Source organism: Anomaloglossus baeobatrachus, chromosome 2 (assembly GCF_048569485.1).
Source record: "Anomaloglossus baeobatrachus isolate aAnoBae1 chromosome 2, aAnoBae1.hap1, whole genome shotgun sequence".
NCBI lineage: Eukaryota > Metazoa > Chordata > Amphibia > Anura > Aromobatidae > Anomaloglossus > Anomaloglossus baeobatrachus.
The window spans coordinates 299836062-299908150 of NC_134354.1; the positions used below are offsets into that span (position 1 = coordinate 299836062).

Below are 72089 nucleotides of genomic sequence, written 5' to 3' on the forward strand. Positions count from 1 at the left end.
TCAGTAACAGAAGAAATGGACTGATACTGTAAATTTATCACTGGACTTTGAAATTTCCTCAAATGATTATGAATAGTTTGTGAAATTAGATCCTGCAGACATTTCTTTTAAGCAGTTTTATACCTTCTTGGGCTTTTCAGAGCTTATGACTGGAGCAATGGCCGCTCATGTGCAGAACCGCTCCATTAATTCACTACGGGAGTGCCAGAGATAGCCGAGTGCAGCTATTACAAGTGCATCTCAATAAATTAGAATATCATCAAAAAGTTAATTTATTTCAGTAATTCAATACAAAAAGGGAAACACATATATTATATAGAGTCATTACATACAGAGTGATCTATTTGAAGTGTTTATTTCAGTTAATGGTGATGATTATGGCTTACAGCCAATGAAAACCCAAAAGTCATTATCTCAGAAAATTACAATAATTACTACAAAACACCTGCAAAGGCTCCCTAACCGTTTTAAATGGTCCCTTAGTCTGGTTCAGTAGGCTACACAATCATGGGGAAAATTGCTGACTTGACAGATGCTTAGAAGGAAGTCATTGACACACTCCACAAGGAGGGTAAGACACAAAAGGTAATTGATAAAGAAGCAGGCTGTTCACAGAGTGCTGTATCCAAGCATATTAATGGAAAGTTGAGTGGAAGGAAAAAGTGTGGTAAGAAAATGTGCACAAGCAATCGGGATAACCGCAGCCTTGATATCATTGTTAAGAAAAGGCCATTCAAAAATTTGGGGGAGATTCACAAGGAGTGGACTGCTGCTGGAGTCAGTGCTTCAAGAGTCACCACACACAGACGGATCCAGGACATGGGCTACAATTGTCACATTCCTTGTGTTAAGCCACTCATGACCAAATGACAACACCAGAAGCATCTTACCTGGGCCAAGGAGAAAAAGAAATGGACTGTTGCTCAGTGGTCCAAGGTGTTGTTTGAAAATTAAAGTAAATTCAGAATTTCATTTGGAAATCAAGGTCCCAGAGTCTGGAGGAAGAGTGGAGAGGCCACAATCCAAGCTGCTTGAGGTCTAGTGTGAAGTCTCCACAATAAGTGCTGGTTTGGGGAGCTATATCATCTGCTGGTGTAGGGCCACTCTGTTTTATTAAGACCAAAGTCAGCGCAGGCATCTACCAGGAAATTTTAGAGCGCTTCATGCTTCGCTCTGCTAACAAGCTTTTTGGAGATAGAAATTTCATTCTCCAGCAGAACTTGGCACCTGTCTACACTGCCAAAAGTACCAATACCTGCTTTAGTAATGACAGTATCATTATGCTTGATTGGTCAGCAAAGTCGCCTGACCTAAACGCCATAGAGAATCTATGGGATATTGCCAAGAGGAAGATGAGAGACAACAGACCTAACAATGCAGATGAGCTGAAGGCTGCTATCAAAGCAAGCTGGGCTTCCATAACACATCAGCAGTGCCTCTGGCTGATCACCTCCATGCCACGCTGCATTGGTGCAGTAATTCATGCAAAATGAACCTTGACCAAGTATTGAGTGCATTTACTGCACATACTCTTCAGTAGGCGCCAACATTTCTGAGTTTAAAATAATTTTTTCAGTTGGTCTTATATAATATTCTAATTTTCTGAGATAATGACTTTTGGGTTTTCATAGGCTGTAAGCCATAATCATCAAAATCAACAGAAATAAACACTTGAAATAGATCACTCTGTATGTAATGACTCTATATAATACGTGTTTCCCTTTTTGAATTAAATTATTGAAATCAATTAACTTTTTGATGATATTCTAATTTATTGAGATGCACCTGTTATAAACACATGCTATATAAACATTATGTTATATTATAGTGTGGTACTATTGAATATAAAAAGACCAATGCAATCCCAAGCCCCACATTGGGAAAATTAATATTAATTGCAGTGGTTGCCACACAGTCATTTTTCTTTCACATTACATAAAATAATTCACAAGAAATTATGGGTAAACAAATTCTTAAAATAAATTGAAGATATCCCATGAGGGATTGTGTCAAATTCATCCTAGTGTATAATGAAAGTAATGGGATGCAATTATTTTGAGTTTTCACACAAGCTCATGTTTAATCATGACCTTAATTTTATTTATTATAATTATCATCATATTGGTATTTCAGAAAAAAAATGAATAATGTGCCATCTGTATCTGCAGGTGTGCAGTAACCAAGAGTTGGAACCCCTGTCTTTGGTTAGTTCTCTATGGCGCCTTCACTTTATGGCTGATGCGTGTAATATGACTCAGATCAGAAAGTGGAATGAGAACAAATGAAAAAAAATGTAGATGTGATACATTCATTTTGAATACACACATTATTATATTAATGTGCCCAATTTAGGAAAGAGAACCTGCACCCATTTACTATAGAACCCAAAGTGCTATGACTTCATCAAGCGCTCTAGTAAAATGATCATGACAGATTGAAATCTCCAGTATAAATCTCGATGCCTGTCCTTCTTATTCCCAGGGGCTAATGCTTGCATCATTATGACTTTCCACAGCAGATTTTTACTCCATAGCAGTACCAAATATTCATGCGGCATATTTTAGATATCTCTGAATGGGTTTGCACACTGATGGACACATACAGAAAAGGGCCCCTGTGCAAGAACAAAATATGGGCCCTTTGCAACCTAAAAGCTCATGAAAATGCACAATTCCTCCTGCACAGGTCCATCAATGATATGTCCACCCCTGGGTTTGCAGGAACCCCATTCACACGCATGGGATGAAGATTTTGCATGGATTTATTTACAGAATCTGCACTGCAATTTTAGTCGAGAAATTGTGAAAACATACATCTACACGTCAAACAGGTTCAGCCAATAATACTAAGGAGGTAGTTACCAATTGCATCAAATTAGAATTAAAAATCCCATACTGACTACAAAGCACGGTAATTATTATAAATCCTTGGATCAACAATCTCCAGTAATCTTGTTCCTATAAATAGATTAAATATATATTTCAAGAAAGTCATCCAGACTCCTCTATGTGCCCGATGAATAGAGCATCACAGCATGATGTGGAACAGACATGGATTGTGTCATGGCTCAATACATGATTCTCTGTACTATCCGCTCTTATGTAGTATGTGGATAACATCATTAGATTGCCTGCATTATCATAGTTGTTCTCCTCTGCACAAACTCCTTTTTGTAATTGGTCGCCACCAGCTAGTTTAAGGGGATGTGCAGATATTTGCTCATCATAAGCATATCTCTTGGCAGGAAAACACACTGAATAAAAAAACATGCATTTTTGGAGTATTTGTTATGAGGTTTTTTTTCCCATTCATTAGAATGGGTGTACAACACTGCAAAACCGCTGAAAGAATTGATTTGAAACTGATTTATATATTCAAGGAAAAATTAAGCAACATGTGTATGAGACTGCAGGAATCTCATTTTAAAATGCGCTGAAAAATGCGGTAAAAATGGAACCTGTGCACATACGCCAAGACGATATTGGTTAGGGAGGTCTGACTTTATCACAGCCAGCTTCTCCCCTGCACAGTAGTAAAACTGCATGTGTCTATGAAGTCACAGTGACTATCACGCCAACAGAGTTCGGACTTGTCATAGTTGCAAGTGATAAAGTTTTTATCCATGCCAGTTTGGGTCCCAAGATGACCAATATTGTAAAAGAAAAATGTCTAAGTGATCAGCTGTTCATTCATTGTAAGAATTTATGGAAAATTCATAAAATGACTATTATTTTTATAATTTTCTGATGTGTGTCACCTCACTATTTTGTAATCTAAGAAAAAGACTGATAGCACATCCTACCTTTCTAATGTGAACTGGTGCAAACTGAATATGAAACATAGTAACAAAAAGGAGACAGCTGCACTCTGCAGTGCTAAGATATGTGGAACAATGAATATGGGAATATAGACATGCATTACTGCTATGAAAAACAACTTGAGATACTTAGTACACAAAATTGGCCAGTTTTATGTGAGCCCAACAGCCAACGGCAAGGCGACCTCATTTTTGTTGATTCCCTTTCAAATTAATGCCTCTCTTTGGGTTAAAAAAAAACTCCTACAATTTATAGGCCGACAGGACCCTGCAAATGAAGAATTAAAATTGCCTGAGGCTGTTTTTTCATAGCAGTAATGCATGCCTATATTCCCATATTCATTATTCCACCTATCTTAGTACTACAGAGTGCAGCTGTCTCCTTTTTGTTACCTCACTATTTTTAATATCTCTGTTAGTTTCCGTAAATATGAACCCCATTGTCTGGATTTAGACTGAGTACTGTTCTCATGTTAGAAGTGGATAAAGTTGTAAGTGGTGTAGATGACTGATCACAGGCAGGGCTATAGAAGGATACATTATAGCAACCTGTCAGAGCGATTTGTGCCATTGCAACTGATGGAATTAGCTAACAGAGCTGTGCATGATCTGGATACAACAGTATATATTCATAGGGTTGTGCATCACTAAAGCAACGATTCATCACATAGGGTTTTTTAAAATCACTTTCCTTTCTTGTGTTGTTGTATTCGATGCTGTTTTTGGCTCCAAATTAATGAAAATGGCGCGTGTGATTCAAGAATTTGGCACAAAGTCAAAAAAGGTATTTCTGTCTTGAACAGTTGAGAATCTGTGGCAAAACTTGAAAATTGCTGATCACAGACGCCTCCATCCAATCTCACTCAGCTAGAGATAGTTTGTAAAGAAGAATGGGCAAAAATTTCACCCACTAGATGTAAATCTAATTCTAGTCATACATCTTTACACACTCCCGTTTTATGCACGACATCCACAGCTACCAGGACATGATCTCAGAGTATTACTTTAATCTTACCATGGTCGCTGGTGCCCAAGTGTTCCTGGACCTGTAGATCTGATATTGTATCTGTCTATTTGACAGGACCAGATCCAGCAAACTCCTCTGATTAGTTCATTAACCTACGAAGAGAGGTAATTGTCTTAAATTGTGGATAAGAACTTGTATCTTTTAGCACAACCAGAAGATTCTATGTCCTACTGTATGTCTGGATAGTTGAAATCCCCCATAATAAGCACCCAATTATTATTGTTAGCTGCCTTTTCCATTTGTCAGGAGGCTTATAGCAAACTCTAATGAGCAGCTTTCCATTATTCCCCTCCCCATGTACATTTACCCATACTGACTCCACATTGTCACAGCTCCTCACATGTCGTCACTGAGCACAGATCTAAGGTTAGATTTAACAAAACTACACTCCTCACTCCTCCTCGTCTTTTTTTGTCTATCCTGTCCTTTCTAAATTTTATAACCCTCTACATTTGTCACCCAGTCATGGCCCTCATCCGGGCAGGTTTCCGTAATGCCAACCACATGTAATCTGTGACATAAGAGTTTCCAACTCATTCATTTTGTTACAAGACTTCTTGCATCCGCCAGCAGACATTTAATACTATTAGCACATTTACTTTTCCTAGTCACCTCCCAACTTTCCTTGCTGATTCCATCTCCCTCTAAATCCGCATTAACCCCTACTTTATCCCACTTTCTGTCGGCCCTTTTTGGCACTGACAGAATATCTGAAATCACCATCTTGCAGGTCTTGGCCTTCAGATTTTCTCCTTGTTCCCTGTAATTATTTGTAATGACCTTCCATATGTTATTCACTTAATCAAAAGGATATTTTCACACTGTTTGAACCTCACTATCACATAAAGGTGGACCTCTCAGTGGGTCCCTGACCTTACAGATGTGGCACTATAAATTATAAGAATGAGGGCAAGATGTGACATCATATCAAACATTATGTAAAGACTACACCCTGACAACATTTATGCATACTGGGAGAACCAAGGGGAAACGTAGTCATGGTCACAAACCAGACCAATGGGTCAAGAATTGAATCAGCACAACTTCTTTGCAAAAATATAACAAAGTGTTTATTTAAATAGGTCATGAAGCAAAAAAGTGACATATAGTATATAATAACAACAATACATAGAACAGAGATCAGGCTCATAAGGGTGTCACAGATGAAAAACACATGGGTCCACATCCCATACGGGGAGTATGATCAAAATAACTAATGCCATGACCCAGGAAAATCCCAGTAAAAAGAGTCAGTAGTCACCAAGAAACCGCATCACATGGTACATCACCAATTAGATTATATAACAAATATTATCATATAAGCCACAGATACGTATGGGACATAATATATCTGGGGGTAGGTCATGGACTACAGTGGTAGTTCAGCGCAAAGGGGTAAATGTAAGATACATCATAACATAATTATTTACAACCCGTCATGAGCTTACCCATAATGGTCAGTGGAGCCCGAGAAAAACGTGCCCCGACGCGCACGTTTCATTGTCTTCTTCGGGGTGCCGTGGTGTGATGTATGGAACACTATACCATGTTTAACTAGCCCGCTTATGCGACCAGCTTGCCAGCCATTGGTCGCGTGCAGGGCGGGGCTCACAACAGAGGTCCGCATCATCGGGCACTCCCGGAAATGACACGAGCACTTCCTGTGTCGTCACACAGGATGCGCGCGTCATGCCATGTGGAGGCCGGCCGACGCGAACATGAATGGAGTGCCACCGCGCACGCGCACCGCGCACGCGGCCCTTTTGGAGATGGGCAAGAGGAAGGGCAAAGTGTAAAGGTAAAAGGACAGCACATGTATCCATAAGGTATATAGGCGCAACTATATATAGAGATCCATAGTCGGCATGTGGATGTAGTGAAAAAGCACCCATCGTATTTGTTAGTAGATAGAGTGCATAGGCAACGGAGGGTGCACCAAAAACCACGCCCCCTGCATTCATATGGATAAACTCCAGTCACATAAAGCATAAAAAACCGAACAGATGCTCATTGAAAATGGAGAGGTGTTGTCTGAAATGACTCACAAACAGGAGGTAAACAATGCAGAGGCATCCACCACAGGAACCACCTATAGCGGAGGATGCGACTGCACATGCATAGCCGATAAGGATATATTCCCCCCTTCCTAATGTGCGCCAATATATCGCCCAGGTATAGAAACATGTAGCATCGGATTACATAGGTGTATACATATAAACATGTGAAGTCCTTTCCTCCATATCCTCTCCCATTATTCCTTCCTCAGTATGTCTAGGGGCATTACAGGTCCAGGTTCGTACTTCATATATCCAAGAACTGGCATCTCCAAAAGTCCCAAAAGGAGATATAACCCCATCAGGTGATAATCCAAAAGACGAAAGATATATGGACGTGGTAAGATGAACCTGTAAAGTTAAAGCAGACAAAAACAAAGAGAAAAACACATACACACCAACATTAGTAAAAATGTTTAAAAATGACAACGAGGCAATGAAATGAGTCCAAGAAAGCTACATTATAACCTAAAACTAGGTTCGGAGGAAGTCATAGGAAAGGAGAGAAGGATAACTTCTCATTAAGACCGCCGGGTGACATAGTACCCAAAGTGACAATCCATCTGCACTCAAGACGTGCCAGCGCCTGCTGGTAGTTGCCACCCCTTGAGCACAGATGGAGTTTGTTGATGGCCGGCACCCTGAAAGATGCAGGGTTACTGTTGTGGTGCATCCTGTAATGTCGGGGGATAGTTCTAAGGGAGTCCAGATCATCCAGCTCTCTTGCTGCTAGGATGTCCCTAACGTGCTCGCGTGTACGGACACGTAGTTGTCAAGTTGTCAAGCCGACATATGACAGGTTACATCCACGTTTAGCCAGATAGATAACATGATCTGTGCTGCAAGAGATATACTGTCTGATCATGAACTCCCTAACCCCATCTGCCGACGTAAAGGAGAAAGCTCTCTCGATATTCTTACAGGCTACGCATGAGCCACAGGGGAAACAACCCCACCTTGGTTTCCCGATGTTAAAGGGTAGTGTATCCCGGTGGACGTAGTGGCTACGCACCAAAATATCTCGCAAGTTCTTCCCCCTCCTCGCTGTCATGAGGGGATGATCCGAAAGGGCGTTCGCCAGTGTGGGTTCGGTTTTTAATACAGACCAATGCTTATCAAGAATGCGTCTGATCTCCCCCCACTGGTTATTGTAGGTGGATATGAACCTAATTGGTGCAATATTAGTCTCCCTTTTACTCGGTATAGACAAAAGTTGGTTTCTGGAGGTGGCTCTGGCCCTGGAGAAGCCCTGCTCAATACTGAGTGAACTATACCCTCTGCTCCTGAATCGCTGGGAAAGGTCTTTAGCCTGTGCATCAAAAAATTGGTCAGAGGAGCATATCCTTTTAATCCTCAGAAACTGTGCCACAGGGACAGTCTTGATGGTTGAGGGTAAATGAGAGGATGATGCATGTAACAGGCTGTTCACTCACGTCTCCTTACGAAAGACATCGGTGTGAACAGACCTGTCAGGTTGGACAAGGATCTTAATGTCCAAAAAGTCCATAGTTGCTATATTACTCCTGAAGGTCATCCTGATATTATGGTCATTAGAGTTCAAAATGGAAAAGAAAGACTGAAGTTCAAGGTCGGTTCCCCCCCCAGATCAAAAGTACATCATCAATATAACGTAACCAGCACTGCAAATTTGAAGCGGCGCAGGCGCCATCGCCGAAAATCTCCCTCTCCCAGTAGCCCAGGAAGAGATTTGCGTACGATGGCGCGCACGCCACGCCCATTGCAGTGCCGCGCTTCTGGAGGAAGAACCGATCCTTGAAAAGAAAAAAATTCCGAGTCAGGATGAACTCCAGGAGTTCAAGGACTAGGTCCTGCATAGGAATTTCCCAGCTGCTCATACGCAGAAAAAACTTGGCTGCCACAAGGATATCCATATGCTGGATGCAGGAATAGAGGGCCTCCACATCTGCTGCTACCAAAATCGAACCATGATCCAAATATAATCCGTCAATCCGCCTCAGAACGTCTGAGGTGTCTCTGACATAGGAGGGGAGCGTCTCAACTAGTGGATGTAAATAGTATTCTATAAATTTACAGATTGGATCGCAAAGCCCTCCTATGCCAGAGACAATGGGATGCCCCGGGGGACAATGGGGGTTCTTATGTATTTTGGGCAGCAGATAAAACGTAGGAGTTACCGGAAACTTGGTGTGGAGACCCTTATAGACCTTTTTTGTGATGATCCCCAGGGAAAGAGCCCTGTCCAGAATACCAACCAGTTCAGCTGTAAATTTACCTGTGCGGTTATATGGCAATGGGGTGTAAGCCTACTGGACTCTAAGTTGTTTAAAGGCTTCACGTTCGTACATCTGGACAGGCGAGATGACCACGCTCCCACCCTTGTCCGCAGGTTTGATCTCGATCCCCTCCATTGTTTTCAACTCACTCAGAGCATTTCTCTGCCTGACTGAGAGGTTGTGATGATGACTGGATCTATGAAGTTTTTTTAGATCGTCCATCACTAATTTATTAAAGATTTCCACCTGCGGACAGAGGGCAATGGGGGGGAACGTGGTTGACTTGGGAAACACCTTAGGTGGAAATTTACCTGTAGGGGTGCCCATAGACTCTTCTTCCAGCTCCTTTAAAATTACAATAGCCTCCAATTCGTTAGATGAAAAATACTGGGAGTCAGTGTTTCCCCGAGAGTGCAGCTTGTGGAGAACTAGTTTCCTTGAGAACAGATGAAGATCCTTGATCACTGTGAAGGAATCAAAGTTAGAATCGGGAGAGAAAGTAAGCCCCACTTTAAGAACCTCCACCTTATCTTTACTCAAAGTAATATTAGACAAATTAATCACGTCAAAATCGTTTTTACTTTTCTTGTCTAGTGACTGTGGAGGAGTCAATTTCCGTTTCTGATTGGGGCCTTTTCCCCCCCGATTGTTCTCGCTGGTAGATGGAATCTCCCCAGAAATTTGTTGGCTTTGTTTCCCACAAACTGCACATCCTCTGTTGAGGAAATTGAAGAAAAGGAGCTGGAACAAGAGCGTGTGCCTTGTTTCTTAGGGAGCCAGTTCTGCCTCCACCTGTACACATAACCATTGCTGTAATCAGACGCATCCCTCTGGTATTTTTTTGTCTTAACACCAATTATCTCTTTTTCCCACCTGGCGAAGTCCCTCTCTAGATCTGCGTTAAGCGATGACAGTCCCTCGCTAGATAAGAGAGTAGTGAGTTTTTCTTGTGTTAGACTGACCTTACAGGTGTGGCACTATGTGCTAACCACAGCCACAGCAATAGTGCCCCTGCAGGGTGAGCAACCTGGTGTACCACAGCTCCCATGCCGCAAGGCTGAGCCCTCATGATTCCAAGCCACATCAATCTGTGATCGATGTGTTTGTTACATGTGTCTAATCTGTGAGTGATATATGTGGAACGTATTTGATGCGTGAGTGATATGTATGGCACACAGCTATTCTGAATATAATTTATGAGTGGGATGTGAATAGTGAACATTGAAATGTGAATATGGATTACTGCCCAGAAAACATGAATCATTTTTTCTAAAAAATAAGTTACTTTGCAAATAAAAATTTGAGTGTATTGTTATTTGCATAATATATGTTTTGTCCAGTTTGCACCAGTTGAAACAATAGGTTTAGGAAGTGGCGGCGATTCTTCTATTTCTATAATTTATGAGTACATAAGCAAGGATGGTTGACCTTAGGGAGATCAACATCCAGCACCACGGAGACACCATCACGTGTTTCTCAACGCAGTGATTCTAGAGCAATGCCCCCTGGGAAATATTCAAAACAAGAAAGCCTGCAGAGACACCATCACATGTTTCTCAACACTGGCAGGAAACTAGCCAGGTCTTTCACCGGGAAGGAACAACCACGGGAAGGGCAGTATCCAGTCAAGGAGACCACCTATGCCAAACATAGTATCCATCCACAGACAGCTGTTTCGGGGTATTTGCCCCTCATCAGTGTGGAGTAGGAAACTGGCTAGTGGGAGCAATGCCTAGTAGAAGACTACATAAGCAAGGATGGTTGACCTTAGGGAGATCAACATCCAACACCGCGGAGACACCATCACGTGTTTCTCAACTCAGTGATTCTAGAGCAATGCCCCCTGGGAAATATTCAAAACAAGAAAGCCTGCGGAGACTTTCACTTTTGCCAGCGTTGAGAAACATGTGATGGTGTCTCCGCAGGTTTTCTTGTTTTGTATAATTTATGAGTGACAGATGTGCATGTATCTAAGGTTTGAATGACATGTGTGTTGCATGTACCTAATCTGTGAGTGACATACAGTATGTGGTGTGTATCTGAGGTGGGAGTGGCATCTGTGTGGCATGTTTCTAATCTGTGAGTGACACATGTAGCATGTCCTATATATCACAAAAGTGAGTACACCCCTCACATTTTTTTAAAAATATGTTATATATTTTCATGGGACCATATTGATGATATGACTCTTTGGTACAATCCAAAGCATTCAGTGTACAGCTTGTATAACAGTGTAAATTTGGTGTGTCCTCTAAATAACTCAACACACAGCTATTAATGTAAAACAAAAAGCTAGCAACAAAGGTCAGTACACCCCTAAGTGAAAATTACCAAATTACGGTATGCCCAAAGTGTAAAAATTTTGTGTGGCCACTATTATTTTCAATACTGTCTTAACTACCTTGGGCATGGAGCTCACTAAAGTTTCACAGGAGCCACTGGAATCCTCTTCCATGATGATGGTGGATGTTATAGACCTTGCACTCCTCCACCTTCGGTTTTAAGATGCCCCACAGATGCTCAATACGGTTTAGATCTGGTGACATGCTTGGCCAGTCTAGCAACTTTACCTTCAATTTCTTTAGCAAGTGGTTATTTTGGAGGTGTGTTTACAACATTGGAATACTGCCTTTGGCACAGTTTTCGAAGGGAGGGGATCATTTTCCGCTTCAGTATGCAACAGTATATGTTAGCATTAATGATTCCCTCAATGAACTGTAATTCCATGACCCACCACCATACTTGACTGTAGGCAAGACAGGTTTGTCTTTGTTCTCCTAATCTTGTTGCTGCGATACATGCTTGACATCGTCTGAGCCAAATAAGTTTTTCTTGGTCTCATCAGACCACAGGGCATGGTTCCAGTACGGTAATCCATGTCCTTATTCTGCTTGTCTTTAGAAAAATGTTTCCGTGCTTTCTTTTGCATCATATTTAGAATCGGCTTCCTTCTGGGATGGCATCCATGCAGTACCAATTTGATGCAATGTTCGTAGTAAGGTCTGAGTACTGACAGATTGACCCATACCCCTTTAACCCCTGCAGCAAAGCTTTACACTGAGCACGTGCACTCAACTTCTTTGGTCGACCATAGCGAGACCTGTTCTGAACCTGTTTTGTTAAACCCTTGTATGCTCTTGGCCACCATGCTGCAGCTAAGTTTCAGGGTGTTGGTAATCTTCTTATAGCCTAGCACTCACTAGAAGTCCCAGAAATTTCGAGCTCCCCCCTGAAGTCCTGAAAGAGGGTCAAATGACTGATGATAAACTGAATAGAACTAACTAGAAACTAAATGGCTAAACTCAATGGAAAACAACAACCTCCTGTGGTGCGACAGTAATGGCCTTAATTACAGAACAAAAGACGGTGATTATAGGATGTTAGCTAAAATTCTTCAGGTCATTCGACCCGTCTCTGGGTTACAAAGGTAGAAATGTTAAATGACCCCTCTCTGGGACTTCTAGTGTTAAGCCAACTGTATGTAGAGCGGCAACTCTTTTTTTCAGATACTCAGAGAATTCTTTGCCATGAGGTGCCATGATGAACTTCCAGTGACCCATAGGAGACATTGTGAAAGTGATAACTCCAAAGTAAACACCTGCCCCCCATTCACACCTTAATCTTTGTAACATTAATGAGTCACATGACACCAATGAGGGAAAATGGCTAATTAGACACAATCTGGCCATTTTTTACTCAGGGGTGTACTCACTTTTGTTGCCAGCAAATTGATGGCTGTGTGTTGAGTTTTTAGTGAGCACACCAAATTTACACTGTTATACAAGCTGTACACTGACTATTTTACATTGTGTAAAAGTGTCATGTCTTCAGAGTTACTATAAATGCATACAGTCCCACACTGAAAAAGCCAAAAATGTACAAGGGAAAATATGGCACTGCATTACTGCAAAAGAGAGATATTTAGTTTATGTATTGGCCAATGCATGTAAGCCCGGAGACCAACGGCAAGGTATATCTCTGTAATCCGGGAACCTAACTTAAAATGCCACTATCTAGGTTAAAAACATCCTTATCTGGGCAAAATGCCACTATTTGGACTACAAACCTCCATGTATGGGCAGCTAGGCTCCTGCTATAATGGTTATGAACACAGCCAGGTCTTAGGGCGGACTGCTCAGTCAGAAAAAGACTCACTAGAAATATCAAAAAACTGACCCGCACATCCAACAAATGTGAACAGGTGCTAACTGAAAAAACATAGTAACTATAAATGCATACAGTCGCACACTGAAAAAGCCAAAAATGTACAAGGGAAAATATGGCACTGCATTACTGCAAAAGAGAGATATTTAGTTTATGTATTGGCCAATGCATGTAAGCCCGGAGACCAACGGCAAGGTATATCTCTGTAATCCGGGAATCTTCAGAGGTGTCCTGTGAAAAAATATAATAAAATATTTACAAAAATGTGAAGTTTATGCTCACTTTTGTTATATAGTGTGTCTCAGGTGTGAGTGACAGGTGTTTTGCATGTATCTAATTGACAATAACATACAAAATATATATTCCATGTGTGAGTCATGTGTGGCATGTATATGATGTTTGCGTGATGTTTTTGAAGCATGTGTCCAGTGTTTGATTAATGCGTGTGATGTGTTTGGGAGGCTAAAGCGTATTTTGACGCAGATTTTGACGCAGATTTCAGAAATCTGCAGCAAAATCTGCATGTCCATTGTGAAGCCAGCAAAGTCTATGAGAATTAGAAGTGCAGTGCCCACATTGAGTATTTTTCCCTTGTGTATTTGGTGCATTTCTTTTTTTCTGCATCAAATCTGCACCAAATACGCAAGGGAAAAATAAGCAACGTGGGCACAGCACTTCTGAATTCTTATAGACTTATAGACAGCCCTGACTAATCAAAAACTGCACAGAGGAGGGTAGAAACAAATGGTAAATGGGTGTGACTAAGGGTATAGCTAGGGGCGTGGTCAAAAATTGCCATGCCATGTGCCGCGCATGGCATGATTTGTCCCTCTTTCTGTTCTTCAAAGTTGAGAGGTATGCTGCTAGTCTGAAAGCAGAACCCACCTATAAAATACAGATTTCTGAACTGTCTCAAAACGTCTGGTAGGCACCCAGAAAAAGGGGAGACTTCTTGAACAAGTTAGTAACACTCATTGGTGTTGCCTCATTTCTTCTGTGTGATGCTGGCATCCAGCTGGCAGGGGAGAGGCATAAAGAGAAAGTGTGCTCCACAGGTGTATGACAGATTGTTAATGTTTTAAGATATGATTAAATAGAGTCAGCCATTCAACTACCCTTAATCGTCCGTTAGCAGTTTACACTCCTCAGCTATAGATAGGTTAGAGGTAAAGAAATTAACCAGTTCAGGACAGGCCATTTCCCCCATTTCCTGACCAGACACATTTTTGGAATTTTTTATACATGTGGAGATATAAAAATAATTCTTGTACAGATTTAGAAATAATTTTTGTATCAAAATGTGTCTGTTTTTCAAAAACACTAAAATCACTAAATACATTTTAAATCCCGTTTCTATAACAACTTTTTATATATCCAACTCATTTTTTTTTCGAGAGTGTGGGGCTGTCATATTCCAGAACTGCAATCTCCCTGGAGTGCCAGAAGTAAAAGATGTTCATTGCTCACAGACAAGGCCGTGGTGAGGAAGGCTCAGACCCGAACACTGAACAAGACACATAAGATGAAACATCGAGACTGGGCCAAGAAATATCTGAAGACAGATTTTTCAAAGGTTTTATAGTCTGATAAGATGGGAGTGAATCTTGATGGTCCAAATGAATGGGCTCATGGATAGATCAGTTTCATGCACAGACCACCACTTCAACTCAGATGCCAGGAAGATGGAGGTGGGGTACTGCTATGGGCTGGTATTATTAACAATGAGCTAGTTGGACCCTCTTGGACTGAAGATGGACTTAAAATCAACTCCCAAACCTACTCACAGACTCCATGGATAGAAGGCTCATTGTTATTATAAAGGACAGTGGCTATATTGGTCACTGATATTTTTGATCAGGAGAAGCGATCACAGTGTGGCATCAAAAAGTCTCCTAGGCAAATTAATAAAATCAATAAAGAAAAAAAAAAAGTTTAAACAATACGAAAAAAATAAAAAACCTAAAAGTTCAAATCACCCCCCTTTTGCCTCATTGAAAATAAAACAATGAAAAAAAATAAATATACAAATATTTGGTATCGCCGAGTTCAGAAATGCCCGTTCTATCAAAATATAAAATCAATTAATCTGATAGGTACACGACATAGTGATAAAAAATTTAAATTGTCAAAATTACATTCTTAAATGCAATAACAGGCATCTACACAAAAATGGTATAATTAAAAACGCCACCTCAAGATGCAAAAAATAAGCAGTCACTTAGCCCCAGATCCCAAAAATTGAGAATGCTACGGGTCTCAAAAAATGGTCACAAAAGCGCAATTCTTTTTTTGGACAAACTTCTGAATTATTTTTTTTACCCCTTAGATAAAACTAAAAGTATACGGACTTGTACGATGATCATACTGACATTTCAGTTTTACCATATACAGAGTGACTAAAAAGACCCCAAAATCACCTGTGCAAGTGCACTATTTTTGCAATTTCACCGCAATTGGATTTTTTCCCATTTTCCAGCACCCAATTTGGTAAAACTAATAATTTCATTCAAAAGTACAACTCGTCCCATCAAAAAACAAGTCATCAAATGGCAAGATTGATGGAAAAATAAAAAGTTATGACTTTCGGAAGAAGGGAAGGAAAAAAGTAAAACCAAAAAATAAAAACCACTGCGGAATGAAGGGGTTAAGAAAATCGCTAGATGCTTTTCTCACAACAAATTGAATTGTCATTTATAAATAATCTATCAACAAGAAATGTATAACCTGCGGAAAATGGTTAAACTTTATGGAACTATAACTTTTTTTTTCAACCTATATAACCAAGTAACACCTGTCTAAAAATATACAATAAAAAGCAATCAAAATATTGCATGTAGCCTAAATTTTTATTAATATATAGTTTTTATAATTAACTCACCTAAAGACTTCACTTGGAGAATGATGTTTACAGTTCATTTTTTACCATGAAATGAATACTGTAAAATAAAACTACAATAAAACAATGGGAGAATTATTTTTCTCTATTTTATCCTGCTTTTATTTTTTTTCCCCCATTTTTCAGTATGGTAAAATGAATGGCATCATTCAAAACTTCCAACTTGTTCCACAAAAAAGCTGTCATTCAGCTATCCATGAAAGAAACAATAAAAAAAGTGAAGACTTTTCGAAAAAGGGGCGTAAAAATGAAAATGCAAAATAACGAAAATTGGTTAGTCCTTAACTTTTTTGCAAAATACTTATTTTTCGATTTTGCATTTCAATTTTTTTATTTCTTTCTTCCAAAAGCCACAACTTTTTTGTCAACATAACCGTATAGGGACTTGTTTTTTTTCAGGATGAGTTGTACTTCTAAATTACACCATCCATGTCCTCATGTGATTTGCTGGAAAGCAGGAAAAAAAGCCAAGTGAAAAAAGTGCAATTTTGTTTTTTTTTTTAGAATTTGTACAGTATAAGTCTAAAAAAAAAGCCCCATTAGTCAGTGTGAAAATGTCAAATTACTCAGTTGTTTGTTTGTTTTTTTAATTAAGATCTTACTATAAAAATAAATATTTTAAAATACATGTAGCTCCAATGGCCACCACAATATATAGAAGCGTACCTAGTGTCTAGATCTACAGCAATGGAAAGGAACGTGTGGTTCACACTTGTACTGTGGGCACCAAACAAGAGAATGACAGCACAAAACTTTCTAAAGGAAAAGTGGTATAGCAACCAATCACAGCAGAGCCTTCATTTCCAAAATTTAAAACTGCACTGTGATTGGTAGTTATGGCCAACAAAGGCAGTGTTTATAATTCTACCCTAATCCTCGTCTTTACATAAAACTGTGGGCTGCTAAAATATTTTGCCTCAACAGTCCCTACATTTTCTTTTACTTTAACCTAAAAGAAGAAAAAAAGGCAGGGTGCTCTATGGTGCCTAAATGCTTAACCCTTCATCACCCAGCGATTTTCCGTTTTTCATTTTATTTTCCTCCACATCTTCCAAGAGCCACACTTTTTGTTATTTCTGTCAACATAGCCATATGAGGACTTGTTTTTGGCAGGCCATGTTGTACTTTTGAATGAAACCACTAATTTTATCACCATACCAGAAAATGGGAAAAAAATTCACTTTGCAGTGAAATTGCAAAAAAGTTCAATTCCAAAATAGTTCACTATATAGTAAAAGAGACCCAGCAGTATGATTCCACAGGTCACTACGAGTACGTAGATACAAAATGTGTATAGTTTTTCTTTTATTTAATTGGTGAAAACAAATTCAGACGTTTATCCAAAAAATAATTGCTTTTGGCGCCATTTTTCGAGAGCCGTAATGTTTTAATTTTTCGAGATCTGGGGCTGTTTATAGGCTTATTTTTTGTGTCGTAAGCTGAGGTTTTTACTGATACCATTTTAGGTACATTCAATAACACACTATGAAGAAAAAGATATGGATCGCACATCACAAAAAATACAATGATCTAAAGCCGCTAGGCAAAAAATTAAATAGAAGCTGAGGTTCTTTGTTACCATTCTGATCAGATTGTATTAAGCCCACTGCCATGTCACAGCGAACCTCTTGAGTGGGTCCCTATTCTAAACTTGTAGTGCGACACTGTGCACTAACCACTGCTGCAGCGACAAAGCACCAGCAGGGCAGGTGACCTGGTGCCTCAGAGCACCCATGCTGCAAGGCGAAGCACCCAAGGCTCCAGGCCGCACCGCCACACTGACACAGCACCACCACAACAGCGGCCACCACACAGTACCAGCACACAGTGAGAGGAGCTGCGCACTCACCTCCCACTTTGTCGCTGCAGCAGTTGTTAGTGCACAGTGCCACACTACAAGGTTTAGAATAGGGACCCACTCAAGAGGTTTGCCGTGACGTGGCAGTGGGCTTAATACAATCTGATCAGAGTGGTAACAAAGAACCTCATGTTCTATTTAATTGTTTGCCTAGCAGCTTTATATCACTGTATTTTTTGGGATGTGCGATCCATGTCTTTTTCTTCATAGTGTGTTATAGAACATTCTACCCCCTCTGCTTTTTGCTTGGATCTGCACTCCCCCCCATTTGGCACAGGTGATTTTAATCAGCAGGAGACTGCAAGAGGGTTCAGCCCTTTTTTTGATTCCAGTTCACAATTGGGAGCCAGTGGAAGGTGAGTGCGCAGCTCCTCTCACTGTGTGCTGGTACTCTGTGGTGGCCGCTGTTGTGGTGGTGTTGCGTTGGTGGGGCGGTGCGGCTTGGAGCCTTGGGGGCTTCGCCTTGCAGCATGGGTGCTGTGAGGCACCAGGTCACCTGCCCTGCTGGTGCTTTGTTGCTGCAGCAGTGGTTAGTGCACAGTGCCGCACTACAAGGTTTAGAATAGGGACCGACTCAGGAGGTTCGCCATGAAGTGGCAGTGGGCTTAATACAATCTGATCAGAATGGTAACAGAGAACCTCATGTTCTATTTAATTTTTGCCTAGCGGCTTTAGATCATTATATTTTTTGGGATGTGAGATCCATGTCTTTTCTTCATAGTGTGTTAGGTACATTCAATGTTTAGAATTATTATTATCTTATTGAATGAATAACACAGGCCTAATTTCATCTTTATGGATGACCAATGCTAAAGTTCATCGATATTGCATCATTAGGTAACGGCTGCTGGAGACTGGGGTACCTCAAATGGCTAGGCCTGCACTTTCTCCAGACCTGAATCCCATAGAAAATCTATGGGATCAGCTGAGTCACCGTGTAGAGGCTCGTGAACCCTGTACCCTAGAATGTCAATGACCTGAGGGCCGCCCTTCAAGAAGAGTGGGATGCCATGCCTTGGGAGACAATAATTCACCTTGTGAACAGCAAGTGATGTTGTCATCAAGCTGTAATCTAATCGATGCTCAAGGCCACATGACAAGTTATTGAGACACTGATATTTTTTGGCTGGATATACCCACCACTGTTGGCTTTTATTTCAATAAATTGTTTGAGGTGAGGAAATCACCATTTTATACTTGTACTTAAATGCCTTACATTCATGATAAAATATCACTATAGAGTGCATGTTTTAATTTTTACATAAATTTCACTCAAAAGCTAAATATCCCTAACTTTCTGTGAGTAGTGTAGTAATATAAACATTGAATGTTAAAATGAGAGCATTTAAAGGTTACACACTGACATTATAGGGTCGAAGGAAACACGCCGATTTCTCATTAACTTCTCTTCTTTTTCAGAGTTGACTTGGGACAAGAACATTCGCAATGTTAGTGACCTTCTGTATTTAACCTTAGGCCTTATAGGAACTGAATCCTTCAGTAAGGATCAATTTGCAAAATCTTTGGCTTGTTTCCATCCCTAAAGGGTTCATTCAAATGTGCTGCTAAACTTTGTGAGTGCTGCAGTAACATGGGACACAGGGTAAAAGCTTTTGTGTAAACATGCACTGGTGAAAAGCTCTCCATCAAGACATTTCTGTACTGTAGCTCAGATGATATCATATACTTGATTAGTTCCCCTGCTCTCTCCGGTATATTGGTTGTACAGTTATGGCAACAAATTAACAAGCACTGTTTCAATGTTACAAGCAAGTTCCTCGAGCATAGTGTATCTCAGCACTTTGCCTCCGACCAGGAGTCAGATTTCTATAAAATTACCATCATACCCTTAGAACAATTACCTGTAGATGCTCCAATATGTTATGTAAGCTTAAACAATGAAAGGCTTTCAGGATTTACAAGCGCTCATGTTTACACCGCAATGGTTTTATACCTTTCATGATATTTACGTACCTACAGTATATGTCATGGTCAGGAAGGGGTTCCCAACACATGATGTACAGATACGTCATGGTTATTATGTGGGCACGTAGGCTGTGCCCACACAATCACTGCCTGGAGCTCGGACAAAGTGATAGCTGAGCTCCGGCTGTCATAGGCAGGGCCTGTGCCCGCACCACCTCTGGCTGTTTAACCCACTAAATGACGCTATCAATAGCAATCACAGCATTTAGGAGGCTGGGAGAGGGAGGGCACTCACTCTCCCACCTGATCGCCACCCCATGTAATCGTGGGCCGACGATTGTTGTGCAATTTCTCCTGAGTACACTACTACACTTTATATCAGGGGTGGGAAACCTTTTTTCTGCCGGGGGCCATTTGGAAATTTTTACCAACCTTCGGGGGCCGCACAAAATTATCAACTTGAAAATTACCCTAATATATTTGGTCAAACAATTAACTCACTGTGGCGGCTGGAGCTTGTACTCTTTGGTGCAGCTGTAATATTAGGCGATATTGATCTTTTTGCTTTTCACAACTGCTTTTCCAGGTTTGAGTTGGCTGGGACTGCTGTATATACATCACAGGGGAGGGTTGGGAGGAATATACATCACTGGGGAGGCTGGGGGCATAGACATCATTGGGGGGGTACATACATCACTGGGGGATACATACATCATTGATGGGGAGCACAAACATAGCTGGGGGCATAAACATTGCTGGGGAGGGCTGGGAGGAATATACATCACTAGGGAAGCAGCAGGGCATAGACGTCACTGGGGGTACATACATCACTGGGCGGCACAGACTTCACTGAGGGTATATACACATCATTGGGTTACACAGACATACCTGGGGGGCACAAACATTGCTGGGGTTATCTAAATAGCCGGGGGTAAACAGCCCTGGGGGATGCCGGAGGGACACAGAGAGCCCTGGGGGAACAGAGAATGATGGGAGAGGCTGGAGGCACAGACAAATCAGGGGGATGCTGGGGACACAGATGGCACAGAGAAGAATGGGAGAGGCTGAAGGCACAGACAGAACTGGGAGAGGCTTGGGGCACAGAGATCACTGGGGAGACTGATGGGGGCACAGATCACTGGGGAGATTTGGGGGGGCACAGATCACTGGGGAGACTGGGGGGGGCACAGATCACTGGGGAGACTGGGGGGGGGGCACAGATCACTGGGGAGACTGGGGGGGGCACAGATCACTGGGGAGACTGGGGGGGGCACAGATCACTGGGGAGACTAGGGGGGCACAGATCACTGGGGAGACTAGGGGGGCACAGATCACTGGGGAGACAGGGGCACAGATCACTAGGGGTGCATAGATCACTAGGGAGACTGGGGGGGGGCACAGAACACTGGGGGGGCACAGATCACTGGGGAGACTGGGGGGCACAGATCACTGGGGAGACTGGGGGGGGCACAGATCACTGGGGAGACTGGGGGGGGGCACAGATCACTGGGGAGACTGGGGGGCACAGATCACTAGGGAGACTAGGGGGGCACAGATCACTGGGGAGACGGGGGCACAGATCACTAGGGGTGCATAGATCAACTAGGGAGACTGGGGGGGGCACAAAACACTGGGGGGGCACAGATCACTGGGGAGACTGGGGGGCACAGGTCACTGGGGAGACTGGGGGGAGGCACAGAACATATTGGGGGGCACAGATCACTGGGGAGACTGGGGGGGCACAGAACACTGGGGGGGCACAGATCACTGGGGAGACTGGGGGGCACAGATCACTGGGGAGACTGGGGGGCACAGATCACTGGGGAGACTGGGGGGACACAGAGCACTGGGGAGACTGGGGGGCACAGAATGAGGGGGGCACTAGGATGAGCTTGGAGGTAGTTAGAGAACTGGGGGAGGCTGGGATCACAGAGCGCTGGAGGTGGTTGCGGGCACAGAGAGCTCTGCCGCCGGGCACAGAGGAGCAGCCGCCGCCGAGCACAGAGAGGAGCAGCCACCGGGCATGGAGCCGCCGGGCACAGGGAGCCGCCGCCGCAACCGCCGGGCACAGGGAGCCGCCGGGCACAGAGAGGAGCAGCCGCCGCCGGGAACAGGTAGCCGCCGGGCACAGGGAGCCGCCGCCGCAACCGCCGGGAACAGGGAGCCGCCGCCGCAACCTCCGGGCTCAGGGAGCCACCGGGCACAGAGAGGAGCAGCCGCCGCCGGGCACAGGGAGCCACCGCCGGGCACAGGGAGCCGCCTCCGCAACCGCCGGGCACAGGGAGCCGCCGCCGCTACCGTCGGGCACAGGGAGCCGCCGCCGCAACTGCCGGGCACAGGGAGCCTCCGCCGCTGGGCACAGAGCACTGCCGGCACAGTAAGACCTGGGGGATGATTGACAGTCAATCCTCTCCTTTTGATTTTAGCTCCCCTCACGCCGACCCCACCTACAAAGTACGTCCTCACGTAAGCAGTGCCAGCATGGGGACGTAGTCTTTCAGGTATAGGAAATGCAGCACTCAGCATTGAACGTGCTGTGTGGGGTTTTAAAGGGCCAGCAGTCAGTAAGATGCGGCTGCCGCCCCAGCACTACAGTTCCCGGGAATCAGCCCGGGGGCCGCTGAAAAAGTCGTCGGGGGGCCGGAGGTTCCCCACCCTTGCTTTATATGGTGGAAAACTAATGCTTGAGCGCACGGCAGGGCTCAGGAGGAATCAGCACCATTTGACTTTTGGAGTGCAAAATTGGCTGGAATAGATAGCAGATGCCATGTCGTGTTTGCAGAGCCCTAATGTGCAAAAATGTATATTATTGTATTTTTTAACAAGGGCTTATTTTTGCAGGGCTAGCCGGTGATTTTATTCATACTATTTTAGGACAGATGCAACATTTTGATGGCTTCTTGCTGTATTTTTTTTTTGCAACATTGTGGCAATCAATGACAGAAATGTACATGTACTGTGGATGTCTGGAAATGACTGATTTAATTGGATAGTACATCACAAAAGGGAGCACACCCCTTATATTTTTGTAACTATTTTAGATCTTTTCATGGAATAACATTGCATTTTTGACACTTTGATACAATGTAAAGTAGTCAGAGTACAGGTTATATAACAGTGTAAATTTGGTGTGTCCTCTAAATAACACACAGCCATTAATGTCTAAACCACTCCTAGCAAAAGTGAGTACCCCCCTAAGTGAAAATGGCTGAATTAGCCATTTTCCCTCCCTGGTGTCATGTGACTCATTAGTGTTACAAGATCTCAGGTGTGAATGGGGAGCAGATGTGTTAAATTTGGTGTTATCACTTGCACACTTTCTCATACTGGTCACTGGAAGTTCAACATGGCACCTCATGGCACAGAATTCTCTGAGAATCTGAGAAAAAGAATTGTTGCTCCACATAAAGATGACGTAAGGTACAATATTACCAAAACCCCAAATATGAGCTGCAGCATGGTTTCCAAGACAATACAGTGGTTTAATAAGACAGGCTTCCCTCACAAAAGACTTCTCCATGGTCGACCAAAAAAGTTGAGTGCACGTGCTCAGCTACATATCCAGAGGTTGTCTTTTCAAAATAGACGTCTGAGTGCTGCCAGCATTACTGCAGAAGTTAAAGGGGTGGGGATCTGCCTGTCAGTGCTGAAATCATACACCGCACACTGCATCAAACCGGTCTGCAAAATTAAGGTCTTTGTTCCTGTGTGCATTTGCAAACATTAATCTGGCTTTCTATGTTTCTTTTGAAGTAATGGCTTCTTCCTGGCAGAGTGGCCTTTCAGCCCATGTTGATACAGTACTCGCTTCTGCCAGCATCTTCACAAGGTGTTTTGCTTTTGTTATTGGATTGATATGCACATGTCAGACCAATGCACGTTCATCTCTGGTACACAGAACCCATTTCCTCCCTGAGCAGTATGATGGCTGGATATTCTCATCCTGAATTTACTTGCGTATAATTGTTTGTAAAGATGAACGAGGCACCTTCTGATATCTGGAATTTGCACCCAAAGATGATCCAGACTTGTGCAAGTCCACTATTCTCTTCCTGACATCTCGGCTGATTTCTTTTGATTTTCCCATGATTCTACATGAAGAATCAGTGTGTTTCAGGTGTGCACTAAAATACATCCACAGGTGTGTGTCTAACTCAGAATTTACAAATAAACCTATCAAAAGCTTCCAAAGACATGACATCATCATATGGGCTGTCCCATATTATTTAAAGGCATAGTACACTTAGTTTATGTAAACTTTTAACTTTGCAGAAAGTAATAAAAATGCCTTAAAACATTCTCTCTCGGTATTCTGGCATTTGGCAAATATAAATAATTTTGGTTCCTAATTAACCTAAAAACGGGAAAGGTTTATTCTGATTTCATTTCAGATCATCACATCTGCATGTTTTTCTCACTTTTTAGATAGTGTATGTAAACTTCTGGTTTCAACTGTAAACCCTATTGAGAATATGTGGGGCATCCTCAAACAGAAGGAGGAGGAGTGCAAACTCTCTAACATCCACCAGCTCTGTAATGTTGTCATTGAGTAGTGGAAGAGGATTACAGCGACTCCTGTGAAGTTCTACTGTAGTGAACTTCATACCCGAGAGAATTAAGGCAGTGCTTAATGATAATGGTGACCACACAAAATATTGAAACTTTGGGAACCATATTAACTTAGGGGTGTACTCAATTTTTTTGCCAGCAGTTTAGACATTAATATTATATAGTGTTGAGTTTAGAGCACACACCAAATTTACACTGTTATACAAGCTGTACACTGACTACTTTACATTGTATCAAAGTGTCAAATCTTCAGTGTTGTCCCATGAAAAGATATAAAATATTTACAAATGTGAGGAGTGTACTCACTTTTGCGATATACTGGTACATTACCGATGCTACAGAACAAAGCCCATTGACCACTGCGGGGCCACATTCACATGTTCAGAATTTTACCGCATTACTTGTAAACCAAAACCAGGAGTGGGTGAAAAATGTTTTTATTATACTTTTCTATGTTGGAGAATAAAACGAAGGAAAGGTTCCAGCAGAAAAAAAAAAAAAAAAAAAAAAAAAAAAAAAAAAAAAAAATCAGGGATAAAATCTTCATGCTTTATTAGAAGACATTAAAAATATAACCGTGGCACTGGCACCCACAAGACCCCTCAGGGATCCCCTTCATGGATAAGACCTTACCTGTGTTGAAACAAGTCGGCTATACCCTCTGAGGGGTCTTGTGGGGGCCAGTGCTGCTGTCCTGGAGAATGAAAGCATCAGCCATTGGAAAGCCAATGCCCAGATTCATATCTTTCCAAATCTGTCATGGAGACTTCTCAACTCTCCGTCTAACAGATAAGAGGAGAGAAGGATACAGCAACCTGGATTTCCAACAGTTGATTGTATTGGAAGTATACCCTGCCACGAGGAGGGAGTCAGGGAGTTGGCTGGCAAACAATCGCTCATCTAGCAGCTATCTGAGGGTGGGGGTAGGGGGTGAAGGGAAGGAGGCTATTTTAGGCTATGTTCACACAGGACATTTTTGCAGTTTTTTTTTTCCTGATCAAAACCTAATCTTGTGGCAGGATATCTCCTGGGAGCCATCTGCGGTTTTGGTGCAGTTTTTGTGGCATTTTTACAGCGTTTTTTTATGTGATGTCAAGACCAGCAAGGGTTCAACAGTACCAGAGTGCTGGGCCGGGCTGAGATTGACCTGATCTGGCACTCAGGCAGTATATAAAAAAAAAAAAAGTAATGCATGCTATACTTACCAGTTTCCGGTAGGTGCTAGAGTGTATGGGCTCCTTCTAGGTATGACGTCATTCAACAGGCCCCTATCACATGGGGGGCAGGAGGGCGAAACATGATTGTAGTGGAAGGGAGAAAACATCTCCAAACTCACTAGCCACGCCCACTAACCTGGAAGGAGCCCATAAATTCTAGGCTCATCTGTACCTGCTCCCTCGGCCGCTCATACTTCCGATGCCGCTCATTAGCTTCATGCATATTCACTACTTCCCCCTCCCTCCACTGGAGTTTGTGGGTCTATCATACAGTAAATAAAATAAAAATGACGTAGGGTCCCCCCCATATTTTGATACCCAGCACAGAAAGCCTACAGCTACAGGCTGCAGCCCCCAGCTGTGGGCTTTATCTTTTCACTAGGGTAAAAAAACTGTACAAAAAGCGCAGAAAAGAATTGACATGTTCATTCTTTTCAGAACGCAGCAAAACCGGAGGTGGTTCACAAAACCGTTAGGAAAAATCCTAGAGATGTTTTGTGTGTGTGCATGAGATTTCAGACATCTCATAACATTGCAGGGACTGTAAAAAGTAACATTTTATTAGCATGGATTTGCATAAAATCAAGGCAAATCTGCAGCTAAAAAAAAAAACCGCTGCAAAAACGCCCAGTGTGAACATAGCCTCAGTGGCCTCTCCCTGTACGCAATGGTGATTCTGCCCTATTAGCAAGTGATTTTCTAGATAAGTGCTTGTCTGTTTCGGACACAGAATTGGAAACATAAGTATTTCTAGATATTGTAATGTGCAATCAATGGAATGTTAATGTGTTGGGGGTTTTATGTAAGCTGTAGCAGATGACGTCAAACTGGTCCTGACAAATCATTTGGAACATGTTCTACTCCTATCTTGTGAAACAAACCTGCTTCTACAAACACAAGCTTGTATAGCACAATCACATTATAGAACAGCAGGAATATAAACTCAAAGTCCTTGTAATACAAAAGTGCATAAAGTAAACTGGGCACAATATTGGCAAATGTTTACACACCATTTTGTAGATTAAAGCAAAACCTACAAAGAATCGGAAGAAAAACGTCTGTTTATTGGGAGGCCCCAAATGTAAAAAACAAAATCGGGTTTGTACAGGATGGAAGGAAGTTACTCCTTCATTTCTTCTTGAGGGGATTTCACATTGAACTTGTCTTTGAGCCTCTTCCACATTCCTTTTTTCACCTCATCCATCTGTTTCAGAGTATCTGCCAGTATAAAGGAGACTTATTCACTTTGGGAGCAATATACAATACAAGAAGGGTTTACAGAATGGAAATATTCAGGCCTTTCATTCTGCAGTCACAGCCTCGAGTGATAGTTAGGAAATCTGAATGTATATTTGCATATACTATTATGGGAAAGCTCTGCGCTCTTGATAAATGTTGTTACTCAGCAGAACAGTGTTATAGCTGAGATTTCTTACAAAGCATGCAAGTGATGGGGCTCGGCGTCTCAATGAGAAAACACACAATGCAGCCTTTATACAGCCACTCTTGGAAATTCAGCATAGTCTTACCAGTCGCAAGCACCATTCGATATTCATCAACAGTGATTTCGGTAAAGCTTGTATCTTGAAGCCGCGGATACTTTTACCATAAAAAAAAAAAAAGAAAAAAAAAAGTTTCTAATTTTTTTATCACGTTATTTAACAATTTTTTTATTTTAAATGTAAGCATAAATAAAGATACAAGTAAAGTGTAAATTTGGCACACCCAGCTCCACAATTTTTTTGAGAGGGGCGGTCCTTAACACTGAAGTACCCTCACTCTCTGCAGTAAGGAGCCCACAGTTTTGCCCCTCTGCTCATCAGTGAGGCTGTAGAAAGCTCATGGTTGGACACTACAACTGTCATTTCAGCGTCAGGGGTGGCCCAGATAGCACTTGGCAGAGCGATCGCATTCCTGCTACCTCTAAATCTCAACACATAGTAGGGTCACCATTGCTCACAAAATTGCTAATGTGTGCATAGTGAATGTACAAAAATGCTGCATAGTGCTATATACAGGTCCATGCTAATATTTAAAAATATTCTAATATATGGGCACTTATACAGTATTCTGCATTTTTATTTTTTTAGGTTTTACTTCTAATGAGCTGATAAGAAATTATTCAGGCTTTCATCAATGCACAGATTTAACACCAATCCAATTCATTTGAAGGCAAGCCATACAGATTAGACAAATGGCCGCTTAACCCCACAAATATGTAAGGGTCAGGCAATGAATGCAAAAAAAAAAACCAAAAAAACAAATTCCAAACCTTTGTCTTGCAACATATACTTCCTGGGCCTCACCAAAACATGGGTGCCACTCTTCAACACAGCCTTCTCTGCTGCGCTATATTACAGTGGCCTTCACTTCACTGACACCCCTCGCTCTGGCTATTGACATGTTGGAGGAGTTGGTATCCATTGTAACAACTACACCATTAACTCAATCCCACCTCTACCCTCCCTTCTTTTGAAGTGCAATCTGTCTATATCCACTCTCCATCCAACCTCTAAGTGGAAGTCATATACCAACCCTCAGGTCTGGCCACTCTTGTCGACCACCTCTTCACCTGGCTTCTACACTTTCTCTCTGCCGACATTCCCATCATCATCATGGGTGCCTCCAAATTTCTGTTACTTGCTTCATCCTTTGGTCTTACACAATTGGCCACTACAGCCACTCATTGTCGCAGCAGTCCCCATTCTCTGAAATTCTGTGCCCCAACATACATCCAACAAATTCGGCCCTTCCAGATGGAACTTGAAAACCCATTCCTTCAAGAAAGCTTACAGCCTACCCTACTTCCACCTCATCACCACCACCAGAGCTACCGCAACTGCCCAACCTACTGACTCTTTCCCCATCAACATGTAAACTGTAAGTTTGGAAGGGCAGGGCCCTCTTCCCCTTTGTTCCAGTCTGTCAATGTTTCCTCATTGTAATTTGTATGTAAACCCCTTTTCACATGTACAGCACGATGGAATCATGGTTCTCTAAAATAAAATAAAAAATAATAATTAATAATAATAATGCAGTACACCCTTACAATATTTTGTTTTTTTCTTAATCTAAATAAGATTAGCAATGACGACTGGACCGGACCGTCCCCTAAAACTTTATCTGCACACCAGTGTTAGGTTACCATAACTTTCTAATTGTCTCTCCAGGAAGGAGGCAAACTCAAGCGCCACCTATTGGAGGTAGAAAACCTAAAAGTCAAAAGTGGCTTTTTAAACAAACTTTTTCATATGACTAAGGATTTATGCCAGATCAGAACCCCAATTTGCAGACATGGTGTTTCAGGGTGATTGCTCCTCGTCAGTGCAAAGTATGGGAACTGATCTGGCTTATGAGAAGCTATGTGGGGAAGACTATTCTCCTTGCGGAGACCTGACAAACCAGTCTGGCTGCCAGTGAGGGGTCTTATAGCTGCAAAGCCCCTCTGGGAAATATTAAAATTCTCTCTCCAGGAAGGAGGCAAACTCAAGCGCCATCTATTGGGGATAGCAATCCTAAAAGTCAAAAGTGGCATGTTAACAAGCCTTTTCATATGACTTAGGATTTATACCAGATCAGAACCCCAATTTGCAGACACAGTGTTTCGGAGTGATTGCCCCTCGTCAGTGCAAAGTATGGGAACTGATCTGGCTTATAGTTTATAGCTATAGTGGGGACCTGACAAACCAGTCTTGCTGCCAGACGTTCTAATCACTCAGACTCCCTTTCATGGATTTCTTCAGAATTAATAAAAGTTACACACTCTGTTATATTCACTAGGTATAAATTATATCATGGATATATAGTAAAATGGCAAAACTATGCTGAAGATGTAAGGATCTGTATACTGTGGGCAGATAATGCTGTGTGCTCATGAAATGACAGCCAGGTGCAGTAAGCAGATACAATACGCATTTCTATATATGACATTTTTCATATAAATGGACCGTAAGAAACGAGTAGACTGTTCTATTACATTCCAAGTGCAGGAAACCAGGTCATGATGAAACTGAAGACACAAAATCAGTCCTTGAACAGATCTCGCTTCCTGTGGCTTAAGTACTTTGGGCAGGGTGCTGTAAATGGATATTAAATAAAGCCAATATTCTCTACAATTTATCAGCGCATAAGATAAAATAACGGCATTAGTCAGACATGTAATGAGACTCAGCCACCATTTCTAGAATACCTTTTCTCTGTAATAGTTGCTGTTTAGCCTGCTGAGGCTCTCATACATTTGGTCACAGGCTTCTGGATCTTGAATCTGCAAAATTGAGAAAAAGAATAAATTGCAAAACTATATGTAATGCTCAGAACAGCAGCAGATATATTGCGTCTGCTATATACAGTGACAGGCAATCCCAGTAAGACACATTTATTACAAAGAAGAAAAAGCACACAGAGAACAAGAAGTATTAATTATTAAAGTGAATGGCTCATGGTCTCCCCCTACACTATACAATGTAGTGCTAAACGTATTGGATCAGCAATCAGCACAAGAGTATAGAAAAAACAAGTAGATTATGCTCCTCTACCTGTCAGCTTACGCCACTTTATAGAAAGCAATAATGCAAGCTCCAGAAGATAGTGGACTTCATAGACCCCCTAACTCGGGGGTAGATCTTTTTACACTTGGGGGTTGGAGGTCTCCTCCACTTTTGCAGCTGTATGCTCCACCGGACCTCTGGCCTGATACTTATTCTACCAGTCCATCTAGCAGGTTTGTTTTCTTCCTGCTTCCCTTGGTTACGACCGGTTAACTTTTTACAATTGTTGGTCAAGCATCTGCAGTATGTTACAAAATTGGAAATGTGGGACTTGTACTAAAACGTTTCATTAATTTTGGGCTGTGGCGCATGGTGAACATTCCACACGGTCTTGCCAAATCAATAATGGAGGGGGGACTGAGTGGGGTCAATAATCAGGTTGTCATATCAGGAGTGTGTTTATACATATAGATGAATAAAAATAATTCTGAAATGTCTTGTTCTATACACACTGTATGCTGATGACAAGCCGATGTTTGCCAGCCTTGTAGTACAATTTATCCTATTATGATTAGTGACCCCACTCAGTCCCCCCTCCTTACGTTACATATAGGTCACCCACTTTCAGTTACTATTTTAAGACTTCTGCAGCAGTTCCTAATGTCACACACTGCTCACAACTTGGAGTGGTGCAGATCCTCCAAGAAGTTTTCTGCTTGGATGAAATGTCAATACAGCAGCTAATCTGCAGCTGTCATGTGACGCCTAACTCTGGATGCAGAACCGAGGGAAACGGCACTGGTGTAGGGGGTACACATCCATTTTAACCTCATCTCCTTATGCCCATTAATAGGGGTTGTCCAACACAGGGCATCCCCTGTAAGCCATCACAAAATAGCAATTTGCAGAATTTGAATTGATGTCTTCTCCTACAACCTACTGTGAGCTGTCCTAGTTTGTGACCCACATATGTACACAGGTTTATAACAGTTCAGGAGGGGGTTACCTCGTTTATTATGTAGCTCTGTGTTCATATTGCCATGTCATTTGTTTTATGAAAAGTTTGTAATAATGCATACATCAGCTCTAGTATTGTACACACGTTGCTGTTCACACCTTGCTATTCTGTCAGCTACATATAACGAGACTACTCTTTCATTAAAGAGGTTCTCTGAGAAATTTGACAAAATAAATAAAATGCTTATAAGTATTAAACATTTTTCTGAATAGGTTTAGCAAAAAAAGTATGCTTTATGTAGTGCAATCAGGATTTTAAAGATGGCAACTTCTATCTAGAAGTGTACAGCCCATTTTAGGATGGATTAGATGAAGAGCATCTGCCAGACATACTCCCTGCACTGCTCTAAGGCTATGTGCGCACGTTGCGTACTAGCCCTGCAGAAATTTCTGCAGCCGATTCCATGCGCTCTGATTGCAGCCCCTCCCATAGACAGAGCAGGGACTGCAGGCAGAGTGCAGGAAAGAAGTGACATGTCACTTCTTAGAACGCGCGCTTCGGGCAGCAGCCAATGCGCTGCGCTCTAAGACGCCACGTGCGCACGTCTCCTGCATAATCTTCATAGATTATGCTGGGGATGCAGGACGCATGCAGTTACACTGCGGTGCAGCTCGTCACACACATCCGGGGGGTGTGACGGGGGTTAAACGAGTTTGTGCGCCATGGTCAACTAATTGCCCGTGACGCAAAAACGACGGGGGCGGGTACGATCGATTGTGCGATAGCACAATCTATCGTCTCGTGTAAAGCAGGCTTTAGGCTATTGATATTGCCTTCCACCTTGCAAATGTTTCGCACACCCCCATACTGAATGTAACCCCAGACCATGATCTTCCCACCACCAAACAAAACAGTTTTTTATATCCATACAGGCTCCAGTAGGTCTCCTGCAGTATTTACGGCGGCTATGGTGTAATTCAACTGAAGATTCATCAAAGAAATCCACCTTCTGCCACTTTTCCAGTGTCCATCTGTTTAGCAGGCTGTGGGACTTGGCAAATGCCACACGTTTTTTTAATTGCCTTTTGTTTAGTGCTGGCTTCTGGGCACTGATTCGACCATGGAGGCAATTTCGAGACAGAATCCTACAAACTGTTCTAGTTGACACTGGGACTTGAGGTGACCAGGCCTTTTGGAGCTCTGCTGCAGTGGAAGAGGGGCTTTGGATTTTCTAACCAACAAACGTTCCTCCTTAGCAGTTGTCTTGTGGGGTGTGCCGGACCTGGGCTTGTCAAAAACATTTCCAGTCTCTTCAAATCTTTTTTTAATTCTTTGTACTTGACGCTGAGACACATTAAAAGGTGCCAGCCACCTCTGCAGTGGATCCAGTCTTCAGCCTCTTGATAATAAAGGCTTTCGTCACAGGGTGGATTTTTGGCATGTTGTCAGAGGTCAAGTTGCAGTTCAACTGAAGGTCTGAGGTGCTGGGTTTCTTTTTACACTAATTAAAACGATCATTTAGTGAGCACAGGTGAGGATGTAAACTTGGATTGGGTGCATTATATGACAAGGCGACAAAACTTGTGTCTTGCCAAAATCTGACCTGTGTTCATTAAATGATCAAGATTTCAGCTTTGTAGCAACTTTATGTTCATAACCTAAACCAAATTTGGGAGGATTTCAGCTTTCAAAAGAATAATTTACGCAACCAATGGAAGAATTTAGAGTCAGGTTATAAGCTTTTATATACAGTACAAACCAAAAGTTTGGGCACACCTTCTCATTCAAAGAGTTTTCTTTATTTTCATGACTCTGAATATTGTAAATTCTCATTGAAAGCATTACAACTATGAATTAACATATGTAGAATGAAATACTTAACAAAAAAGTGTGAAACAACTGAAATTATGTCTTACATTCTAGGTTCTTCAAAGTAGCCACCTTTTGCTTTAATTACTGCTTTGCACACTCTTGGCATTCTCTTGAACAGCTTCAAGAGGTAGTTACCGGAAATGGTCTTCCAATAGTCTTGAAGGAGTTCCCAGAGATGCTTAGCACTTGTTGGCCCTTTTGCCTTCACTCTGCGGTCCAGCTGACCCCAAACCATCTCGATTGGGTTCAGCTCTGGTGACTGGAGGCCAGGTCATCTGGCATAGCACCCCATTACTCTCCTTCTTAGTCAAATAGCCCTTTCACAGCCTGGAGGTGTGTTTGGGAGTCATTGTCCTGTTGAAAAATAAATGATGGTCCAACTAAACACAAACCGGATGGAATAGCATGCCACTGCAAGATGCTGTGGTAGCCATGCTGGTTCAGTATGCCTTCAATTTTGAATAAATCCCCAACAGTGTCACCAGCAAAGCACCCCCACACTATCACACCTCCTCCTCTATGCTTCACGGTGGGAACCAGGCATGTAGAGTCCATCCGTTCACCTTTTCAACGTCGTACAAAGACACGATGGTTGGATCCAAAGATCTCAAATTTGGACGCATCAGACCAAAGCACAGATTACCACTGGTCTTATGTCCATTCCTTGTGTTCTTTAGCCCAAACGAGTCTTTTCTGCTTGTTGCCTGTCCTTAGCAGTGGTTTACTAGCAGCTATTTTACCATGAAGGCCTGCTGCACAAAGTCTCCTCTTAACAGTTGTTCTAGAGATGTGTCTGCTGCTAGAACTCTGTGTGGCATTGACCTGGTCTCTAATTTGAAATGCTGTTAACCTGCGATTTCTGAGGCTGGTGACTCGGATAAACTTATCCTCCACAGCAGAGGTGACTCTTGGTCTTCCTTTCCTGGGGCGGTCCTCATGTGAGCCAGTTTCTTTGTAGAGTTTGATGGTTTTTGCCATTGCACTTGGGGACACTTTCAAAGTTTTCCCAATTTTTCAGACTGACTGACCTTCATTTCTTAAAGTAATGATGGCCACTCATTTTTCTTTACTTAGATTTTGTATTATTGCAAGAAAAAAGCCGCTAACAGTCTATTCAGTAGGACTATCAGCTGTGTATCCACCAGACTTCTGCACAACACAACTGATGGTCCCAACCCCATTTATAAGGCAAGACATCCCACTTATTAAACCTGACAGGACACACCTGTGAAGTGAAAACCATTTCCGGTGACTACCTCTTGCAGCTCATCAAGAGGTAGCTACTTTGAAAAACCTAGACTATAAGACATATTTTCAGTTGTTTCACACTTTTTTGTTAAGTATTTCATTCCACACGTGTTAATTCATAGTTTAGATGCCTTCATTGTGAATTAACAATTTTAAGAGTCATGAAAATAAAGAAAACTCTTTGAATGAGTAGGTGTGTCTAAACGTTTGGTCTGTACTGTACATAACATAGAAAACCGACAGAACTTTGGTCAGGGACGGTATTCGTTCTGCATGGAACATAGTCTTAGTCACTAAATGCACACCTGAGACAAATGGCAACTATTCCACAGGTGAATGGGGCCCTTTCGATAGGGCTTGCAGTAGCATACACATACAGCAGGCAAAATAATAGAAAGAAAAAAATCCAGCATCCAGTTCTGGCAAATCCATAAAACGAATTCTTTATTTATCAAAAATTAAAAAGATAGACATCCTTCCATAATATTAAAACCGCCTCATGGCAAGATAATGGTAATACGGTACGCGTTTCGGAGGGTTTCCTCCTTACTCTAAAGCGGGCTTTACACGCTACGATATCGTTAATGTTTTATTGTCAGGGTCACATTGTTTGACGCACATCCGGCGTCATTAACGATATTGTAGCGTGTAACAGTTATGTGCGACCTAAAACGATCGCAAAAGCGGCAAAAATCGTTTGCCGGGGAGAGGTCGTCCTAAAACATCGCTGTGTGTGACACTGCAGGAGCGAGGAACATCTTACCTGCTTCCACCGGCTATGCGGAAGGAAGTAGGTGGGCGGGATGTTTACCTCCGCTTCTATTGGCCGCCTGCCGTGTGATGTCGCTGTGACGCCGCATGACCAACCCCCTTAGGAAGGAGGCGGGTCGCCGGCCAGAGCGACGTCACAGGACAGGTAAGTGCATGTGACGGGGTAAGCGAGGTTGTGCGACATGGGCAGCGATATGCCCGTGTCGCTCAACCGACGGGGGCGGGTACCATCGCTTGCGATCTCGCTAGCGAGATCGCAGCGTGTAAAACCCGCTTAAGACTCTTTTTGTCTTAAGGCGGCGTTACACGGTACTATATATCATGCGATATGTCGTTGGGGTCACGGAATTCGTGACGCATATCCGGCATCGTTAGATGTCGTATCGTGTGACACCTCCGAACGACTGTTAACGAGCAAAAATACTCACCTTATCGTTGCTCGTTGACACGTCGTTCATTTCCATAAGGTCGTTCCTCTTTCTGCGCGCCAGTTGTTCATCGTTCCCGTGGCAGCACACATCGCTATGTGTGACAACCCGGGAACGACTAACAACAACTTACCTGCGTCCCGCCTGCAATGAGAAAGGAAGAAGGTGGGCGGGATGTTACGTCCCGCTCATCTCCGCCCCTCCGCTTCTATTGGGCGGCCGCTGTGTGACGCCGAACGTCCCTCCCCCTTCAGGAAGAGGACGTTCGCCGCCCACAGCGACGTCGTTAGGGAGGTAAGTACTTGTGACGGGGGGGGGTTAACAATTGCGTAATGGGCAATAAATTGCCCGTGACGCACAAATGATGGGGGCGAGTACGATCGCTCATGCGATCGCACGATATATCGTCTCGTCTAACACCGCCCTTAGAGTAAGGGGGGAACCCTCCGAAATATGTACCGTATTACCATTATCTTGCCATGAGGCGGTTTTAATATTATGGAAGGATGTCTACCTTTTCAATTTTTGATAAATAAAGAATTCGTTTTATGGATTTGCCAGAAATGGATGCTGGATTTTTTCCTTTCTACTACTGATCTCAGTGGGTCTCTGCTAAATTTTCCTTGCACCGTTTGGCCATTATCGGATCTCCATGTGGGGGAGCTGGTTTTTCTACTTTTTCAGCAGGCAAAATAAGTATTGAGCATATCGAAAATTTTCTAAGTAACTATATTTGTAAAGGTACTATTGACATGAATTTCTCACCAGATGTCAGTAACAACCCTTGCAATTTACACAAGCAAAGAAATTAAACCATAGCTGTCCATACATTTATTGATGTGTAATAATGTGAAAGGACACAGGGGATATTAAACACGATTACTGAAATTTAATACTTCTTACAAAAACCTTTTTTGGTGATGACTGCTTGAAGACTCCTGTATGGAGAAACTAGTCGCATGCATTGCTCAGGTGTGATTTTGACCCATTCTTCCACACAAAAACGCTCTTCAAATCCTGAAGGTTTTGTGGGATCCTTCTCTGAACTCTAAGCTTTACTTCCTTCAATAAATTTTCTATTGGCTTCAGGTCAGGTGATTGGCTGGGCCATTTTAGCAGCTTTATTTTCTTCCTCTGAAACAAATTGACAGTTTCCTTGACTGTGTTGGGGATCATTGTCTTGCTGAAATGTTCATCATCCTAGTAGATGGCAGCAGATTTTTTTTTAATCAAGAATGTCTCAGTAGATTTGTCCATTCATCCTTCATTCAATTATATGAAGCTTGCCATTGTCATATGCTGAAAAACAGCCCCACACTATGATGTTCCTACCTCCAAACTTCACTTTTAGTATGGTGTTTTTGGGGCAATATGTATTATTGCATTCAAAGAGTTCAATTTTGTTCTCATCTAACTATATTCTCCAAATATTTCACAGACTTGCCTAAATGTTGTGGAACAAACCTTAAACGCGCTTGAACATGCTTTTTCTTCAGCAATGAAGTCTTCTGTGGTGAGCTTGCATACAGGCCATGGAGGAGTAAGGCCGCTTTACATGCTGCGATCTCACTAGCGAGATCGCTAGCGTGCATACCCGTCTCAATCTTTTGTGAGCCACGGGCAAATCGCTGCCCTTGGCGCACAAAATTGCGCGGACCCGTCACACTACTTACCTGCATAGCGACGTCGCTGTGACCGGCGAACCACCTCCTTTCTAGGGGGGCGGTTCGTTCGGCGTCACAGCGACGTCACTAAGCGGCCGCCCAATAAAAGCGGAGGGGCGGAGACGAGCGGGACGTAACATCCCGCCCACCTCCTTCCTTCCTCATTGCCGGCGGCCGCAGGTAAGGTGAGGTTCCTCGTTCCTGCGGTGTCACACATAGCGATGTGTGCTGCCGCAGGAATGACGAACAACATCGTACACGCAGCAGCAAGGATAATTGGGAATAGGGGGGCATGTCACTGATTAGTGATTTTGAACGTTTTTGCGACGATTCAAAATCGCTCATAGGTGTCACACGCAACAACATCGCTAACGCGGCGGGATGTGCGTCACAAATTCCGTGACCCCAACGACATCATTTTAGCGATGTCGTACCGTGTAAAGCGGCCTTTAGTGCATTACTTATCGCTTTCTTTGAAACAATTGTACCTGCTGATTCTAAGGGGCACTTTGCACACTACGACATCGCAAGCCGATGCTGCGATGCCGTGCGCGATAGTCCCCGCCCCCGTCGCAGCTGCGATATCATGGTGATAGCTGCCGTAGCAAACATTATCGCTACGGCAGCTTCACATGCACTCACCTGCCCTGCGACGTCGCTCTAGCCGTCGAACCGCCTCCTTATTAAGGGGGCGGGTCGTGCGGCGTCATAGCGACGTCACACGACAGGCGGCCAATAGAAGCGGAGGGGCGGAGATGAGCGGGATGTAAACATCCCGCCCACCTTCTTCCTTCTCATTGCGGCCGGGACGCAGGTAGGAGATGTTCCTCGCTCCTGCGGCTTCATACACAGCGATGTGTGCTGCCGCAGGAACGAGGAACAACATCGTAACATCGGTTATTCCCAATTCATGGAATTGATACGATTACGACGCTTTTGCGCTCGTTAATCGTATCAAAAATGCTTTACACACTACGATATCACCTGCGACGCCAGATGTGCGTCACTTTCAGTTTGACCCCACCGACATCGCACCTGAGATGTCGTAGTGTGCAAAGTGTTCCTAAGTCTTTCTGCAGCCCTTCATGGGTGGTGTTTGGCTCTTGGACGACTCTGATAATTATTTTCACTCCTTTGTCTGAAATCTTGAGGGGAGCACCTCTTTCTAGTTGGTTTCTAGTAATACTATGTTCATTGAACTTCCGGATTATGGCCACAACAGTGCTCACAGTGCTAAACTAAGTTGCAGGATTGCTCTCTAATTATTGACAGATGTCAGCTGGTCTCATGACTTTTCATGGCTTTCTTTTTCTCCCCCTTCGCTTTCTTCATATGTTCTATACTTTTTCCCAATGTCATTTCTCATTATTACACATCAACTCATTTATGAACATCTATGGTTTGCTTTCTGTGCCTGTGTCAATTGGATGGGTTGTTACCAACATCTGGTGAGAAATTCATTCGAATAGTAACAAATATATTTTCTTAGAAAATTGGTGACTGGCTATTTAAGGCATAAGTGAAGTGACACTCGCAGTTTTACTGACTTTTTGGGATGCAAAGCACAATTTGATGTCTAGTCAGTATAATGAAAAAACCCGATAGATCCCATGACTGTTACTGAGATGTGAGAGGATCTCTTGGATAATCCTTCATGCAGACGTGAACAAGAAAATTAACGACATGGGAATACTAATGCTGACACTTTAGATCAGTGACCTAACTTCTTGGCTTGTCGCTAACAATGGCTGCATTATACTAGAAAAAAAATTCCCATCTCTGTACACGAGCAGAAGAAAACAAGTTCTTCACTTTACATGACCATTTACCAAACCAAGAAACAAATAAATCAGATGAAATAGACAATATCAAAAGGAGAAAGAACACACATCGTACCTGATATGAAGTGTTTTTCTTCCTCATACAAGCTTTTTTATACACAAGACTGTACAATAAATACAGCATTGTAAATGGGCAGTGTATCAGAGAATAGTGTGCCGCCAACCCCTGCTGTCACCTTGCTGTCAGTCACTTGTATGGGTTACCAAGTGCCTCTGGCTAAGAGGACCGCCATGACAGATCCGATGACAGTTCTGGATATCACATACAAATAGCTGCCCATTTGTGATGCTTAGGTTTTTGTTCCCATGCCAGGCTAAAGTGGCTAAATGGGCAGCTACACAGATTTGCCTGTCACATCAAAAGACGTACCCACTTGCACTATATGGGCAGGATTCTGTGTATTCCAGTGTATGGATGGTGGATGAAATGCATAATGCCTCTAGGTTCAGCAGGGCTTCAGAACAGACAAAGGAGCAAGAAATATGCAATATGCTTAGACTGGGCACATGGAGGGTGTACCGGTTCTTATATACGGCCATATTTCTTCTGTGAGACAGCATTTAGGAAACATCCATGACACATCAACCAATCTGTCACAAAGTATATCAGAAAGCTGTGTTAGGGCTTGTGCGCACGTACATGCTGACATTTCTGCAGCGATTTGACAGCACATGTGCGCTTCAAATCGCTGCAGAAACACTGCATAATGGATGCAGTGTTTCAGCAGAATAAATGCCGATTTCATGCGCTATGGCTGCTGCCTCCACCATAGACAGAGTGGGAGCAGCATCCAAAGTGCACAAATTAATTGACATGCTGTATTTTTGAACGCACGGATTTGGGCTAAAATTTCAGCATCCAAAATAGCATCGTACGGATGGATTATGCACTATCTACATAGATTGTGCTGGGGACGCATGACGCATGCATTTACGCTGCAGTGCTATACACAGCGTAAATGTATGATATTACGCAACATGCGCACGAGCCCTTACAGATTACAAAAAGGCAGAACAGAATAAGTTACCATAGGTGCAACATTCTGCACAGACTTTTTAGGAGATTTTATAGTGGTGATTAGTGACGAGTGAGCACTACTATGCTTGGGTGCTGGATACTTGTTAGAGCAGTTGGATGCTCGGATCAACATGACTCAAGTACTCAAGTATAATAGAAGCCAATGGGGAACTCAAGCATTTTTTGGAGAAATCTTCCAGAAAAAAAATCTGAGTCCCCCACTGACTTCCACTATACTGAAGGGCTCGAGTCGCACCCATCCGCACATCCAACTGGTAGAGCTCGCTCACCCCTAGTGCTGACAGCTGTATTTTTAGGATCCAGAGCTCCATATTCCCTGTATAGACAGATTTGAGTGGAAATGCTGGTTACACTATGCAGTTAGCTTGAAGCGCCCCCTGGCGGTGGCTGCAGGTGGCCAGCATGTTATCTAGAATCTGTCAGTGCAGGGGATTTATCACCACATAACTCCTGGATCTAAAGGGTGCTTTACACACTGCGAAATCGCTAACGATATATCGTCGGGGGTCACGTCGTTAGTGATGCACATCCGGCGCAGTTAGCGACATTGCAGCGTGTGACACCAAGGAGCGACGATCAACGATCGCAAAAGGGTCAAAAATCGTTGATACGTCGCTCCTTTTCATAATATCGTTGGTGGTGCATGCCGCTGAGGAAGGAAGGAGGTGGGCGGCATGTTCCGGCCACTCATCTCCGCCCCTCCTCTGCTATTGGGCGGCCGATTAGTGACGCAGCAGTGACGTTGCTATGGCGCCCTTGAAGGAGGGATTGTTCGCCGGTCACAGTGACGTCGCTGAAAAGGTATGTACGTGTGACGCTGCTGTAGCGATAATGTTCTCTACGGCAGCGATCACCAAATGTCGCACGAACGACGGGGGCGGGTGCTATTGTGGCACCCCTGACCTGGTCAGGCACCACTGAGTACTGCGCCCATGCTGGGTCAGTACAAACAGGTAATCCCAAAGGCTGACTAGGGTGTGTACGCACAGACACTTAGTACCCAGGACACACACAGACAGCTTAGAGGGGACCCCTTGGCAGACCCAGGAGGGGGCGTAGCCCTCGCGTCTCAGCTAGTGGTGCAGTGGTGAGACTGGAAGCTAGAGAGTGTGCAGTGGCAGTCAAAGGAGTAGGAGTGGAGCAGCCGAGTCTGAAGTGCAGACGCAAGTGAGCAGACACTAGTCAGACCCTGCACCTGTAGTGGCTGCTGGCAGGGGAGTTCAGTCACCCGAAGCTGGAAGGAAAGACGCTGGGGAAATCAGCTAGTCTGGAGGACACTGAGGGAACCAGCTGGTCGTGCATGGAGACTTCTGGAGGGCTAGGCACACAGGGGAAACAGGTTCCCGAAGTAGGCTTAAGTTTAACTACCTACTAAACCTGCCGGTGGGGTGGACAACAAGTCCCACACCAACCATCACAGAACCCGAGCATCAGCAGCAATGAGGGGGCCCATAAGGAGGATTGAGCCTGGAGCCATCTTAACCTTGGTCCACGCTGCCAGCAAATGGGTCAGAAAGGGGAGGAAGGCAGCCGCGACTTCCCTGGATGAATCCCACGGTACTCTAAGTCAGGGGTTGTCCGAAACAAGAAGTGCTAGGAAGGCGAGTCAGCAGTCACCACTGGATCAGCCTGAAGGATACCTGGTTCTCCTGGCAGTTTGTCTCAGTATCGCCTGGGTTGCCTCAAAACTACCAACTGAACGTGAGTAAAAACCCTGAAAGACATTGCTGCTTGTGTGTGAGTTCTTCTGCGACCTGAAGTACTACGCACATACACCCGAGCCCCTGGGGCTGGCCTCACTCTCGGGAGGCCAGACATCAGACTGCAGATACCATCCGCCCCAGACGCTTGTTAAATTGCAGTGGCGGTCACCCACTGACCGCAAAACAGAGAGTGGCGTCACAATTCCTATTAAAGTTAACATGACATACCTGACATACCTGTTGCCGGAAGATTCCCAGCACGTGAAGACCCTGAGGCGACCTGCAGGCGAGGGGGCTTCACACTATCGCGCACGCTATCGCTAGCGATGTCACAGCGTGTAAAGCACCCTTAAGCCCCCAGCGAGACAGGTTCCATTTAAGGTATTTTTGCATCTTTATTTTTTGCAGTATGGGTTGTAGTTTTTTAGGACTCCATTCATTTTACAATATAGGGTAAAGGGAAAATGGCAAAAAATATCTGACATTGCTTTATGGGTTTTGTTTTTGTATGACATTATGTAGTAAAAAATTACATGACAATAAAATTATCCAGGTCAGAGAAGTTCTAGTGATACCAAACATGTTTTTTTTCTACTTTAGTGACTTTAAAAAAAATCAGGGTCTCCTATAATGACTAGCTATAGTCTGGCCTTCAAAAGACAATTAACATGGAGGCTTTAGCTAGTCCCTGTCAAGGCAACCAATCAGCTCCCGAAGATGATGGTGATTGGGTGGGGTGGGAAGGGGCCTCAAAGTGAATCTGTCACCAGGGTTTTGCCACCTTATCTGAGAGCTGCATATTGTAGGGGCAAAGACCCCGATTCCAGTGATGTGTCACTTACTGAGCTGCTTAGTGTAGATTGGATAAAATCACTGTTTAATCAGTAGTACAATATCATTAGAGGACTACTTGGTGTGCTACAGGTAGTCCAGCATATTCCTGAGCTCTGTATAACTGCTACATCTGCAGCAGAGAAAACATTGATTTTATCATAATGACATCAGATAGCTCAGTAAGTGACACATTGTTGGAATCAGGGTCTCTGTCTCTACATTATGCTGCTCTCAGATGGGGGAGCAAAAACCTGGTGAGAAATTCCCTTTAGTGGCCTGTTCTTCATGTTTCCTCTTCGTCTAAATAAACGTATCGGCTTCAGAGCTGGAGACAGTCTGAACGCTCTACGTATCACTAAAACCACTGTCAGAGAACATTTTTATTTTATCTAAATCCATCGTGATGACAGAAATGGAAAAGATCCACTTGTCGGCTTATCACACAGCTATTCCGCTTCATTCCATAGGCCGAGTTCCCATGGCCACAATTTGGGGAGTTTTTAATGTTGCAGTATTTCTGCACCTATTAGGTAAAATAAGTTTTTACCATTGGGCTGTCCCAAACACAAACAGATCACGACGGATCTGTAAAAAAACGGACACACAACAGATGTAAGGGTACTTTCACACTTGCGTTAATTACCTTCCGTCACAATCCGCCCTTTTGGAAAACAGCGGAATCTGTTAACGGATTCCGCTGTTTCCCATAGACTTGTATGGATGATGGATTGTGCCAAAAGTACCTGCGTTGCTTCCGCTGGCCGACACTGCGTTGCTTCCGCCGGGCAAAAGGAACGCAGCATGTAACGTTTTTTGAGCGGCGGAATCCTCTATTTTTCACTGCGCATGCTCATCTTTTTTTTTTATCACAGAAACTTTATTTTGTCTCTCGGTGGCCGAACGTTCAGCTGAGCGCCCGGCCGCCGGCATGCGAGAGTGCTCAGCTGAGCGCCCGGCCGCCGGGTGATCAGCTGATCGTTCACAATAGTCTGCTGCCGGTAAAACTGTAAAAAATAAAAAAAAACAAAAAAACCTTTCCGTTGTTTTGTACGATCCGTTGCATCCGTTGTGCCATTATATGCAATGCATCCGTTGCGTCCGTCACACAACGCAATGCAACGGATGCCGTTCAACGCAAGTGTGAAAGTAGCCTAATGGATGCGAGGGATCAGTTTTTTCACAGGATTCCTGTGAATGGAATCCTGTGAAATAACACATCCGTTGCGTCAGTTGACATCTAAGGGTACTTTCACACTTGCGTTATTTTCCTTCCGTTACAATCCGCCCTTTTGGGAAACAGCGGAATCCGTTAACGGATTCCGCTGTTTCCCATAGACTTGTATGGTTGACGGATTGTACCAAAAGGAGCTGCGTTGCTTCCGCTGGGCGACGCTCCGTTGCTTCCGCCCAGCGGGAGGAACGCAGCATGTAACGTTATTTTGAGCAGCGGAATCCTCTGGATTTCACTGCGCATGCTCTTTTTTTTTTTTTTTTTTTTAAATCAAACTTTATTTTGGCTCGCGGTGGCCGAACGTTCAGCTGAGCGCCCGGCCGTCGGCAAGCGACAGCGCTCAGCTGAATGACCGGCCACCGGCATGCCCGGCCGCCGGCAAGTCACAGCGCTCAGCTGAGCGCCCGCCCGCCGGCATGCCCGGGCGCCGGCAAGTGACAGCGATCAGCTGATCACCCGGCGGCCGGGAGCGATCAGCTGATCACCCGGCAGCCGGCTGCAGGGAGCGATCAGCTGATCACCCGGCGGCCGGCTGCAGGGAGCGATCAGCTGATCACCCGGCGGCCGGCTGCAGGGAGCGATCAGCTGATCACCCGGCGGCCGGCTGCAGGGAGCGATCAGCTGATCACCCGGCGGCCGGGAGCGATCAGCTGATCACCCGGCGGCCGGGAGCGATCAGCTGATCACCCGGCGGCCGGGAGCGATCAGCTGATCACCCGGCAGCCGGCTGCAGGGAGCGATCAGCTGATCACCCGGCGGGCGGGAGCGATCAGCTGATCACCCGGCGGGCGGGAGCGATCAGCTGATCACCCGGCGGGCGGGAGCGATCAGCTGATCACCCGGCGGGCGGGAGCGATCAGCTGATCACCCGGCGGCCGGCTACTGGGAGCAATCAGCTGATCACCCAGCGGCCGGCTGCAGGGAACGATCAGCTGATCGTTCACTATAGTCTGCCGCTGGTAAAACCGGGAAAAAAAAAAAAAAAAATCAAAACGAATTGCGTTGTTTTGCAGCATCCGTTGCATCCGTTGTGTCACTATATGCAACACATCCGTTGCATCCGTTACACAACGCAATGCAACGGATACCGTTCAACGCAAGTGTGAAAGTAGCCTAAGGCTAAGTTCACATTTCCGTTGTTTTGCATCAGTCACATGCGTTGCTTGACGCTTGTGACTAATGCGTTGTACAACGGATGACAAGAATAGAATTCATTTTCAGACTCCGTTGTAAAAGAGAGAGTGATCAGCTTATGGCTCACAGGAGCCGGCCGCCGGGTGATCAGCTGATCGCTCACAGGAGCCGGGTCATCAGCTGATCGTTCGGCCGCCGAGAATGTGTGCGGGGGGCGGAGTGCGAGGTGGGTGGAGCAGAGTAGGGCCATGGCGCTGAGGACGTCAGTGCCAGTGACTGAATGGCTGGGGACAGGTGAGTGAGTACATACATACACACATATACTCACTCACTCACCTGTATATATATATATATATATATATATATATATATGTGTATGTATGCGCGCGTGTGTACATGCACAGTGCGGGAGGGGGCGAGGCAGAGCGGGGAAGTGTCGGGCTCCCTGCACACGTAGCCAGGGTAAATATCGGGTAACTAAGCAAACCACTTTGCTTGGTTACCCGATATTTACCTTGGTTGCGTGTGCAGGGAGCCAGAGAGAGCATGCGCTGCGAAAGCCTACAACAGCATGCGCTGCTCAAAAAAACGTTAAAAGCTGCGTTCCTCCCGCCCGGTGGTCAGTCGTTCCACGACTGATCAGTCGGGCGGAGGATGCAATGCAGCATCATCAGTCACAATCCGCCGCTCATACAAGTCTATGGGAACAACGTAATCCGCCAAACGGATTCCGTTGTTTACCAGAGCCGCGGATTGTGACTGATAGAAACTGACGGAAATGTGAACCTAGCCTTAAAAACGACGGACCTAAAACAGAAGTGTGAACTTAACTCATCCATTGCGTCTGTTAGGCTATTTCACAGGATTCCGTTCACAGGAATCCTGTGAAATAACTGATCCGTCACGTCCGTTACATCCGTTGTGCATATGTTTTACGACAGATCCGTCATGCACCGTTTGTTTTTGGGACAGCCCAATTGAAGTGTCAGACATTTTGGTGACCTTCTACTGTGTTTTCATTGGCCATCTGTGACAGTTTGTAGAGAAAGGGGCAGAATATCTGTTATAGCTAAAATTGTGTGTGGATTATTCCTATCTGGAGCCTTGCAATGTGATGGTGTACATACTGGGCATGCTCAGTAGCAAATAACGGAATCCAGCACTGGATTCCGTCGTGCGACGGATTGCAGCTGAATCCTGCATCATAGACAACCATTATACTTCTTGACGGATTGTGACGGAATCCTGCGCAGTGAGTTTTTTTGACACTGAAAAACGTTACAGTGTCAGTTCCGTCCGCCCGATTGAAAGACTGAAATGTGAAAGTAGCCTAAAGCAGAATTCTTTGAGTACACCACAAAGCATGTGTGTGCTGTATTGATTTCCTGAGTACTCCTAAAACAAATCTTATTAATTTGGAGTTCCAGAGGCATAGAAGGAGAATATTTTGCTCACATTAGTAATCACGAAAAACGCAAGTGGGATTTTTTTTACGTATGGATTTTCCACATCTAATGCAATTCTATGGGGAAAATCCGCACAGAGCAACTGTATAAGAAAATGTGGTGTCGCACATCCCAAACATGCAGCGCAGGTCAGTTTACTCTGTGTGTGAACAAACAACAACAAAAACAACACAAGCCGGCTTTTAGAGTTAGGGCTCATTAAGATGTTAGTTATTATGTACGAGTTTTATCCATATTTTTTACAAATAGAGTTTGTGGCCATTATAATCTATGGACTGTTCACATCCTTGTATTTTCAAGGTCTGAGTGCGCAGTACAAAATCAACGACATGTCTGAATTTGAATGGAATCGTGGATAAATCTCATGAAGTCTAGGTGTCTAAGGAAAAAAAAAAAACCACAACAGGCAGCGCTCCGATGAGATCCATGTGCTGACTTAAAGACTATTTGATATTAGAGGGTTGAGAAACCGACAATTTATTTTTTCATCAGAGAAAAACTGATGAAACTCTTCCCAAACTGATGGTAAAAACTGACCAATCTCTGCTGAAACGGACGAAAATCCGAACAACACGTACACATTGAGTATTCGGTGAGTTTTTATCTTAGTATTTGTAGCCAAAACCAGGAGTGGAACAGTCAGAGGAAAAGAATAAAGCCGGAGTCGCACTTGCGAGGGACTCAGTGAATCTCACATCGGCATCACCTGGCATGGCCGCACACTCTCTGGACCGGAGTGTCTCAGCTGCATAGAAATACATGCAGCTGACCAGCTCGTGTCAGGAGAGTGTGCAGCCATGCCAGGTGATGCCGATGTGAGATTCACTGAGTCACTCCGGCCTAATAGAAACATGAGTACTACCTCTGTACTTAATCACTCACTCCTGGTTTTGGCTTCCACATACTGGAGGTAAAAATCTCCCCAAATACTAGGTAAAAATTTCCCCAAATACTGAACATGTGCACATGGCCTTACAAATACGGAGGGAAAAATCTCCCCAAATATGGAGGGAAAAATCTCCATACATACCGAACATGTGCACATGGCTTTACAAATGCGGAGGAAAAAATCTCCCCAAATACCGAACATGTGCACATGGCTTTACAAATGCGGAGGAAAAAATCTCCCCAAATACTGAACGTGTGCACGTGGCCTTACAAATACTGAGGTAAAAATCTCCCCAAATACTGAACGTGTGCACGTGGCCTTACAAATACGGAGGGAAAAATCTCCCCAAATACTGAACGTGTGCACGTGGCCTTACAAATACGGAGGGAAAAATCTCCCCAAATACTGAACGTGTGCACGTGGCCTTACAAATACTGAGGTAAAAATCTCCCCAAATACTGAACGTGTGCACGTGGCCTTACAAATGCGGAGGAAAAAATCTCCCCAAATACTGAACGTGTGCACGTGGCCTTACAAATACTGAGGTAAAAATCTCCCCAAATACTGAACGTGTGCACGTGGCCTTACAAATACGGAGGGAAAAATCTCCCCAAATACTGAACGTGTGCACGTGGCCTTACAAATACGGAGGGAAAAATCTCCCCAAATACTGAACGTGTGCACGTGGCCTTACAAATACTGAGGTAAAAATCTCCCCAAATACTGAACGTGTGCACGTGGCCTTTGAGTCTCTGCGATAATCACAGCAGTAAGGCCAGCCACCTTACAAAGCAGGAGTGGAGCATTATAGTAGTCTCCAGAAGAGGTTACTCCACAGTAAGATGGCTGGTAATGACCGGTGTAGGAATAACATATTAAAGGCGCTGGTGCCATGTTGAACACCACAGTGTCTTAAAGTGTAGTTAGAAGAAAGCGACTGATATTAGCAGGTGTTTGAACATTCTTGTCGGATTTGTACAGCGCTCATTTTATGACATCATTTGTCAAACTTGTCAAATCTGGGAGAATAATCACTAATGTTCAGTGTGAAAGGAAAATAACATCATGCAGGATGAGTGAAGACAACAGGCAAAGTATGAAGAATGAATGACACCTTAAAAGGAGCACAGAAATCAGCAGGGAAAAGTCAGGAAAATTATGTATATATACCAGAGTCAGATTCGCACATTAACCCTTTACACACAGCATAAAATAGGAATTCAAAGCTTTATCATACACAGTGTTGGGGACTCTATCCTGTACAAGTCTATATACTTTCTACAGTTCTACTATCCAGACTATCTGCGTCCTCTAGATTTTATTGATGTCAGATTAATGATTCAACAACAAAAAAACCCAAGCAGAATTCCCTACGTAACAATGTATGCATGTAAAATACATAGGATACAAAAATATAGCCATGCAATCCACTAAAACACGGGTCTGAAACATGTGGCCTGCATATGGCCCTTGAGGCTGCTTCATGCAGCATGGAGGCACCGTAGACCCCCTGACGATTGCAGCGTGGTCTAAGGGATCGACAAAGATAGCGCTTTATTTCAGTTAAATGTGCATCCTTGGACGCATATTCAATTTAAATGTATTGCCGCACACTGCAATGCCAATGTCAGCCGCCGGCTAATCAGAGGCCAGCAGTTGACGTCGGCTTGCCAGCTCAGCGCCGCATTGCAGCTGCGTCATACGATGGCACACCGACTGCAGCTACTGGCCTCTGATTAGCTGGTGGTTTGGCTGGACTGGGCCATGATCGTCCAAGGATCTACAGTGCTGCATGTGCAGTAAACAGGAGGCCAGGGAACGAAGGCTGGGTGAATATAATATTTTTTTTTTTTCTTTACGTATATGTGAAGAATGGTACAATAGGGGAAATTACTATAAAATGGGGACATTACTACAAGAAAGGGACCAGGATGACGGTATTACTACAGGATGCAGACAATGCTAATAGGGGCGATAACTACAAAATGGGGACCATGAGTGCAATATAAGCACAATTATGACAACCACAAATTCAAAGCCGCCCACAAGTCTGATCATCTAAACTAACAGCAACAAAAGGACCAGAAAAGCTTCATATCACATATGGAGGAAATTGGCTTAGGCTACTTTCACACTTCCGTTGTTTTGCATCAGTCACAATCCGTTTTGTGACTGATGTAAAGGATGCGTTGGAGATTGTGGTACAATTGATGGGACAGATCCATTAAAACAACTTATCCATTGTAGCAGTTTGTACCTGGCAAAGAGAATCCAGCTGTGGCCGCGGGTAACCTAAGTGACGTCACCATTGACAGCGCGACTCACTTCAGTTGCTCCGTGGAGCTCCCAGCGAGCGGCGGTGTTCTACGGCTGCTCCAGTCAGCTTCCGATGTAGCAGAACTGAAAGCGTGGTGGGAACTCGAGTGGATTACGTCGGACCTGGAGGGCTGTTTGGGGATTAATAAAGTGGTAAAAGAGGGTATTTTTTTGTCTTTTATTTCAAATCAAGGATTTTTCGGTGTTAGTATTTATTCAGTTTCACTACATTTTAGTGATGGGGGGGTGTATCAGACACCTGCCATCACTAAGCTAGGACTTAGTGGCAGCTATAAGCTGCCATTAACTATTTATTACCCCAATTGCCACCGCATCAGGGCAATCGGGATGAGCCGGGTAGAGTCCTGGGACTGTCCATCTAATGGATGCGACATTTCAGGGTGGCTGCTGGCTGATATTTTTAGGCTTGGGGGCTCCCCATAACGTGGGGCTCCCCTTCCTGAGAATACCAGCCCTCAGCCGTGTGGGTTTACCTTGGCTGGTATCAAAATTGGGGGGGACTGCGCGCCGTTTTTTTTTAATTATTTATTTTACTGCAAGATATAAACCCGCCCACCGGCGGCTATCATTGGTTGCAGTGAGACAGCTGTCACTCAGCGTGGGGGTTCGTCTGACTGCAACCACTTATAGTGCTGTAGTGGGGGAGACAAGAAAGGCGCAATAGGGTTTTACCCGGTTTACAGAGTGAAAGAGGATAAAAACAGTGCACTCACCTGGCCGGGTTGTGCCAGTCACAACCCCTTTATTAGCATGGATGAGCGCTTGGGTGGTTCTGCAGCGGCCCCGTTATAGAGCAGATTTTGAATATGAAGGACTGGAGAAAACGGGTTTATTGCCGCTCTAAAAACCACGAGCATGTACAAGTCAAAATATTCTCTTTATTTAGATCATTCCTACGCGTTTCTGAGGCTCATCTGCCTCCTTCCTCAGGGAAAAAGAATCTTACAGACAGACTACTGTCTGTAAGATTCTTTTTCCCTGAGGAAGGAGGCAGATGAGCCTCAGAAACGCGTAGGAATGATCTAAATAAAGAGAATATTTTGACTTATACATGCTCGTGGTTTTTAGCGCGGCAATAAACCCGTTTTCTCCAGTCCTTCATATTCAAAATCTGCAACCACTTATAGGCGCCGGTGGGCTCGGGAAGCAGTGAATACGAGATGGAATAATGAGCGGCTGGCATTTTCAAAAGCAGAAGAGTGAGAGTGAGATATTTTCTAACCAGAAAGGAATTTACACATCTGAGCATACTCTGTTCCTAAAAGACAGAACAGTCACCGGAATCCATCATTTGACGGTTTGGGTGGATTCAGGCGCCAAAAGGCTTCCATTATAACCAACAACGGACGCTGACGGAATCCTGCACACTGCGTTTTTTCTACGCTACAAAAAACGTTACATTCTGCGTTGCTCCTGCCCGACTGTCAGTCATTCCATGACTGATCAGTCGCAGAACGGATGCAACGCAGGGCCATCAGTCGCAATCCGTCATTAATAGAAGTTTATGGGGAAAAACCGGAAACCTGCAAAATATTTTACAGGATACCATATTTCCTCAAGGCGACGGATTATGACTGATATAAAACAATGGTAGTGTGAAAGCAGCCTTAAGGGTCTGTTCAGATACGCTAGCAATTTCTGAGACAGGAGACCAGTTCTCTGTACTTGCTCAGAGTTGCTTCTTCAGCCTCAAGCATGTGCATAGATTTCAGATGATCAGGAACATCACAGAAACTTTTGAAACCAGGTGTCCAGTTTAGTCTTGATCGCTCCTATTAAGGCCCCCTTCCCACGTGGGCATAAAAAAAACAAAAACAAGAATAATCCATTAGGCTAGATTTTCTGCACCTATGGCGATTTGTTCATTGCATGGGTGCGTGCGTGTGTATTTCACATGCGCTTTTTTTCTCATTTTTTGTCTCTTGTTGGTAGATTTCCATACATCCCATCAACTTTGCTGGAAATGAAAGATGTTTTTTTCTTATATGTGGTTTTCTTATATTTTAGTTATTAAAAGAATAAATCTTAACCTTGTAAAAAAAAAAAAAAAAAGTGTTCCCCTTTTTCTGCGATCTTTGTTTTTTTATTGATACAGCGGTGTGAGGCCTTGTTTTTTTGGCGCACTGAGCTGTAGTTTTTTTTATTGAATTTAATATTCTTGTTTTTGCTTTTCAGCATTTACCGTGCCTTTTAAGCAATTTTAGATATTGGCAGACCAGACTTTCACGTGACTGCATAAGACTCGTGGCGTGGGATGGCAGCCATGGGGACCTTCTGCTGGCCCCTGGCTGCCATAGTAACCCACACCAAAAACGGTCTGTTGAAGGGGGAAATAGGACCAGGTGAGCACCGGCGAACAAACAATTTCCATGGCGCGGTCAGTGAGGAGATTCACAATTGCAGAATTTTACCAGGAAATAGGGTTTGCAGCAAATTTGGAGAGTCCTTGGAGCATAAAGGCAAGATGTAGAAGGGGAAAAACAAAACAAACAACGCTCTTAGGCTATGTGCCCACGTAGCGTATTTTCATGCAGTTACGCTGCGTTCTGCACCGCAGCGTAACTGCATGCGTCCTGCGTCCCCAGCACAATCTATGAAGATTGTGCCTAATCCATGCCCACGTGGCGTATTAGAACGCAGCGCTGCGGCTACTGCCGAATCGCTGAGTTCTAAAAAGCAACATGTCACTTCTTTCATGCGCTTTGCATGCATCCCCCGCTCTGTCTATGGGAGGGGCTGCATCCAGAGCACATGAAATTGGCTTTTCAGTACGCACGGTTTCTGCAGCAATTTGAAGCGCACATGTGCTGTTCAAATCGCTGCAGAAATTTCTGCAGGGACAGAACGCAACGTGGGCACATAGCCTTACTGTCCCCATACAGTCCACGGCGCCTCTTATTACAACTGCCACAGGCTGAAAAAGCGGGCATCATCATGCTAAGCCACAGCTACTGACGGAGACATTAAGGCCTAGTCTCGACTTGGGGTACGCATCTTAAAGTCGCAGCACATGTCTTTGCCACCTTAGCAACGGAGTGTATCATAAAAAAGAATCTGCACTCGGGAGAATACAGATTCTTGTAAGATTCAAACAGGATTCGATTATACTGGAACAAACTTGCCTATGGTGCGTCCATCAGATGCATCCCGTGCTCTGCGTGCAGCATTAGGCTATGTGCCCACGGGAGCTCGTACTTGCGGATATATTCGCAGGTACGGCCGCAGGTTTATCGCAGCTGCCCGCCGGTATCCGCAGCTATTTTTAGCTGCAATAGTACGGCGGAATAGCTGCGGTAAACCTGCGGACTTTCATGCGATTTACCTGCAGACATCCCGGCCTCTATCTCCATAGTGGAGGGCCGGGATTTCCACAGGTAATTCCACAGGAATAATTGACATGCAGTTATGTGCGGCTGCGGGACATCCACAGCATATTCCGCAGCCGCACATTCTGCAGCGTGGACATAGACACTCCCCATGTCCCATAGGATAACATGGGGAGTGTGTGTACTTGCTGAAACCTGCGGATTTGTCTGGAAAATCCAGATAAATCCGCAGGTTTTCCACGGCAAAATCCGCAGATGCAAGCTCCCGTGGGCACATAGCCTTAGGATATGTACGCACACTGGTTAGACAAAAAAAACTGCAGACTTTGACAACTGTAAACACTGCGTTTGACAAAAACAAACAAACAAACAATAACATGCATCAGTTTTAGCCGCGTTTTTGTTGAATGCGTTTTTTTTTAGAGGAGAAATAAAACAATATAGGATAGGATAATTGATATATAGAAAAAAAATAGAAAGAACAGATAGAAAGAAAAAACAGAATAGCTCGATAGAGGAGCAGCTAGCTGTTTTTTTTATTTTTTGGAGGAAAAAAAAAATGATGTGGGTCCCCCCAATTTTTCATATCCAGCACAAAAACAGCAGCAGCTGCAGGCTGCAACCCTCAGCTGTCTGGTTATGAAAAATAGGGGGATCCCACGTTTTGTTTTTAATTATTTGATTAAAAAAATAAATAAATAAATAACTTGGTGTCCCCCCATTTTTCTAAAACCAGCCAAGGTACAGCAGACAACTGAGGGCTGATATTATTAGGGTGGGAAAGGCCATGGTTATTTGGCCCTTCCCAACCTAACAATAGTAGAACACAGCCATCCCAGAAGTGGCGCATCCATAAGATGTGCCAATACTGGAGCTGGTCTCGGCTCTTCCTCTTGCCCTGGTGCGGTGGCAATCGGGGTAATAAGGAGTTAATAACAGCCCACAGCTGCTACTAAGTCCTAGATTAGTGATGTCAGGCGTCTATGAGACACCCCCCATCACTAATCTGTAAGTGAAAGTAAATAAATACAAATGCCCCAAAAATCCTTTATTTGGAATAAAATCCAAAAAGCACCCTCTTTCACTACTTTATTAACCTGTAAACCGTAGAAAAACCCTTTAAAAATTCACTTTTAATTAATTTAGATTAAAATCGCGGGGATTAGGACCGAGGCAGAGCGGCAGATTGTGGCCAGCTTTCTGTACCCCATTGTGGGAGCTCCTGAGGAACCCTGGCGGGACTGTATGCCAGGGGGAAACGCGTCGGGCAAGCGGTTCCTGAATTGAGCCTGTATATAGGCCTCCAGTGACTATACTGAAGTATCTTTGGTCTGGCGATTAGTCCAAGTCTGCGCTAAAGCTAAGTATTCCTTTAGCCTGAGGAAATATCATATTATTATATTGTCGTTACATCACCTACGGTGAATTGGTTAAAGTGGGACATTTTTTCAGCTCTGATATCTCAATTCATGTTACTATCATTCTTGGGCTGTTTTGAGGACCTTTATATGTGCTGTTTGGGGAGCCATTGTTATGCTGCCAGTGTAGTGTAATCTGACACTGCTGGGAGCAGTTTGATGCTTGGCCTGATAGAGCCTTTGGGCAAGTTGTGGCTGCTATATGCACAGCACCTTAACACCTGTTTATTTATACTAGAAGGTGGCCCGATTCTACGCATCGGGTATTCTAGAATTTACGTATTGTGTAGTTAATGTATGATTTTTGTTATATATATATATATATATATATATATATATATAGATGTTGTTGTGTGTAGTTACCAAGTGTTTGTGTAGGGCGCTGAACATGTTCTGGGTGTTGTCTGGGTGTGGCGGGGGGTGAGAGCGGTGTTGTATGTGTGTTGCGCGTGTTGCGTTGTTTGTGGAGCGCTGTGTGTCTGTAGCGTTGTGTGTGTGTTGCGCGGTTTGTGTGGGTGTGGTGTGTTTTGGGGGGAGGTATGTTTTGTGCAATGTGTGTGTTGCGTGGTATGTGCGTATATTTATGTATGCCGCGGTGTTTGCGTGTTGGGTGTTGTGTGTGTGCAGCGTTGTCTGTGTGTGTGGGTGTCTGTGTAGGGCGGTGTTTGTGGTTCCCAGTGTGTGTGTGGTGTGTTGTGTGTGTGTGTGTTGGGGGGAGGTGTGCACCTCCCATCGTGCTCCATCCCCCATGCTGCGCACCACCCATCGTGCTCCATCCGCCATGCTGCGCACTCCCAAACGTGCTCCATCCGCCATGCTGCACCAGCATCAGCCTCTCTCCTCCCAGCATCAGCATCTCTCCTCCCAGCATCAGCCTCTCTCCTCCCAGCATCAGCCTCCCCCAGCATCAGCCTCCCCCAGCATCAGCCTCTCTTCTCTCAGCCTCCCCCCTCCCAGCCTCCCTCCTCCCAGCCTCCCCCAGCATCAGCCTCTCTCCTCCCAGCCTCCCCCTCCCAGCCTCCCCCAGCATCAGCCTCTCTCCTTCCAGCCTCCCCCAGCATCAGCCTTCCCCAGGAGCAGCCTCTCTCCTCCCAGCCTCCCTCTTCCCAGCATCAGCCTCCACCTCCCAGCCTCCCTCAGCATCAGCCTCCCCCAGCATCAGCCTCTCTCCTTCCAGCCTCCCCCAGCATCAGCCTCTCTCCTCCCAGCCTCCCTCCTCCCAACCTCCCCGAGCATCAGCCTCCCCCTCCCAGCCTCCCCCAGCATCAGCCTCTCTCCTTCCAGCCTCCCCCAGCATCAGCCTCCCCCAGCATCAGCCTCTCTCCTCCCAGCCTCCCCCAGCATCAGCCTCTCTCCTCCCAGCCTCCCCCAGCATCAGCCTCTCTCCTCCCAGCCTCCCCCAGCATCAGCCTCTCTCCTCCCAGCCTCCCCCAGCATCAGCCTCTCTCCTCCCAGCCTCCCCCTCCCAGCCTCCCCCAGCATCAGCCTCTCTCCTTCCAGCCTCCCCCAGCATCAGCCTTCCCCAGGAGCAGCCTCTCTCCTCCCAGCCTCCCTCTTCCCAGCCTTCCCCAGCATCAGCCTCCACCTCCCAGCCTCCCTCAGCATCAGCCTCCCCCAGCATCAGCCTCTCTCCTTCCAGCCTCCCCCAGCATCAGCCTTCCCCAGCATCAGCCTCTCTCCTTCCAGCCTCCCCCAGCATCAGCCTCTCTCCTCCCAACCTCCCCGAGCATCAGCCTCCCCCTCCCAGCCTCCCCCAGCATCAGCCTCTCTCCTTCCAGCCTCCCCCAGCATCAGCCTCTCTCCTCCCAGCCTCCCCCAGCATCAGCCTCTCTCCTCCCAGCCTCCCCCAGCATCAGCCTCTCTCCTCCCAGCCTCCCCCAGCATCAGCCTCTCTCCTCCCAGCCTCCCCCAGCATCAGCCTCTCTCCTCCCAGCCTCCCCCAGCATCAGCCTCTCTCCTCCCAGCCTCCCCCAGCATCAGCCTCTCTCCTCCCAGCCTCCCCTAGCATCAGCCTCCCCCTCCCAGCCTCCCCCAGCATTAGCCTCCCCCAGCATCAGCCTCTCTCCTTCCAGCCTCCCCCAGCATCAGCCTACACCCTCCCAGCCTCCCTCAACATCAGCCTCCCCCAACATCAGCCTCTCTCCTTCCAGCCTCCCCCAGCATCAGCCTCCCCCAGCATCAGCCTCTCTCCTCCCAGCCTCCCACAGCATCAGCCTCCCCCAGCATCAGCCTACACCCTCCCAGCCTCCCCCAACATCAGCCTCCCTCTCCCAGCCTTCCCCAGGACCAGCCTCCCTCCTCCAGCACGCCATGCTCCTCTGCCGACACTCACAGATCCGATCGCATACACTCACACACACACACACCCACCCGATCGCATACACTCACACCCACCCAATCGCATACACTCACACACACACCCGATCGCATACACTCACACACACCCGATCGCATACACTCACACACACCCGATCGCATACACTCACACACACCCGATCGCATACACTCACGTACACACACATTGACGATATTGCACATACGCGCTCATACTCACAACATCCGGAGATACCACATGCTTCTGGCCATGTGATCCTCCGGCAGGTCCTGGAAGCTCACAGCACAGTATCGCGGCCGAGAAGCAAGCGATATCTCCGGATGCTGTGAGTGTGTGGATGCGATGTGAGGTGTGTGTGAGAGTGAGTGTGATCTGATGTGTGTGTGTGTGTGCTGTTATGTGTGTGCGTGTGGATTTTCCGCCGCTGCAGGACCTTGATGCGCTGGTAACTATGCTACCATGGTTACCAGCGCATCACGTCCCCCACTCGCATGGGAGCCCACACCAGCATACGGCGGCAAACCCCAGCAATGCGAGGGTTTGTGTCGGCTGGGATGGCGGAGTATGCTGGTGTGGGCTCCCGGGGGTACAGTACTCACCTGGTAGTCGTGTCTCCGTGTCAGTTCGGGGGATGCGTGCGGGGGGCGGGGCCAGAGCGAGCGTGCATTGCGTGAGGGGGGCGGGGCGTGGCCGAGTTGCCAATACGTGCAGGGCGAGAGGCCAATCCGTGTGGGGGGCGGAGCCTGTGCGAGCGGCCGGCCAGGGTGGGGAGCCAGGGCGAGCGACCAATCCGTGCGGGGGGGCGGGGCCATGGCGAGGCCACTGGCCAATCCGCTTTGTGTCACCGTAAGGACACAATTTTGGAGCAAGACAGACAGACAGACAGAATAAGGCAATTATATATATAGATGCTGCTAGTGAGTGGAATGTTTACAGGCTAACTAGCATATGTGCATAGGGCTCCCTTGAATCACTTTAGCACTATTGCACTTTGTCCCCAAAAAAATTGGTTAGTGATTTGTTTGAACCCTTTTCAAACATCTTCCATGACAGAGCCTGTTTTGATATAAAACCCTTTTCCGTAGAGTCATACTCACATATGTGGTAACTGATAACAGGCTCTACCCCTGACAGTTGATTCTTTGCACTTTTGTGTTATTTTGACAGTGCAGAAAAACCTTTTTTGAGCACTCCTATACTCCCAGACTAGCTGCACTTGTAACTTAGTGCAGGGAGAGGAGGGCAAGCCGACGTTTGAGCGGGGGCGCCATTACGTAACCTAGGGTGCCGACCTCCGCAGGCTAGGTAGGGAGAAGTGTGAGGGTGTTGACCACTCCCATTCTGCACTGCAGCACTTTTCTATTTATCTATATGTATATGTATGTGTGTGTGTGTTTTTGTCATATGGGATATCTATTTTAATCTAAATTAATTAAAAGTGAATTTTTAAAGGGTTTTTCTACGGTTTACAGTTTATGATCCCTTAATTATTTATGACGGTTTTTTCTTTTCTACTTTATTAACCCCCAAACACCCCTCCAGGTCCGAAGTTATAAACACGAGGTCCCATGGCGATTCAGCTCTGCTACATCCCTGCCCTGTCACAGGGAGCACCACAGAACATGACTGCCAGCTGCGAGCTCCACGCAGCAAGTGAAGTGAGTCACGCGATAAGCAGTGACGTTACTAGGGTGATTTGTGGTCGCAGCAGAAGTCCATGTGTCCTGGAGTCTGTTGCGGCCTGAACCTCTCAGCGGGCAGACTTGTTCTATGGCGCTCTCTGTGAGCGTCAGATGTAGCAGTGCTGGAAGCGCCGTGGGACCTCGTGTGGATTACGTCGGACCTGGAGGGGAACATGGGGGTTAATAAAGTGGTGAAAGAGGGTGGCTTTTTTGTCTTTTATTTCATATAAAGGATTTTTTGGGTGCTTATGTTTATTTACTTTCACTTACAGATTAATGATGACAGGTCTCTCAGACGCCTGTCATTACTAATCTAAGACTTAGTGGCAGCTAACAGCTGCCATTAACTTCTTATTACCCCGATTGCCACTGCACCAGGACAATTGGGAAGAGCTGGATAAAGTGCCGGGAATGACGCATCTAATGGATGAGGCAATTCCGGGGGGCTGCTGGCTGATATTTTTAGGCTGGGGAGAGCCTAATAACCATAGGTCTCCCCAGTCTGAGAATACAAGCACCCAGTTGTGGGGATTTATCTTAGCTGGGTATCAAAATTGAAGGGGAAGGGGGGAGTGGGTGAGAGACCAGACGCCGTTTTTTTAAAAATATTTATTTTACTCTACAATATAGACCCGCACCAGCATCTGTGATTGGTTGTAGTCAGACAGCTGTCACTCAGCATGGGGGCGCGTCTGCTGACTGCAACCAATCACAGAAGCTGGTGTGCAGGGGAGGCAGTGAATATGTATGAGCCTAATGAGTGGCCCCGGAAAAAGAAAGAGAAGCCGTGGGAGCAGTGTGACAGCGAGGGAAATGAGGATAGAGAATGGAGAGAGGGGGATATATTTTGGATTTTTCATAGACTTTACTGGGGAACCAAAAGCATGCAGTTTGTCATTAACACAGTGCAGTTTAAAACGCGACAAAAATGTGGAAAAAAAAGCGGCATGCGCACATGGCCTTAGAGTAGTGACCTGGTCATGATCCAGAATCCAGCCTCTGCTCCAGACCAAGCAGGCAGAGAACAGGGCGGCCGTTAGGCTATGTTCACACAGTGTTTCCTGCAGGCAGGACCTGCTCTCTTGGCAGAATACGTTGCACTCGAAACGCTCGCTTACCTGCATTTTAGTCGCCTTTCTCCCATGGCTTTTGGATGCAGATTACGTGTGCTTTTTCTACAGTACATGTTTAATACAGTTTTATTCAACAAAAAATACTGTGAAAACCTCTGCTGTGTTTTTTGCAGCATTTTTTGTTTCACAACCAAGTGTGTGCATGAGAGTTCAGAAATCTCAGCTTTGGCTGGTCCTGTTAGGATACGTGCCCACGATCAGGACCCGCGGGGCCGTGAGTCTCCTCCGCAGGAGACCGCCGCTGCTCGCACCCACGATCAGGGTTCAGTGCGGTCTCTCGCTTCTGTGCTCACTATGGAGGACGCATGCGAATCCACAGCAAACAATGCTGCGGCTCGGAAAATCAAACCGCAGGTCAGTGTTTGCTGTGGAAAAACAGAGCACAGTGGGCACAGGATTTCTAGAAATCACATCCACTGTGCTTGTACTGTACAACGCAGCGTCTGGGGCTGAAGCACGCTACATCCAAAATGCACTGATCGTGGCCACATGATATTAGGGGATGTGGCCACGATCAGGGACATGTAGGGTTCTGGACGCAGCATATGTCTCCAGCGCTCCAGGTGCCGGCGTCTCCGCAGCATAAATTGTTGCACCTCAGAAAGCCACAGGTCAGTTTATGCTGCGGGAATAGACGCGCAGGGCAGGGATAATCCGCTGTGCTTGCACTGTACACCGCAGATACACACACTGCGCAAACCCTGAGCCTTCTCTGCCGTCTGTCTGGAATAATGCGCTTATAACAACAGGAATACGGTATCTCCTGTTACTGCCGAAAATACGTCATCTTCAGACGCCAACACGGTGCGCCCCCAGCGGCCAGTCCCAGACTGCTACCGATGACCCCTAATGGGTCACTCGCTGTCAGATACCCACCTCTGTGTTCTCGCCCTCCTTAAAAGCCTGGGCTACTCGCTGCCTCAGGAGCGCGCCCAGATCCCTGCCCCGCCTCGTCTCGTCTACCGGCCATTCTTCGCATAATTTTAGAAACCGTCGGTAACGTAAGGCCGCCATTTACATCCCACGCTCCACTTCAATAACCAGCAAATCAGCAGATGGGGGTGTGGTCATAGTTAGCCAATCGTGTTACTGGCGGTGCGGGCACGTCTTGTTGCCTAGCGCTAAGTGGGCGTGTCCACTAGCAATGTGTGCTGTACCGGGGCTGCTGTCAGTACAGGCTGTGCCGTGCCGCGCGCTCTGCGGCTGCGCGCTCTCAGGCTCCGTGCGTGGATACGGCTGCCGGTGCTATGTATGTGATGTCACTACTCTTCTGAATGCCGCTGATCGGGGTTTTCTGCCTTTTGCGCCACGTGACTCTTCTACCCTGAAAACCATGTCACATATGATATAGGACGTTTGTCATCATTGTCCCTATGTAGGAAGCCATTAGTGAAGATTATCAGCATTGTGTATTTTCTCATGAGCGAATAGTTCGTGTGCTGTGATAGCAGGCTGGTGGACACCTCATAAGCCATATAGGATGCATCTGGTGCCATAGTATCCTCCACAAGTGGACACCTCATAAGCCATATAGGATGCATCTGGCACCATAGTGTCCTCCACAAGTGGACACCTCATAAGCCATATAGGATGCACCTGGTGCCATAGTGTCCTCCACAAGTGGACACCTCATAAGCCATATAGGATGCATCTGGTGCCATAGTGTCCTCCACAAGTGGACACCTCATAAGCCATATAGGATGCATCTGGTGCCATAGTGTCCTCCACAAGTGGACACCTCATAAGCCATATAGGATGCACCTGGTGCCATAGTGTCCTCCACAAGTGGACACCTCATAAGCCATATAGGATGCACCTGGTGCCATAGTGTCCTCCACAAGTGGACACCTCATAAGCCATATAGGATGCATCTGGTGCCATAGTGTCCTCCACAAGTGGACACCTCATAAGCCATATAGGATGCACCTGGTGCCATAGTGTCCTCCACAAGTGGACACCTCATAAGCCATATAGGATGCATCTGGTGCCATAGTGTCCTCCACAAGTGGACACCTCATAAGCCATATAGGATGCATCTGGTGCCATAGTGTCCTCCACAAGTGGACACCTCATAAGCCATATAGGATGCATCTGGTGCCATAGTGTCCTCCACAAGTGGACACCTCATAAGCCATATAGGATGCATCTGGTGCCATAGTGTCCTCCACAAGTGGACACCTCATAAGCCATATAGGATGCATCTGGTGCCATAGTGTCCTCCACAAGTGGACACCTCATAAGCCATATAGGATGCATCTGGTGCCATAGTGTCCTCCACAAGTGGACACCTCATAAGCCATATAGGATGCATCTGGTGCCATAGTGTCCTCCACAAGTGGACACCTCATAAGCCATATAGGATGCATCTGGTGCCATAGTGTCCTCCACAAGTGGACACCTCATAAGCCATATAGGATGCATCTGGTGCCATAGTGTCCTCCACAAGTGGACACCTCATAAGCCATATAGGATGCATCTGGTGCCATAGTGTCCTCCACAAGTGGACACCTCATAAGCCATATAGGATGCATCTGGTGCCATAGTGTCCTCCACAAGTGGACACCTCATAAGCCATATAGGATGCATCTGGTGCCATAGTGTCCTCCACAAGTGGACACCTCATAAGCCATATAGGATGCATCTGGTGCCATAGTGTCCTCCACAAGTGGACACCTCATAAGCCATATAGGATGCACCTGGTGCCATAGTGTCCTCCACAAGTGGACACCTCATAAGCCATATAGGATGCATCTGGTGCCATAGTGTCCTCCACAAGTGGACACCTCATAAGCCATATAGGATGCATCTGGTGCCATAGTGTCCTCCACAAGTGGACACCTCATAAGCCATATAGGATGCATCTGGTGCCATAGTGTCCTCCACAAGTGGACACCTCATAAGCCATATAGGATGCATCTGGTGCCATAGTGTCCTCCACAAGTGGACACCTCATAAGCCATATAGGATGCATCTGGTGCCATAGTGTCCTCCACAAGTGGACACCTCATAAGCCATATAGGATGCACCTGGTGCCATAGTGTCCTCCACAAGTGGACACCTCATAAGCCATATAGGATGCATCTGGTGCCATAGTGTCCTCCACAAGTGGACACCTCATAAGCCATATAGGATGCATCTGGTGCCATAGTGTCCTCCACAAGTGGACACCTCATAAGCCATATAGGATGCATCTGGTGCCATAGTGTCCTCCACAAGTGGACACCTCATAAGCCATATAGGATGCACCTGGTGCCATAGTGTCCTCCACAAGTGGACACCTCATAAGCCATATAGGATGCACCTGGTGCCATAGTGTCCTCCACAAGTGGACACCTCATAAGCCATATAGGATGCATCTGGTGCCATAGTGTCCTCCACAAGTGGACACCTCATAAGCCATATAGGATGCATCTGGTGCCATAGTGTCCTCCACAAGTGGACACCTCATAAGCCATATAGGATGCATCTGGTGCCATAGTGTCCTCCACAAGTGGACACCTCATAAGCCATATAGGATGCATCTGGCGCCATAGTGTCCTCCACAAGTGGACACCTCATAAGCCATATAGGATGCACCTGGTGCCATAGTGTCCTCCACAAGTGGACACCTCATAAGCCATATAGGATGCACCTGGTGCCATAGTGTCCTCCACAAGTGGACACCTCATAAGCCATATAGGATGCATCTGGTGCCATAGTGTCCTCCACAAGTGGACACCTCATAAGCCATATAGGATGCATCTGGTGCCATAGTGTCCTCCACAAGTGGACACCTCATAAGCCATATAGGATGCATCTGGTGCCATAGTGTCCTCCACAAGTGGACACCTCATAAGCCATATAGGATGCATCTGGTGCCATAGTGTCCTCCACAAGTGGACACCTCATAAGCCATATAGGATGCATCTGGTGCCATAGTGTCCTCCACAAGTGGACACCTCATAAGCCATATAGGATGCACCTGGTGCCATAGTGTCCTCCACAAGTGGACACCTCATAAGCCATATAGGATGCATCTGGTGCCATAGTGTCCTCCACAAGTGGACACCTCATAAGCCATATAGGATGCATCTGGTGCCATAGTGTCCTCCACAAGTGGACACCTCATAAGCCATATAGGATGCATCTGGTGCCATAGTGTCCTCCACAAGTGGACACCTCATAAGCCATATAGGATGCACCTGGTGCCATAGTGTCCTCCACATGTGGACACCTCATAAGCCATATAGGATGCACCTGGTGCCATAGTGTCCTCCACAAGTGGACACCTCATAAGCCATATAGGATGCATCTGGTGCCATAGTGTCCTCCACAAGTGGACACCTCATAAGCCATATAGGATGCATCTGGTGCCATAGTGTCCTCCACAAGTGGACACCTCATAAGCCATATAGGATGCATCTGGTGCCATAGTGTCCTCCACAAGTGGACACCTCATAAGCCATATAGGATGCATCTGGTGCCATAGTGTCCTCCACAAGTGGACACCTCATAAGCCATATAGGATGCATCTGGTGCCATAGTGTCCTCCACAAGTGGACACCTCATAAGCCATATAGGATGCATCTGGTACCATAGTGTCCTCCACAAGTGGACACCTCATAAGCCATATAGGATGCATCTGGTGCCATAGTGTCCTCCACAAGTGGACACCTCATAAGCCATATAGGATGCATCTGGTGCCATAGTGTCCTCCACAAGTGGACACCTCATAAGCCATATAGGATGCATCTGGTGCCATAGTGTCCTCCACAAGTGGACACCTCATAAGCCATATAGGATGCATCTGGTGCCATAGTGTCCTCCACAAGTGGACACCTCATAAGCCATATAGGATGCATCTGGTGCCATAGTGTCCTCCACAAGTGGACACCTCATAAGCCATATAGGATGCATCTGGTGCCATAGTGTCCTCCACAAGTGGACACCTCATAAGCCATATAGGATGCACCTGGTGCCATAGTGTCCTCCACAAGTGGACACCTCATAAGCCATATAGGATGCACCTGGTGCCATAGTGTCCTCCACAAGTGGACACCTCATAAGCCATATAGGATGCACCTGGTGCCATAGTGTCCTCCACAAGTGGACACCTCATAAGCCATATAGGATGCATCTGGTGCCATAGTGTCCTCCACAAGTGGACACCTGATAAGCCATATAGGATGCACCTGGTGCCATAGTGTCCTCCACAAGTGGACACCTCATAAGCCATATAGGATGCACCTGGTGCCATAGTGTCCTCCACAAGTGGACACCTCATAAGCCATATAGGATGCATCTGGTGCCATAGTGTCCTCCACAAGTGGACACCTCATAAGCCATATAGGATGCATCTGGTGCCATAGTGTCCTCCACAAGTGGACACCTCATAAGCCATATAGGATGCATCTGGTGCCATAGTGTCCTCCACAAGTGGACACCTCATAAGCCATATAGGATGCATCTGGTGCCATAGTGTCCTCCACAAGTGGACACCTCATAAGCCATATAGGATGCACCTGGTGCCATAGTGTCCTCCACAAGTGGACACCTCATAAGCCATATAGGATGCATCTGGTGCCATAGTGTCCTCCACAAGTGGACACCTCATAAGCCATATAGGATGCATCTGGTGCCATAGTGTCCTCCACAAGTGGACACCTCATAAGCCATATAGGATGCATCTGGTGCCATAGTGTCCTCCACAAGTGGACACCTCATAAGCCATATAGGATGCATCTGGTGCCATAGTGTCCTCCACAAGTGGACACCTCATAAGCCATATAGGATGCATCTGGTGCCATAGTGTCCTCCACAAGTGGACACCTCATAAGCCATATAGGATGCATCTGGTGCCATAGTGTCCTCCACAAGTGGACACCTCATAAGCCATATAGGATGCATCTGGTGCCATAGTGTCCTCCACAAGTGGACACCTCATAAGCCATATAGGATGCACCTGGTGCCATAGTGTCCTCCACAAGTGGACACCTCATAAGCCATATAGGATGCACCTGGTGCCATAGTGTCTTCCACAAGTGGACACCTCATAAGCCATATAGGATGCATCTGGTGCCATAGTGTTCTTCACAAGTGGACACCTCATAAGCCATATAGGATGCATCTGGTGCCATAGTGTCCTCCAAAAGTGGACACCTCATAAGCCATATAGGATGCATCTGGTGCCATAGTGTCCTCCACAAGTGGACACCTCATAAGCCATATAGGATGCATCTGGTACCATAGTGTCCTCCACAAGTGGACACCTCATAAGCCATATAGGATGCACCTGGTGCCATAGTGTCCTCCACAAGTGGACACCTCATAAGCCATATAGGATGCACCTGGTGCCATAGTGTCATCCACAAGTGGACACCTCATAAGCCATATAGGATGCACCTGGTGCCATAGTGTCCTCCACAAGTGGACACCTCATAAGCCATATAGGATGCATCTGGTGCCAAAGTGTCCTCCACAAGTGGACACCTCATAAGCCATATAGGATGCACCTGGTGCCATAGTGTCCTCCACAAGTGGACACCTCATAAGCCATATAGGATGCATATGGTGCCATAGTGTCCTCCACAATTGGACACCTCATAAGCCATATAGGATGCACCTGGTGCCATAGTATCCTCCACAAGTGGACACCTCATAAGCCATATAGGATGCATCTGGTGCCATAGTGTCCTCCACAAGTGGACACCTCATAAGCCATATAGGATGCACCTGGTGCCATAGTATCCTCCACAAGTGGACACCTCATAAGCCATATAGGATGCATCTGGTGCCATAGTGTCCTCCACAAGTGGACACCTCATAAGCCATATAGGATGCACCTGGTGCCATAGTGTCCTCCACAAGTGGACACCTCATAAGCCATATAGGATGCACCTGGTGCCATAGTGTCCTCCACAAGTGGACACCTCATAAGCCATATAGGATGCATCTGGTGCCATAGTGTTCTCCACAAGTGGACACCTCATAAGCCATATAGGATGCATCTGGTGCCATAGTGTCCTCCACAAGTGGACACCTCATAAGCCATATAGGATGCATCTGGTGCCATAGTGTCCTCCACAAGTGGACACCTCATAAGCCATATAGGATGCATCTGGTACCATAGTGTCCTCCACAAGTGGACACCTCATAAGCCATGTAGGATGCACCTGGTGCCATAGTGTCCTCCACAAGTGGACACCTCATAAGCCATATAGGATGCACCTGGTGCCATAGTGTCATCCACAAGTGGACACCTCATAAGCCATATAGGATGCACCTGGTGCCATAGTGTCCTCCACAAGTGGACACCTCATAAGCCATATAGGATGCATCTGGTGCCATAGTATCCTCCACAAGTGGACACATCATAAGCCATATAGGATGCATCTGGTGCCATAGTGTCCTCCACAAGTGGACACCTCATAAGCCATATAGGATGCACCTGGTGCCATAGTATCCTCCACAAGTGGACACCTCATAAGCCACATAGGATGCATCTGGTGCCATAGTGTCCTCCACAAGTGGACACCTCATAAGCCATATAGGATGCATCTGGTGCCATAGTGTCCTCCACAAGTGGACACCTCATAAGCCATATAGGATGCATCTGGTGCCATAGTGTCCTCCACAAGTGGACACCTCATAAGCCATATAGGATGCATCTGGTGCCATAGTGTCCTCCACAAGTGGACACCTCATAAGCCATATAGGATGCACCTGGTGCCATAGTATCCTCCACAAGTGGACACCTCATAAGTCATATAGGATGCATCTGGTGCCATAGTGTCCTCCACAAGTAGACACCTCATAAGCCATATAGGATGCATCTGGCGCCATAGTGTCCTCCACAAGTGGACACATCATAAGCCATATGGGATGCATTTGGTGCCATAGTGTCCGCCACAAGTGGACACATCATAAGCCATATGGGATGCATCTGGCGCCATAGTGTCTGCCACGGGTGGACACATAAATAAAGATGAGCGCACCCGTGGATACTCGGGTTTGCAGAACCAGCATGGGGAAAATAAATAGTTTTCGGCAAGCAAACTTGAATCCGAACTTGACCCTGAACACACGAGACGTTTGGGGCTGTAAAATGGCCATAATTAGCGCTAGCGCACTGCAAATGACAGTTAAATGGTAGTAAGAGGAGGATAGTTATACATACCGTGTTTCCCGGAGGATCACGCTGCAGTCAGACTTTCTTCCAGGCCCACTTATTAAGGTTCATCAATATCCACTGCTTCCCCCGCTCACCTCTGTGCCAGTGTCTGTGATTTGTTACAGACCGCTATACACGCCCCCACCCTGTGTCCGCATCTGTGATTGGTTGCAGTCAGTTTGCTGTATAGTAGCGTAAAAATAAATAAATAATATAAAAAGTGATGTACGCTTCCGCAATATTTTGAAAGCCAGGCATTGGAAAACAACAATGGCGGCTGCAGTCCCCACCTGTGAGTTTTACCGTGGCTGGATATCAAGAAAGACGGTAAAAAAAAATTTAGCGTCCCCCTAGTTTTGATATCCAGCAACGGTAAAGCAGACAGGTGGGGGCTGGTATTATCAGGATGGGATGTGCCATGGGACCATTCAGCCTAAAAATACAAACCCACAGCTGCCCAGAATTTTCACATCCATTAGATGCAACACTGCCGGCGCTTAACCTGGCTCATCCTGATTGCCCTGGCATGCAGTGGCAATCGGGGTAATATAAGGGGTTAATGACAGCTGAGATTTATCAGCTTCGTTCAAGCCCTGAATTTGTAATAGGTGGGTGTTTATGAGACCCGAAACGGTATCAAAACTGCATTTTTTGTGTGTTTTTCTAACAGGAGATGCAGATTTGGTGCTGGAATTTATACACCAAATTTTTGCACCAACTCTGCATCTCTTGGCACAAAAATACATCAATATTGCATCAAAACCGTATCGCATTTAGATATTTTTTTTTCCAGAAGATGCAGATTTGCTGTATGAATTTCTGCAAATCTGCATCTCTTGGCAAACAAACGCAGTTGTCTGCCAGGAGATGCAGGTCTGATTGAACTCAGTTCACCTGAGGTGAGATCAATGAGTTCACCTGAGGTGATTTTATCTGCGGTCATAGGTGGGGGATTGTGGGAACCTCCAGCTGTGACCACAAGTAAACTCAGTGATGTTACTGCTCACTGCTGCGGCTCAGTCACTGTTTGACTTAAGCCGCAGCGGGCGGTCATGTTTCCTAATGTGCCTGCACGCTGCCACTTCAGTATGTACAGTGCTGGCCAAAAGTATTGGCACCCCTGCAATTCTGTCAGATAATACTCAGTTTCTTCTTAAAAATGATTGCAATCACAAATTATTTGGTATTATTATCTTCATTTAATTTGTCCCTGCCCATCCGCCTCCTCTTTCTGTTGCCACTGCCAAGGGTTCTTCGGCTAAGCGTGGTGCGGCCATGAAGGTGGCACGGGATCAACAGTCCTTCCTTGCCTTTGCATTGGGTTATGGTCCGGAGGCTCGGTCCGGTGTGCTCCGGGGGTACTTTGTACGGAGGGGGGGCATAAAGGGGGGTACTGTCACGCTCCCGATGCCTTGGCACCGCTCCTTACCCACTGATCCGGTCGCACCATCCCGGCACCGCTCCGTACCAACTGATCCGGCCTCACCGTCATTGCACCGCTCCTTAACCACTGATCCAGTCCACGTGTCCACCGGTCATGGCTGCCACTCCCGCTCGTGCTCTCCTGTGTCCTGTCCCCAGTCACATGTGTCTGACTCTGAGTCTTAGACTCATGCTTCTGTATAGGGTCGGGCCGCGCCCACTCACCTGGTCTTATGGGCCCAGCACTGCTGAAGCAGGAAATGACATGAGGCTGTGCTGGGTATATAGGACTGGCCTTTCCATGTGGGCGGCGCCTGATCAACGTGTCTTGTAAGCCTTGTCTTGAAAGCTAGGTGCTCAGGTCCCCTGCTGCCGTGTCCTGTTACCAATACTATTGCCTGACATTCCTACCCGGCATCTGTGCCGCATTCCTGCATTATCTTCTGGAACTCTGAGGCCCCAGTGACTCTGTTCTACCCGGCCCCTGTGGGATGCTGTCCCTGCCACGCTAGTGCTCCGGCTACCGTGCATCCAGGCCTCCGGAAGGGGTGCACGGTCCAGTGGATCCACCTCCTGGACCTAACAAATTAACAGCACCTGTAACTTACCTGTGGCACCTAACAGCTGTTGGCAATAACTAAATCACACTTGCAGACAGTTGACATGGATTAAAGTTGAGTCAACCTCTGTCCTGTGTCCTTGTGTGTACTACATTGAGCATGGAGAAAAGAATGAAGACTAAAGAACTGTCTGAGGACTTAGGAATCCAGATTGTGAGGAAGCATGAGCAATTTCAAGGCTACAAGTCCATCTCCAAAGACCTGAAAGTTCTTGTGTCTACGGTGCGCAGTGTCATCAAGAAGTTTAAAGCCCATGACACTGTGGCTAACCTCCCTAGATAAGGAAGGAAAAGAAAAATTGACGAGAGATTTCAACGCAAGATTGTGTGGATGGTGGATAAAGAACCTCGACTAACATCCAAACAAAATCAAGCTGCCCTGCAGTCCGAGGGTACAACAGTGTCAACCCATACTATCCGACGGCGTCTGAATGAAAAGGGACTGTATGGTAGGATACCCAGGAAGACCCCACTTCTTACCCCGAGACATAAAAAAGCCAGGCTGGAGTTTGCCAAAACTTACCTGAGAAAGCCTAAAACGTTTTGGAAGAATGTTCTCTGGTCAGATGAGACAAAAGTAGAGTTTTTTTGGAAAAGCCATCAACATAGAGTTTACAGGAAAAAAAAGAGGCATTCAAAAAAAAGAACATGGTCCCTACAGTCAAACATGGCGGACGTTCCCTGATGTTTTGGGGTTGCTTTGCTGTTTCTAGCACTGGACTGCTTGACCGTGTGCATGGCATTTTGAAGTCTGAAGACTACCAACAAATTTTGCAGCATAATGTAGGGCCCAGTGTGAGAAAGCTGGGTCTTCCTCAGAGGTCATGGGTCTTCCAGCAGGACAATGACCCAAAACACACTTCAAAAAGCACTAGAAAATGGTTTGAGAGAAAGCACTGGAGACTACTAAAGTGGCCAGCAATGAGTCCAGACCTGAATCCCATAGAACACCTGTGGAGAGATCTCAAAATGGCAGTTTGGAGAAGGCACCCTTCAAATCTCAGGGACCTGGAGCAGTTTGCTAAAGAAGAATGGTCTAAAATTCCAGGAGAGCATTGTAAGAAACTCATTGATGGTTACCGGAAGCGGTTGTTCGCAGTTATTTTGGTTAAAGGTTGTGCAACCAAGTATTAGGCTAAGGGTGCCAATACTTTTGTCTGGCCCATTTTTGGAGTTTTGTGTGAAATGATCAATGATTTGTTTTTTGTTTCATTCTCTTTTGTGTTTTTTCCTTGCAAGCAAAATAAATGAAGTTAATAATACCAAAGAATTTGTGATTGCAATCATTTTTAAGAATAAACTGAGTATTATCTGACAGAATTGCAGGGGTGCCAATACTTTTGGCCAGCACTGTAACAGAGTTGGGATTGTCGTGGGACTTCGTATGGATTACGTCGATCTGTAAGGATGTTTTGCAGGTTAATAAAGGAATGATAGAGTGTGTGTGTATTTTATTTCAAATAAAGGATGTTTTCGGTGTTTGTGTTTTATTTCTTTTCACTTACAGGATTAGTAATGGGGGGAGGAATCATAGACGCCCAACCATTACTTATTCAGGGCTTGATGACAGCTGACATAACACAGCTGTCATTAACCTCTTATATTACCCCGATTGTCACAGCACCAGGGCAATTGGGATGAGCCAGTTAAAACACTGGCATTGTCGCATCTAATGGATGTGACAATTCTGGGCAGCTGTGGACTGCTATTTTTAGGCTGGGGAGGACCCAATAACCATAGGCCTTCCCAGCCTGATAATACCAGCCCCCAGCTGCTTTAGCTTGGTTGGGTATTAAAATGGAGGGATAGGCCCGCATGCCGTTTTTTAAAAGTATTATATTTGATACACAGCCAAGATGTCTTGCACAGCTGGGGGCTGCAGCCTGTAGCCATATGCTTTATCTGCACTGGGTATCTACAGTGCCTACAAGTAGTCTTCAACCCCCTGCAGAGTTAGCAGGTTTGATAAGATGCAAATAAGTTAGAGCCTGCAAACTTCAAACAAGAGCAGGATTTATTAACAGATGCATAAATCTTACAAACCAACAAGTTATGTTGCTCAGTTAAATTTTAATAAATTTTCAACATAAAAGTGTGAACAGATGCATAAATCTTACAAACCAACAAGTTATGTTGCTCAGTTAAATTTTAATAAATTTTCAACATAAAAGTGTGGGTCAATTATTATTCAACCATTAGGTTTAATATTTTGTGGAATAACCCTTGTTTGCAATTACAGCTAATAATCGTCTTTTATAAGACCTGATCAGACCGGCACAGGTCTCTGGAGTTATCTTGGCCCACTCCTCCATGCAGATCT

General features: G+C 45.4%; 1 protein-coding gene across 1 annotated transcript; it reads right to left on the reverse strand.

The window, feature by feature from the left end:
• Positions 1-26826: 26826 nt before the first annotated feature.
• UQCC2 (ubiquinol-cytochrome c reductase complex assembly factor 2) lies at positions 26827-60650 on the reverse strand. The gene is made up of 4 exons (XM_075335861.1): positions 60456-60650; positions 29973-30047; positions 27313-27382; positions 26827-27001 (listed from the first exon to the last, which is right to left on the reverse strand). The coding sequence occupies exons 1-4, from the start codon at positions 60591-60593 to the stop codon at positions 26904-26906; spliced, it is 381 nt and encodes a 126-aa protein (XP_075191976.1). The 5' UTR covers positions 60594-60650; the 3' UTR covers positions 26827-26903.
• Between the last annotated feature and the right edge of the window lie 11439 nt (positions 60651-72089).

Coding starts and splice junctions, on each gene's coding strand:
- UQCC2 (XM_075335861.1), bottom strand. CDS start 60,593: ATGGCGGCCTTACGTTACCGACGGTTTCTAAAATTATGCGAAGAATGG. Junction 27,383..29,972: donor GCAACTATTACAGAGAAAAG/GTATTCTAGAAA, acceptor TTATGGTAAAAG/TATCCGCGGCTTCAAGATAC. Junction 27,002..27,312: donor TCGAATGGTGCTTGCGACTG/GTAAGACTATGC, acceptor TTATACTGGCAG/ATACTCTGAAACAGATGGAT.